This window comes from Chenopodium quinoa, unplaced genomic scaffold, assembly GCF_001683475.1.
Source record: "Chenopodium quinoa cultivar QQ74 unplaced genomic scaffold, ASM168347v1, whole genome shotgun sequence".
Lineage (NCBI taxonomy): Eukaryota > Viridiplantae > Streptophyta > Magnoliopsida > Caryophyllales > Amaranthaceae > Chenopodium > Chenopodium quinoa.
The window spans coordinates 2,224,956-2,297,044 of record NW_018745323.1 but is presented as its reverse complement, the minus strand read 5'-3'; the positions used below and the strand labels follow the sequence as shown (position 1 = coordinate 2,297,044).

General features: G+C 35.9%; 3 protein-coding genes across 3 annotated transcripts in view; 1 reads left to right on the top strand and 2 right to left on the bottom strand.

Annotated features, from left to right (window-relative positions):
• LOC110712586 overlaps positions 1-790 on the bottom strand; it is a 5,475-nt gene extending 4,685 nt beyond the window's left edge. The window contains exon 1 of the mRNA XM_021891057.1: positions 303-790. Within this exon, the coding sequence (XP_021746749.1) occupies positions 303-337 (35 nt within the window). The 5' untranslated portion in view covers positions 338-790. The remainder of the gene's footprint in view (positions 1-302) is intronic.
• Positions 791-28,361: 27,571 nt separating this feature from the next.
• LOC110712366 (chloroplast sensor kinase, chloroplastic-like) lies at positions 28,362-37,515 on the bottom strand. The gene is made up of 9 exons (XM_021890819.1): positions 36,922-37,515; positions 35,725-35,886; positions 35,322-35,618; positions 33,877-33,942; positions 33,703-33,771; positions 33,497-33,589; positions 30,043-30,269; positions 29,545-29,818; positions 28,362-28,868 (listed from the first exon to the last, which is right to left on the bottom strand). Exons 1-9 carry the CDS (start codon positions 37,363-37,365, stop codon positions 28,617-28,619), a joined length of 1,884 nt encoding a protein of 627 aa, XP_021746511.1. The 5' UTR covers positions 37,366-37,515; the 3' UTR covers positions 28,362-28,616.
• Positions 37,516-41,265: 3,750 nt separating this feature from the next.
• Positions 41,266-45,161, top strand: LOC110712354 (probable protein phosphatase 2C 14). Its single transcript, XM_021890804.1, has 5 exons — positions 41,266-42,130; positions 42,235-42,405; positions 43,056-43,226; positions 43,360-43,539; positions 44,087-45,161. The coding sequence occupies exons 1-5, from the start codon at positions 41,735-41,737 to the stop codon at positions 44,864-44,866; spliced, it is 1,698 nt and encodes a 565-aa protein (XP_021746496.1). The 5' UTR covers positions 41,266-41,734; the 3' UTR covers positions 44,867-45,161.
• The last annotated feature ends 26,928 nt before the right edge of the window (positions 45,162-72,089 follow it).

Sequence of the window (72,089 nt, the reverse complement as noted above, 5' to 3'; positions counted from 1 at the left end):
AATTAAACATACCAAAAAATAAAATAAAAATTATCAAAATAGAATTCAGAAAAACGTCTAAAATAAGTTACCCAGCAATCAACCTTCTCTTCATTTGTACTGTACTTAATTTTTCACTAATAAATGCAAATTTGTACCCAGACAACCTAGAAAATAGATTCTGGAAAACAGAAAAATATGGGAAATTGCGTAATCATATAAAATAAAGTTCTAAACTGTAACATCAACTGTATATAAGCAAAGATGAAACCTTTAAATTACAAAAAGCACATAATAACAGACAATAATCATGAAAAACGCACCTTATAAAATTTGAATATGCTAACTGAAATTCCATTTTGATTTTTTCCCAGGAAAATGCGGGTGATTAATTAAATGGGTAGTGATAAAATCACGAGAAAAAACACCCACTTTAAGAAAAAAATTGCATTACCCAGAAAAATAAACACGATTTAGCACCCTTCTCATCAGAAATCACCTGATGAGAAAGGGCTTTTTTAAAGGGAGCTCTCACAATTTCAATGTGTTTTTGGGTGTTTCTTTTGATTTTTAATTGGAATTTTTTGTGTTTTTAATTAGAATCTGATGATATGAAGCAACAATTTCGTGGAAAATCTGTGTGTTTTTTTGGAGGAGAAAGGACAGAGAAAGAAAAGGGTGAATTTGTTTGTTGGGTTTTTGAATTTACGAGTAATTTCTTGTGTTTCGACAATTCTCAATTTCTCATTGTAAACTTGGAATTCATATGTGACACGGCGCGCAATTTTATGATAAAGTATTTATTTAGTTATGCGCATGGGCCCATGGAATGGCATATAGTTATGGATGTCAATTCGGATAATCGGATCGGGTCTGATATGGGTCGGGTTGGGTTGGGTCAATTTTAGAAGTTAAGTCATACTAAATTGTTATGTTTACGCGAGTCCAAATCTAAATCGGATATTTTTCGGATCGGATCGGGTCTGATATACTTTTTACGCCTTTACATATAGTCATGCCATAAGCATTTTAGTTTAGCAAACACTAACTCATGAATCATGTTCGAAAAAACTAAAAGCATGTTTTAGTGAGGATTCAACCTATGTTGAACTCGGTGTTTGTGGATATCAACTAACTTTATTAATGGGTAAAAGTTAGAGACATGTTAATATAGAATTTAAGATTTGAGATTTAATCTAGATTGTATTATTCATATTCTTTTTGTCGTTTCTATACATTAAATTTTTTTTTTACTATAATTAATTACTGCCTCCGTGACTCCGTCCCACAATACATGAGACGTTAGACTTTTTTTTCACTATTTATGCATTAGATTTGACCATAATTTTTTTTACTAATATAATAAAAATATTCCATATATTTTATCACAAATATGTTGTTTTTTTTAAACGCACAAACATGTTGTTAGATAGGTTTTAATATAAAGTTTCATAATATATAATTTTTAAAATAATTTTCATTATTATTTAATTACATAAAAATAAAGTCAGACTAGTGTATTGACATGCGTGTAATGTTTGACTGTGTCTATGTATTATGAGACATAGAGAGTAGTTCTTTGATGTAGTAGGCGGGTAGGCCTAGTAGCTGTAATATCAATACTATATACTAAAAGACACACCAGCGATGACACATGTCATCTCCTGGTGTGTCCTTAACTATTTTTTTAAAAAAAAAAATTAAAAAAATTAATTAATTAAGGAAACAAATCATTTAAAATAAAAAGATTTCACAACTCTTTCTAAAAAAAAATTAGGCAATTATAAACAAAAAATTATACTCTTAAAATAATTTGTGACCTATTTTAAAATAAGAAAAAGATTTTTTTTTTGTCTACTTTTTTTAGTGGTATATTAGATGTTTCAATTAAAAAATGCAAATATCAAATCAACCTATCACATAATTTGTTATTCATCGACTAATTTATAATAATACTTATTAACCAATAATCTATAAGTATAAATATAAATATTGATCATCGTGCATGGCACGGGATCTAACCTAGTTGATTGACTAAACAAGGGCTACCATAGCATCAAATTAAAGGGGTTTAACTAAATATAAGAAATATTTTATTAGTTAAGAATTTTAAATAAGTTGAAAAATGAGAGGTTTAACTTTTTAAGTTTAACAAAAACTTCATGAGAGATGAAATGTTTATAGGAACTCATATACGGAGTAATGATTTGTACATGTAGAATTGTGTACTCCTAGAAGCAATTCATCACTCCATACTTAATTTCATCTCATTAAAGCTTATAATTTGTGGGATTCAAATTCATATAATTAGCTAAGCTGCTTAAAAATTAAATCAACAATGATTACTATTTTATAATTACTTTAGTACATATAATTAAAGGCGGAAAAATGAGTAGACTTGAGTCGATCTTAAATCTTGAAATAGCATCAAATACTAATTAAACGGAAGACACTTTGTCTTCTTTTATTTGATGTAAATGATTTTCCTCAATGATCTTGATCTTTGTAACATGTTAAAACTTGCCTAATTGAAGATTAATTAGTACACAAAATACATAAATACCGTCTAGAAAAAAGTGCATATAAATACACACATCTTAATTAATCTATATGGACACGTATACTACATTTCCTAAAATTTAGGGCAGTACATTTTCTTATACGCAAGTTACATGACTTATGCTTGCATCCATTAGAGTTGCAAGCAAGCAGCTACAAAAATCAACAACATTTTAGGAGTATTACAAGCAAATATTTAAGCATAAATTTTGATTAAGTTGCTAATAAAGAAAGAAAGTTGCGGTATATTTCCATGAATAAAATCAAACTCTCGCAAGATATTATAGATAAATTATTTCCTCCGTCTCACAATATCTAGGATGTTGGACCTTTTTCACTATTAATGTATCAGCTTTGACTATAATTTTTTACTAGCATAATAAAACATATTTTATATATTATAAAATATGTTGTTAGATAAATATTAATATAAAGTTTTATAATGTAATTTTAAAATATTTTTTTATTAATATTTAATTATATAAAATAAAGTTAAACTAATGTATTGACGTGTGTGTTATGTTGACTGTCTCAGATATTTTGGGACAGAAGGAGTAGTTTCTAGTTAATTTGTTCTACAATAGTTGTATCCTTTTGATTGTGTATGTTTTTCAATTTACATCTTTAACCTTCGATATCTTTGATTATAACTAATTAATATATTAAATAACTCGATCGTTTTATTAATATATATTGATATTTTACACTACTTAAAATAATGATATTTACATATCTAGAGTAATGTTTATACAAACAATAGTAAATAAATGTTAAAGGTGTATTATAAAATGGAGGTATTATAACAATTTAAAGTGGATAAACAATAATCATACCAAAGATCAGCAAGAAAGTAATTTATTTACCCACCTCTGATAGAAATTAGTGGTAATAGCACCTAAACATTTGTTCAATGGTCTATTTGTGGTGATAATGTAACAATATCTAATCACCATGAATGGTCCAAAACCTTGGACAAATTTTTTGAAAAGTATTGAATTTGAGACGATTTTTTGTTTAATTTCAACTTTTCTTTCATGATAATGGCAATTGTTAAAAAATTAGAACCCAAAGTTGAAAAGTTGAATTATGACAATACCAAGTAAAACGACATTGTTTGAACTAGTTGGAAATCCTTGGAATTGACCGAATTAAAGCTACGGATCTGCCTAATTTTGCGAAATGTACACTATGTATCATAAATTTCATCGAGTTGTAAGTTGAAGTGTTGAACTTTGACATTGAATATGTCAAGATCTCAAGAAGTGCTATTTTATAAAAGTACATTTGCCAAGTCTGGCTAGCATATCTTTTGAGGTCTAGACACGGGATCAAATAACCCTATAAGAAAAAGATAGGGGAATATCAATAGAAACAAGAAAAGAACGTTGCAACTTGTAAACTTTTATAACTTGTTGGCCGATTTTGAATAGGTTGCGTCATAAAATTTTGTTCAAGAGTCGTATTTTCCTGGTATCATGCATTCATGCATGCTAGTAGCCTGGTACACATTATTGCACCACCTCTTTAAAAATTAAAAAGAAAATTTGTAACTCTAAGCGCTCAAATACGTAACTTTGGAAGCAAACTCTATGTTGCTTCTTTAAGTAAAGATTTCCTGTTTAATTACTCGTACTTGTGTTGGTTGCTTCGATCCCTAAGTTAGTAAGTTATTATCAAGTCTTGTAGAGTTTTCATTATTCTTTTGTTGTGCCTTCTCAGCTTCAATAAGTCGAGCCACAAACATCCTCCATTCTTCTATACATCTCTTCCGAACCTGCAACCACAATAAATTAAAGATTTACTCTTATTGTAGTCTATATAAAAATTACTTGTAAAAGTATTATGATTGTGACATAATAATATTACAAGTAGTACATCATTTAATTTTATTTGCTTGATTTATAGTCCCTTAACACGTAGTTTGATAAGGTGATTAGATATGGAAGATAAACATATGTTGGATAAAAATAATAGAAATACATAATAGTGATACCATGAATCACTATTCGTCCTTCTTATTGGTATTTATATCTTTATTTTTCATTAAACAAATCTTCATAATCCCTATTATAAAATTTATAAATTGACTTTCATGGCTCGAGTTATTATAAACGATTAAAAAAATGGAGAATGTATATAAGTGTATATAGAGTTGAAATGAATTATTCACATACCCCGGTCCTTGGAGAATCTCCTCCCGATGATTCACCCTAACATAAACCATATTCATTACATAAGTATTTTGCACAACAAAATAAACAATATAGAGTAAATGATTCCCCTTTATGGGTTTCTTATTTTTTATATTTTGATTTTTTCTTATAATTTTAAATTATGTGAGATCTTATTAGATTCAGATTAAAACGGTAAGAAATCTCAGGCACAATAATAATATAGAGTATATTGAAATGTTAAAAAAGAGAGACAAAATTTTTTAGAGGGAGCCAAATATAACATGCGTAGACCAATCTTAGAGCAAAGAAACTGATGTTGATCAGTGCCAAGAGGTTTGGTCATAATATCTGCAAGTTGTAAAGCAGATTTAACATGAACAGTCTTGATGAAACCAGACTGTACACATTCTCTAATGAAATGAACATGCAATTTATGATGCTTACTCCTCATGTGCTTTGTTTTCTCATGGAAAACTAGATTATCTGCAAGATGTAGTGCAGACTTATTATTACAAAACATAGGAATAGGAGTAGGAAGTTGTACTCCTAAATCATCAAGCAAACCATCTAACCAAAGAACTTCATTAGCAGCATTATTCATGCTCCTATATTCTGCTTCTGTAGAGCTCTTTGAAACCACTTTTTGTTTCTTTGTCTTCCATGAAATCAAAGATTTGCCTAAGAAAACACAATATCCTGATAAAGATTTACCATAATCAACACAATTACCCCAATCAGCATCACGATAAGCCCTTAACACAAGATCATTCTCAGCAGGATAAAATAAGCCCACGTTTAAAGTTCCTGTCAAATACTTCAGGACATGATTAACAGCTTGCAAATGAGGTTGTCTAGGCAGATGGAGAAATTGACTAAGTTGCTGAACAACATAGCTTATATCAGGTCTGGTAAGATTGAGATACAAAAGTTTCCCAATAATCTTCCTGTAAACTTCAGGTTCTGGTAAAACTTCACCTTCATAATTTCTAAGTTTAAGTCCCTTTGGCAGAGGAAAACCAGCAACAGAACATGATTCCATATGAGCATCCCTTAGCATATCAAGTATATACTTCCTTTGATTCAAAAGAATCCCAGTAGCAGACCTTGTAACCTCAATTCCCAAGAAGTATTTCAAACTACCAAGATCTTTGATAGTAAAAGCCTGATTCAAACCATCCTTGAGAGAAGCAATAACCTCAGCATCATTTCCAGTAAGAAGAAAATCATCTACATAAGCTACTACAATAGTAAAAGAATTGCCTTGCTTCTTTATAAACATGGAATAATCCTGTTTTGACTGTTCAAAGCCAAAATCAATCAGAAATTTGCTCAGTTCTTTATTCCAACACCTTGAAGCTCGTTTTAGCCCATAAATGGACCTCTTCAGTTTGCAAACCTGTCCAGGTAAATCCTTAGTATACCCTTGAGGAGGTGTCATATACACTTCTTCATCAAGATAGCCATGTAAAAAAGCATTATTCACATCAAGTTGCTGTATATCCCACTTGAAAGCTGCAACAAGAGCAATAATAGCCCTCACAGTTGTGAAATTTGCAACTGGGCTGAAGGTATGCTTATAATCCTTCCCTTCAACCTGTTTATCTCCCCTGGAAACTATCCTAGCCTTACATCTTTCAATGCTCCCATCAGGTTTAAATTTTGTTGTATAAACCCATTTTGATCCAATAGCCTTTTTACCATCAGGAAACTCTGTCAATTCTCATGTATCAGTTTTCTCCATGGCCTCTAATTCTTTATCCATAGCTTCTACCCACCCCTCATGTTATTTAGCCTGACTGTAAGTAGTAGGCTCAAAAGCAGTCAACATATTCACCAAACCAACTTGTTCATGAGAATCAACAATAGAAATAGGGGGAGAAGCCACTATAGCAAAAGATGAACTGAGATCAGAAGAGGTTGACAAACTTCTATTTGTAACCCCAGGAATCTTGACCTCGAAACCATCAAACTTCCTAGGAACAGACTTGTTCCTAGTTGAATGTATAACAACATGTACAAAAGAAGAAACAGGAGAAGGAGAAGAAGAAGAAGAATCATGATGAGAAGAAATAGACTCATCATGAAAAGACTGAGAATCAGGAAGAGAACTGTGAGAAGAATTATGATTATCAAAATCTCCATACTGCTGAAAAGAAGAATGAGAAGAATCATCACTGTCAGGAACAGGACAACCAGAATCCAAAGCAGGATTTACTAGATCACCAGGAATAAGAGATTGTGAAGACTCCATATTATCAGATATATCCTTGTAAGGAAAAAAATTCTCCACAAAATACACATCCCTACTAAGTATGATCTTATGAGATGACAAATCATACAATTTGTAACCCTTTTGACCATGTGGATATCCAAGAAATACACACTTCTTTGCCCTTGCCTCAAATTTATCACTAGGCTTAATAGCAGCATAACATAAGCATCCCATGACCCTCAAGAAAGAATAATCAGGTGCCTTATTAAACAATACTTCATAAGGAGATTTCCATCCCAAAACAGAACTTGGAAAAAGATTGATTAGGTATGTAGCTGCCAATAAACATTCACCCCAAAACTTCATAGGCAAATGTCCATGAAACCTCAAAGTCCTGGTTGTTTGTAATAAATGCCTGTGCTTCCTCTCAACTCTACCATTTTGTTGAGGATTACCAGGTATAATCCTTTGATGAACAATCCCATGTTCAGCAAAAAATTCAGCACAAACAAACTGGATAAACTCAGTCCCATTATCACTCCTCACCATCTTTACTTTCATCCCAAACTGAGTATCAACATATTTAACAAAACTAACAATAACAGAATAGACTTGTGTTTTATCATGAATGAGGTATGTCCAAGTAGTTCTGGTATGGTCATCCAGAATAGTGAGAAAATAAGTAGCACCAGATAAAGCAGGTCTTCTATACTTTCCCCACAAATCAATGTGAACCAAATCAAACACATTTGCAGCCATAGAAGTAGAACAAGGAAAAGGAAATTTATGGTGTTTACCCAAAACACATGCTTCACATGAAAAATCACAAGTTTTATTGCCTGATATAGGAACAATTACATGCTTTAAAATGCTAGCAGAAACATGACCTAACCTAGCATGTACAATGTCAATTCTAGGTGGTGTTTGCCTAGTAATGATGTTATTTACAAACAACATAACATCATTATTAACAGAAGAAATAGAAGAATATTTAGGTGCAGAAACAGAACTAAACTTATATAGCCCTAAAAGTCTTGTACCAACTGCCCTCACTTGCTTAGATGCAAGGTCCTAAAACAAGCATAAATTCTTCTCAAAATGTGCAACAAGATTATAATCATCAAGTAATCTTCCAACAAACAACAAATTGTGTTTGAAGACAGGGATATAAAACACATTTTTAATGAGAATATCAGGAGTTAAAGCAACAGTGCCAGCAAATAAAACCATAGTAATTGTTCCATCAGGCAAATCTACTTTAATTGGATTTTTCAGTTTGTCAATAGAAGCAAACAAAGCCAAATTCCCAGCCATGTGATCACTAGCACCAGTATCAATTATCCAAGCATTTCTATCAAACATATTTACCAAAGAATCAACATTAGAGGCAATAGCAATACCTGCAAAATTAACCGCTGCAGAAGACAATGGATTGTCAGAAGCCGATCCATTCTGCATCATTCGAATAAACTCATTGTACATTCCAGTCATCATTGCAGGATCAAAAGAAGCTGAGCTAGAACCAACTGTATTACCAGCACCAGTAGCATACTGTTCTGGTCCTTTACCAAGAACTCCTGGAGCATAACTCACATTACTAGCCATTTTAGCCGGATTCTTAGCCTTCAAAGCTACATACCATTCAGGAGGTCCATACAACTTGAAACATGAATCGATTGTATGACCTAGTTTCTTGCAATGATCATAAACCAAATCAGATTTGATCCTTTTAACCTCCTTACGATTCTGCTGATAATTTGGCTTAGGAAACACATTAGGCATCATAACAGCATTTGCAGAGGCATTCAAAGCACTCATCTCAACAGAATTGGTCACCTGATTCAATTTTTTTAGTTGTTCCACCTGCTGCAATGTATGATAAGCCTTGTTAACTGTAGGTAATGGATCATTTCTCAACAAATTTGTCTTCACCTGATCATATGCCTTGTTCAAACCAGCTAGTAACTACATCAGCTTCTGTTTCTGGTCTTTTTCAATAATTCGTTTAAGAATACCACAACTACACAACTTCAATGCTCCACAAGTACAATCAGGAAAACCTTCAAGAATTTGCAATTGATCCCAAATACTCTTCAATTGACCATAATATTCAGCAATACTATCATTATTTTGATAAGTAGAGTTCAAATTACGATGTAGCTCAAACACTTGAGGTGCATTCGAATGTCCAAACCTCTCAGAAATTTCTTTCCACAAATCAGCAGAAGAATTAACAAACATGAAACTCTCAACTATACTCTTATCAATTGAATTCAGAATCCATAACATTACCATATAATTGTTCCGAATCCACTTCTGGTAGTCAGCAGAATCAATAGGAGGTGAAGGAAGAGAACCATCAACGAATTGCAATTTGTTCCGAGCAATCAAAGCCATACGAACAGTAGACTCCAGTTCAAGAAATTCGAGCCAGTGAGAATGTGTTTCCCAAGCTGCATGCCTGGATGATCTCCATTAGAGAGATAGTAAGGATCAGCGAAATTAACACCAGTAAAATTCTGAGTTTGGTTTTCAGTAGAAGCTGCCATTACAGATGTAAAGAGAAATCAAGAAATCGAAGAATCGAAGAGAAATCGAAGTAATCGATCAATCGAATAATCGAAGAGAAATTGAAGAAATCGATCAAGAAATCAAAGAAAACAATCAAGAAATTGATCAAGAATATCAAAGAAGATAGAAGATCTGCAACAAATTGCAGCAATCGACGGAAAATCAAGCCCTAAAACCTAGTTGCTCTAATACCATGTGATTAGGGGATTTTGCTCCCACCAATCGGAATGTGCCACGTGGGCCAATCAGGTCCTGCCAAGTGTCCCTCAGTTGGAACTGTCAGGGCTTGCCACGTGGCACCCGCTTATTTGTCCACCTTGGACCTATTATGTCATGACACGTGGCATACTCCATGCCTAATGGAGAAACCGGCCACCCAGGCCCAACTTCCGAGGGAAGCCCAATCAGCCCTAGGTTAACCTAAACCTAGGATTAGCACGTTTCCCAAGGTTATAAATACCTCCCTTAATCCTCATTAAGGGAGATTACATGAATAACAGGTTGATCACGCTAAAAAAGCAGATTACCTACATTAAACACTCTCACCTAGAGAGACCCAATCACTTTAATTTCCGCATTAATTACTCCTTAATCAAGTACTAACTTGACCGTTGGAGGCGGAGCTCCCACCACCAGGAGTCTCCGTTTTGCAGGTACAGGCGTCCGGTTCCAGTCTCGGAATTGTAACTCTCCCGCAGGACATCAGAAAACCCCGAAACATTTGGCGCCGTCTGTGGGGAGAGTACTTCTGAGATGGCATCCAAGTCTGTACCGACTCCTGAAGAGAGGCGTCCCCTAGACGACCCTCAAGTTCAGTCGGACCACGATACTGAGAATGAATTTGAAGTTGAAGCTCACACAGCTTCAGACGGGACCCTAAGGGCCCGACGTACCCGTCAGACCGAAAGGAGAGAACGGGAACATCTTCAAACTGGAAGTGAGCCAGCAGGCGCACCGCCTGTTCGGCAGCAGCCGACTGATGGGTCTGCTCCCATCACAAGGAACGAACTCATGACCTTCATGAGGGACTTCAAGGGAGAAATTCAAGAGTTGATCAAACAGAAGCCGCCTGCTCTGGACAAGGAGCAGTCGGCTAAGAAACCCTCCACTTCACAGAAGAGGAAACCAGTTCAAGGGCGAGAGGCGACTCCTCATCCTAAATCTAGGAAGCGGGAGCCGACTGCCCTTGATTTCACAAAATACCGTTTTCCTACTCCAGGAACTAGGAAACCTGTTCGTCATATTCAGGCGGACGGGTCGAGAAAAACATACACAGACGCTCGGCTACTGCTAGAGCAGAAGAAGAGTGACCGATTGTCAGAGTCGGCCTCTACTTCAAACTTCCAAGACAGTCTGCGAAATACCTCGATGAGGCATACTCAGTCGTATCATGAGAGTCAGTCAGGCGGCACCTTCCGTCAGTCCGGCTATCATAGCGACCAGGCGGTACCAAACTTACCGTTTGTACCGCAACAACAATATTTCTTACAGCCACCTCCGTTTGGTGGACATGCAGCAAAAAATGTCCAACCTATGGACTGGCAGCTACGGTTGCTTAGACTTGGTGAACAGCCGTCGGCCTTCTCCAAGGAAATTACTGAAGCCGCTCAGCCGGCCAAAGTGAAAAATGTATTAGTAGGCGCCTATGACGACACTACTAACCCAGAAGACCATCTGATGGCATTCACCAACCTGATGTACCTTCATGATCCAAGTGCCGAGATCAGAAAACAACCAGGCGGATGCACTGTCAAAATTAGCATCATCCGCCTCCTCTGATACTCCTCGAACTGTTTTTTGGGAAGTAATGGAGAAGAGAAGCATCGAGGAAGACCCTATTGGAATCCTAGACAGAAGCTCAACCTGGATGGATCCAATCAGGGCATATCTGGCAAATGGTACCCTGCCGGATGATCATCAACAGGCGGCAGCACTGAAAAAACGAGCAACCAGTTTTGAAATAATAAAGGGAGAACTTCACAAAAGAGGGTACCTTAAACCCTTCTTAAAGTGTGTTACTCCAGAAAAGGGATGAGAGATACTAGACGATCTTCACTCTGGTTACTGTGCTTCCCATATAGGCGGTAGGACGCTTGCTCAATGGGCAAGGCGGCAGGGCTACTTTTGGCCTACTTTAGAAGCAGATGCAATGGAGATGGTGAAAAAATGTGACAAGTGCCAAAGGTTTGGCAAGCTAATTCACCGTCCGGCTACTGACCTCACTACCATTCATAGCCCACTACCGTTTGCTAAGTGGGGCATGGATATTCTGGGTCCATATACGCCTGCTACAGGCGGAAGGAGGTACATACTTGTTGCCGTCGACTACTTCACTAAATGGGTAGAGGCGGAGGCTGTAAAGGGAATCAAGACGAAGGATGTAATTTCATTCATTTGGAAAAATGTCATCACTCGGTTCGGGGTTCCCATGTCTATGGTTTTTGATAATGGTCCCCAATTTGAGACGCCTGTTCTCAAAAGCTGGTTGGGTGACCAAGGAATTGCACACTACTTTGCATCTGTCGGCCGTCCACAAGCAAACGGCCAGGTAGAAGCCTTAAATAAAATCATCTCAGACGGTCTCAAGAAAAAGATTGAACGAGCAGGCGGCCTATGGGCGGATGAATTACCACATGTTCTCTGGGCCATTAGGACGACTGAAAAAGGGGCAACTGGAGAAACTCCATTCCTCCTAACTTATGGTGCGGAAGCTGTTCTTCCAATAGAACACTACGAGCCGACTCTTCGAGTAATGCTATATGACGAAGAGGCAAACTGGGAAGCCATGCGCCTGGCATTAGACTCACTTCCTGAAAGGAGGGGCAAAGCTGTCTTGCGCCATGAAATTTACCGCCTGAGAATGACTAGATCATACAACAAAAAAGTACACAGGCGTCCACTCAAAGTGGGGGACTTTGTACTTAGAAAAATGGAAGCAGTTGGTAGGGCTAATGAGTCTGGCAAACTAACTCCCAACTGGGAAGGACCCTACCGAATCTGTGAAGAGGTCAGGGACGGTACCTACCGTCTGGGAACACCAGACGGACAACCGTTGCCTCGAACTTGGAATGTAGATAATCTTAAGAAATATTTCTTTTGAATGATGTAAATAGTCAAGGGCTACTTAATAAAAGTTTGCGTACTTAATATTCAATTTTGTACTAAGAGGGGCACGCCTACTAACAAACAGTCGGCTACTCTCCATGTTTAATTTTCTCTTCAGAGGGGCATGACGTCTGTACCTTTACAGTCGGCTACTCTCCATAGAGTATTTTACTCTATCTTCAGAGGGGCATGCCGTCTGTACCTTTACAGTCGGCTACTCTCCATAGAGTATTTTACTCTTATCTTCAGAGGGGCATGCCGTCTGTACCTTTACAGTCGGCTACTCTCCATTGAGTTTTTTACTCTCCATAGGGGCATGCCGTCTTGACATATAGTCGGCTACTCTCCATAAAAGAGGGCCGACTGGTTCCAAACACACGGCCACCCCCCTTAACTAAAAATGATCAGGGCCTGGCCGACCCTGTGCCTAACAGGCGGCTACCCTCCTTCTACTTAGCACCTACGTTCACCAAGAACTAACCAAGGCCACAGGACGAATGATCAGACCAGGCGCCAAGCCAACTGATCAAATCTTCAAAACTAATACGACCTGTCCCAACATCATAGCAGGCGTCCGGCGGCATCCCTCCGGATGAAATTCGTCGCAGAGAGCAGCTCCCTTTTGGGTGGAACATTGCTTAATAAACTAATTACACGATACCTATACGACTGTCCCCAAGGGCAACCACGTAGCCGTTTATGAGACAAGGATAACTCTATCACTAACCAAACCAGTGGTAGCAGTTGACATCTGAGTCAGATGACCGCCTGTATTACTTGGGATAAATGCAGGGGGTACCTCTTGAGTTAATAGCCAACAAACATTGGCGAATCAAAAGGTTCAGTCGGCCTCCGCCGCCTGGTACCTTTACTACTCAAGCAGGAGTGACGGCGACTGAGTAACACCAAAGTTAACTCATAGTCACTCTCTCAAACTTAGTATGGAGCCTAAAAGGTATGAGTCGTCCGCTTGTTTTTAGCAAACAGGGGCTCTCAACCACTACTCCTGCTAGGTTAACAACCTACGAGTTAAAAGCCAACAAACATTGGCGAATAAAGGGGAACAACCGGTACCCACCGCTTGATACCTCTACTACTCGGTTACTTGGCGACTAGGTAACAATCATGTTTACTTGGTCAAACCACTTTCCTACTTGGTTAATTTTACAAATGACAGGACCGCCTGCCTAAAGGGGATCCAGTCTTTAAAATGGTTCGAATACCGATTGGATAAATGGCCGACTGATCGTCTAGCCTGGAAACAGACAACCAGTCGTCCAGGGGCATAGGCGGCGTGACTAACTATCCGTACCTGTCTGCAACTATTGGCCATGTAAAACAGTCGGTATAGTGTACAACTGGATATCAGAATACTTGAACAAATTTGAAGCAAAACAAAAAATTCATTAAAAAGAAGCCGGTCATTAAATACCGGCAAAATATTCAGAGCCCCGGCCCCCTTGCCGGGTAAATACAAAACAAACGGCACGCAGGCCGTGGGAAGAAGACATAAAACTTAAGTAGGGGGCAGATCTTCAATATTAGCAGCTGCCGCCTGGTCAGCACTCTTCTTGCTGGACTCGGCTTCAGCTGCATCCTTTTTTGATGCATTACCCCCAAGCGGCACAAGCGCCACTACCGGCTCCTCCTCCTCCAACGCCTCCTCCAACGCCTCTTCCTCAGCAGCCGCCAGGATCTCTTGATTATATATATCAGAACACTGGCGGTACGTTTTTTCCCATGAGGCAAAGTCGGCATTGGGGAAGAGGCGGCCCCAAGTCATGCGCTGGATTTGAGCAGAGTCTTCCATCATCTCCCGGACCAGCTCTTTCTTTTCTTGCTCGGCCTTTTCCGAGAGCTCCTGAGTAAGACTCTTCTCCTGGGTCACCAGGCGTACCTTTACGCTCGCCAAGGATTTCTCCAAGGTTTCGTATGAGGACATCTTTTTGCGAAGAGGTCTCAGCTCGGCCTTGAGATTGTTGATGGTCGCCTCCAGCTCGCTATTCCTCTTCTGGGCCGCCTCTAACTGAGCCCGGATAGCGGCGGTAGCCTGCGCCTGATAATAAAGAATATCAATGGTCAGAACTTCATTTTGGGCAATTTGAAACATTACCTTATCACAGTCAGAGGCGGCCATAGCTTTTGCAGCCTTTACCTCTTTGTTCTTCCGGTCAAGCGGCTTGCGAAGGCCGTTCACTCGGAGCAGGGCCTAAGTGAAAAGGGGAACAGGCGTCAGTTTCCAAACAAAAAAGAAAACAGGCGTCCTGGAATTCAAATACTCAAAAATTTGCTAAGTATACCTCAGCAAGGACCCCTGCAATCCCGTCTAGGTCAAGGGTGCCGACACCCCTGACCGCCTCCCTTTCAGCTGGAGGAACGACCTTGATCATAGACTTGGCCACCTCGACCAAGTCAGGCTCCTGAGGGCCGGCTGCATCAAGCATAAACAAACGGATTAGACCTAGTAAAGAAGGGAGCAAGTCTAAAATTTACAAGGATAATTTCATATTTCTAGGCGGCCCAGCTGGAGTTTTAGAAGAAGTGGCCGGCTGCTTCTCAGCCGCCACATGTTTCCTGGCAGAACCAGGAGAGCTCGCAACAGTCGTCCTCCGGGCCTTGGGGTCCGGCTGTTGGGAAGAAGAAGCTCTTGGAGCGCCCGTCTAAAAAAGAAGAAGTCAGTATATGCATAAACAACTCCAAAAAGAGGGTGAAAGGTTCGAAGCCCACCAAGGGTGCCCCCTTGTCGGGGGAGTCGGTTGAAGCTTGTTGAATGATGGAGGCCCGCAACATGGCCGCCGCAGTCTTGGAGGCGGTAATTTTGCTCATGGCGTCCGCTGCAAAAACAAATATCAAAGTTAATAAAAGTCATAACAAGAAATGCATGGAACAACAGAGTATTCGACAGGCCGGCTACCTCTTGAGCATCGACTACTGAGGCCACAGGCGGCCAAAAAGTACTCGTCGTAGAGCCATTTGAAGCTCGGGACGCAGTGCAGGGGTACTTGCTCTCGTACCCCTGAAGTAGAGTTCACCTTCGACTCTACTTTGAAGAGTCCTTTATCTAGGATCTCTTTCTTAGCCTTGGGGGGAACAGGCGGCATGCTGTGGCCGCCTGCAAGAAGGGGCGGATTCCTGTTCCACCTGTTGAAGCGCTTGTTCAGCTCTGTGTCTGAACTCTCAATGATGAGGAAGGTGCTCCGCCAGTCCTTCCATTTGTTTGCTTTACCTCTCGTCATGAGGTAGCCCCTGTGGCTCGTCAATTGATACCAGCCGGTACCGCCTGCCTTAGGGGTCCGACTGAGGTAGTTCATGTGGGCGAAAGCCTCGAAGCTCGGCTCCACCCCTTGCAGTTCGCACCCGGCCACATAGCCGAGTACATTGACCCAGGAGTTCGGGGCTAACTGCCATAACCCCAACTCATACCCATCCAAGATCCGCTGAACAGCCGGATGTAGTTGGAAGCGCAGCCCAGCCTTGATGGCCGCCTCGTAGCAGCCAAAGCAGGCGCTATCATAACTGGTACCAGCCGGCCAGACGACTGTGTCTTCTGGATCCGGCACAAACACTAAAAAGCCGGGGCCCATTGTGTGGTTTGCGATAAAGCTCTCCACTTTCTCTTGCATGGCCGTGATCCGGCCCCGAGGTACCGTGCAGTAGTAGGGGGTATTTTGCTCTCGGTAAGAGGCGGATGGCTCCGCCCAATCGTCCCCCTTCTCAACTGCGTGAGAAAGCCTCGCCTCTTGCAGGCGACTGTTTTTCTCTTCTGTGTCCAAAGAAGCATGGCCAGAAGAGCTAGACTCGGAATCGTCCTCTGACGAGTCCGAAGAGGACGACTCCTCCCCTCTCCCGGAGGGGCCCGCCTCCTCTCCTTTAAAAGGAGCAGGAGAGAATGAAGAATTGTCAACTGTAAAAAGGGAAGGGGTCACTTTGACTCCTCCCTCAGAGTTGCCGGCTTTCAAGCCGCTTTGTTTCACTTCCGCATCTGGCGCCTGGTCAGATGTTTCACTAATCGACACCCTGTGGGAGGAGCCGTCTGAATTTGAGATCCTGACAGTCTTTTTTGTTCTGGCCATCATGCTCTGCATAGACACAGATACAGTCGGGCTTTGTATAAAGGGCAAAGATGGGTCCAGAAAAGGGCAGGCGGCACTCCTAGTCCTAGATTCAGCCGTCCCCGGTGACCGGCTGATCACTAACCTAGGTCGTGTCGTGTGCTTCCGTGGTGCCATTTCAAAAAAGAATAAAGAGAAAATTAAGAGTAAGAGAACCGACGGTTACCTGAACGAGTGACGGTTGATGAAGTTCTGAAAATCCTTTGCAGTCGGCTTGTCAGAGCAGGCGGTAGGCAGAAAGAGTCCAAAATGTCAGAGCAAGTTCAGGGGTCCGAATGTTCTCTCACAAAGTTCTCAAGTGTGAATGACTGAAGTCAACACTCCCTTATATATAGGCGAAGTGAGAAGGCGAAGGGTCACTTCCAGAATTCATAATTTGGGCGGGAGAATCTCTCGGCCTTTCGCCGAGTGACACCTGTAGCAGGCCGTCGCCTGTTACAGTGCGACACCTGTCACAGGTAACACGTGACCAGTCACGTGCCACCTGTGAGGGGCAAATGATTAGGGGATTTTGCTCCCACCAATCGGAATGCGCCACGTGGGCCAATCAGGTCCTGCCAAGTGTCCCTCAGTTGGAACTGTCAGGGCTTGCCACGTGGCACCCGCTTATTTGTCCACCTTGGACCTATTATGTCATGACACGTGGCATACTCCATGCCTAATGGAGAAACCGGCCACCCAGGCCCAACTTCCGAGGGAAGCCCAATCAGCCCTAGGTTAACCTAAACCTAGGATTAGCACGTTTCCCAAGGTTATAAATACCTCCCTTAATCCTCATTAAGGGAGATTACATGAATAACAGGCTGATCACGCTAAAAAAGCAGATTACCTACATTAAACACTCTCACCTAGAGAGACCCAATCACTTTAATTTCCGCATTAATTACTCCTTAATCAAGTACTAACTTGACCGTTGGAGGCGGAGCTCCCACCACCAGGAGTCTCCGTTGATTTGCAGGTACAGGCGTCCGGTTCCAGTCTCGGAATTGTAACTCTCCCGCAGGACATCAGAAAACCCCGAAACACCATGTAAAACCTAGATTTAGAGAGAGAAATTTAGAGAGAAGAAGATGAATAAGAATCTGAAATTTGGGAAAAATGAAGTCAGAGCTTTCATTAATTTAGTAAAGAGTATTTATACAAGCTACTATTACAAATAACTTCCGTAAAAAACTTCCCTAGGAATCGAGAAAGTTCCACTAAGTTGTAATAAACAATATAGCTTAACAAATTGAATTGAATTGCTATTAGATAGTATTGTATCATTGTGTTCAATTAAATTGCTGATTTTTTCGTCATTTCTTAATTGGTATCTAGAATGAAGCAAAAACGTACTCCAAACAAAATGCATTATATTGCTAGTTTCTTCACTAAAAAAAATCCTCCTAGTCATTAGTCAACAACATTCTTCTCCAAATGAACAAATTTTCACTCCACATCATACTAGTCTACAACATTCCTCTCCCACACACAATTCACCTCAAATTCTCTACTCATAATTAGACTCGAAATCAATTAGAACTAGACACGAAACAAAATACTTTCATAGGTGATCAATAATTGATGGTTATCCACCATTTTGAAAATCCTAGAACCGCCACAGATTGTAAACCATAAGACTAATTAAAATGCAAAAAATGTATAAGAACAAAGAGAGTACCTGTTTATATAGAGAGGGAACACTTTTATGAAATATCCATTGAGCATCAACAACCCCTATTTTTTCATGTGCAGGCTGTTTCGATCCCCATTATTTCCAAAAAAAAAAGGAACAAAAATCACTGTCAATGCTAAACAAATTACTCCATTCATCTTATTATTCACCTCATTTTGTGCGAGATTTAACACACATTACACAATTTTGACCAAACAAATTGAATCATTGCTCTACTCACTTTTATTTTGTATGGTCTATAACTTTGATCATTAATATTTCATTTCATTAAATAATAAAAATAAATTTGAATATAAATTGAAATGAATCTAACAAATCTACACATAATACTTTTTTCGTTGTATACAAATCACAAATTGTGGGTTTGTGCCCATGGACTAAACAGGGTAAAAAGGAATGACAATCACAAACCTGTACACATTTTTGAAGGGCAAAGTCAAGACCCCATCCATGGACCAAGTCATTCTGCATGCGACGCCATTTACCAATGCAAGCAAAGTTTAATAAAGATTTCAATCATAACTCAACATTTTTTTTTTGGTTGATTGGTAAGGAGAAGTGCCCTATCGGGTCAGAATCTCTCACATATTCTCCCGGCCCGGGTTAGTGGGCTAGACACTTTACAAGTGAGAACAAAAGATAAGGGAATCTCCATCCCAAATTGCCTTTAGTAGGATTTGATCGCACAAAAGTGCACATACCTGGATCATATGCCACACGCAACGCCATGCATTTCGAGAGAACACAGGAGCCATAATTTCAACAAAGCTGTGCATATTTAGTCACGATTAGATTTGTAAAAATAATTACCAATACGATTAAAAAATAATAATAATAATAATAATAATAATAATAATAATAATAATAATAATAATAATATGTATGGATTGGATATCAGACTGTGAAATAACAAATTCTTAACATTTTGTGAAATGATCAATTCTTCAAAATATCTACGCTAAGGTGACATATATACAACTATAATATTATGTGTCAATTTTAAATGCCTTAAGGTGACATATATACAAGTATAGTATTACGTGTCAATTTTAAATTCCAATGCAATAACCACTACTCGTACAACATTATTCTTGATTTGTGCGACATACCTAGCACAGGGTGGTAAACTTGGGTCTACACACGAACCTTCTCTCTCAAAATTATCCCTAAACAATACTGATAATTTCGAAAAGTAGATACATTGAGCTGCATTAGGGTCTTTGCACCAGTCGACCTTCTCTGTTGAGTCCCTGGAGAAAGCACCCAAGAAAGAGTAGAAAATAAAACAACAGAACAATTTAAAAAAAAAAAAAAAAGAAAAAGAAAACAATCGACAATATTATAGGTTAATCAATTTTATTAAATCAATTATTTTTATTATTATTACTTGTGAACTTCACTGTCATTTCTTTTCATTGTCAACGGCCAAGACCTTCGACTACTGGGATCCAGACCAGGCTGTGAAATCTCCAATCCATATTTCTTCACCAAATTGATATATCTGGTATAGTAATAAAAAGGGAAAATTTATTAGAAGAGTAATTACGTAGTATATCTTTAATTTTTTGCGAAGAACGACTTAATATGTTCAAAGTGGTGAAAAAAGTTCTCACAAATCACTTTTATTGTATAGAGAGACCTTGATGTCGGAATATGACCATATTATTGACTTTACTTTTTCGGTGTTGATCATCACACACGTGACACGCGATGTTTTTATCTGGCCCTTTCGTTCATTTCCCCCCACCCCCTCCCTCCCTCACTCATTTTCACATTCTCACTCTTTCTATTACCAAATTTTCTCTCAAAATTCTTTCTATTTCCTTAAAATTATGGGGAAAATGAAGGAAAATACATTTTTTAAATATCACGTGCATGTCACACGGTCAATGCCGGAAAAGTGAAGTCAGCAGCAATGTCAAGGTCCCTCCTCATAACAACACTAATTTATAACACTAATTTATAAGGTTTTTTTCATCATTTTAAACATATAAGGTCCTTCTTCACTATAAAGTAAATATATAAGTACCTTTTAGACAAATTTTTCAATAAATAATGGTGTTGATACAAAGGTGCATCAATGTATCCATACGATATAGAGTAACACACTTACTTTACAGGGTCAAAATGCTCAACTCCCAAGTCCTCATCCCAGATAAAAATGTAATCATAAGTTGCAACAATGTCCGGATGTAGAAAACGTTTTGCGTACCACCTTTAAAGATAAAAATCAAAGACGGAAGAAATTAATATGATGAATAGAATAATCTAAGGCAATGGCCAATTTTAAAAAGACAATGATCCAAGAAATTTATTCACCATTTTGTTTGTTTTAGAACATTAACATGGATAGCTCGCTTTGACCACTCAAATTGGTCCCATTCACTTGTCTTCCCATCATAGTGAAAAAGCATAATAGAAAAGTCATCTGAAAACTATACATAACAATTGAAATTAAAGTTAAGATCATAGAAAAATACGTACCCTTTCAAATAATATAACAACAATTCAATGGCTTATGATAAAAACTGATCATGTGATCCGCGAGGACCTAACTACATATAAGTAAGGAGTAAAAGATTAGAAAAAGTGAAAAGGAGGAAACCTTTTTAACAGCTTCGTCAATGTTATCCTTCATATCTATACCAACTGTGAAGGTTACAAGATACTTGGGTTTCCTCATCACATCCTGTAGAAGTCATAGGCAAGAGATTGAAATTTTAATATTTGTATGTATACTCTTTGTTTCACATTATTAAAAGATTGTAAAGCTTCGCATGAAGTTTTTTATTAAGGCGACCATTAATCGAATTTGCGATCTAACTAATTCTAACGTTTTAAGGTATTTTGCATTGAAATTTTAGATTTCCCATATATTGTTTGTAAGTGTTGTTAAACTATTTTTTATCAGTATAATTTTTTTTTCTTTTTGTCAAAAAAAAAAAAAAAATTGATTATATGTTATCAAAAAAAGTAATATATACCTTACGTAAGTGATAAGTAGATACTAGATATCGATTTGAAACAAAAGAAGAACAGTATTGTGTCGCACTAGAATTGAGCAAGTTGTTTCAAGAGAGTTAATATATTGTACGTTGAAATACCTCATCAGGATGACCCCATAATCTGCGAAGATAGAAGTCCGATTGAGATGCGATTATGCCTGATGGTAGACTCTCAGCACCTCTAGGATTTGTTTGGACCCAAAATGGCATCTGACATACATTAATGAGAGTCTAATAATTACGAGAGATTGTTATATACACCTGATGCACGGTACACCTATGAGCATTTTATTCTCATTTTGACGATTGTTTTTCATTTAATCATCAAATAATAAAGAGCAAAAACAAACTTTAGATTAGTTAGGTGCACGATACACCCGAATGTGTATAAAATAATTCAGATGATTACATATAAGTTTATTTCTATCCCGAAACACTACAAGAAATAAAACATACGACTAAACAGGTGACTAAAAGTAACAAAATGACAATAAAGTGCACTCTGTTGAAATCTTACCTTTGAGTCATGCTGATTTTGGTCATTAGGTTCACTAGACAAGAAGGCCACTGGAATATACTTCGACGTATTAAACTGTAAATTTCACAGGGGATAATAGTGAATATATATGAGTAGTACTTGCTCCATTTTTTTTTCCCTTAATACGAAGTATATTATATTAATGTATTGTAAATAAAAATACAAATATACATGTAATTCATGTACTCGTAGTTGATAAGGCAAAGTTTTTGAAATGCATACCGTAGAAGACGAAATCAAGAATGTAACATAAGTTCCAATCACATATCCAATAACCATTGCAGTAAAAGTTATCAAAATTGGCCGTGAAAACTCATTTTGTAATCTCCTTGTTATCATTCTGCATATTCGAATATGTGAGATTTAAACATGAAAAAACAAAATTCTAATAATATACTGTATAAATTTCTGCTAGTTTTTATTCACAATAATACATTAATACAATGTCTAAATAACCGTAACTTTTAATCCAAGGAAAAGAAAACAGACCTTTAATCACAGCTTAATTTGCTTGATGAAGATTCTTCAATAATTAATCACGATAGTTTACAAGTTTTTGAAGACGAAAGATTGCACTTATACACAATAGAGTTAATTGAATATAAAAATTGAGGAAACAAGAACAAATTAAAGCATTGTTTAAGATCTCAATTGTTGCTAAAATGCTTAAATAAAGTGTGTAAAAACCAGAATGCAGTGCACTGAAACAAATTCTAGTGTTTACACATTGAATATTATTAAATCAAATCATGATTTATATGTAATTGTTTGATTACAAGTGATAATTCTTCTGTAATTTCCATATAAAGAAGATATAGTTTCTATATTGGGAAGATGTCTCAATATTATATACTGTATATTAATTAAATTATAATCCTATGATTCACAAACTCTTCAAAAAGGCTGATGTACAGATTATAAGTAAAGTTCCTCTAATCACAATCTTATCTAAACATTGAATACAATTAAAAAGTCAAACAAAAGGTCTTCAAAAAAAAAAAAAGAGAAATTCTCAATGGTACTCTTAAGCTTTTATTTTTTCTTAATGGTAAACACTAAAAAAACAAATTATCAATGGTAATCTATAATTTGTAAAACTAATTCAGTGGTAACAATAATGACATTAATCAATAATTATTAGCCTAACCCTAGTTAACTAATGGCATAATGACCGATATAACCCTATTAATTAAATAAAAAAATTATTAAAAAACCCCAACCACCCAATCCCAACCCACTGTCCTACTACCAGCCCCCCTCCACTGCCAGCGGCGGTCAGCGACCCTCTCTTCCCTTGGTGACGGCCGCCTTCTGCCTCCCTTCCCCTATCACCGGCGACACTCTCCTTCCCCGAGTTACTCTACTTTCCCCAATTCTTTTCTCTCTCTCTCTTCGAATTTCCGTCGCATTTTATGGAGGACGAAACTCTGAAATCTCACCCAAACCAAACTACACCACCAACACAAATATCGAAGAGAGAGAAAACCCCTCAAATTACCTTCAATGGCGGTTTCCGATGATGTAACACCGATTTCTGGTTGTCGAGATACACCTACCGAATTGACCCAATTCGTTGAACCGAAAATCCATAGCTCGGTTGGATCTTCGTTAAAACCTAGGGCTGTTGTTAATGGTGAAAATGATGATGATGATTGTGGGTTTTCGTTAATGGTAAAAATGATGGTGATGACGATGGTGGAGGTGGTGGTAATGGGAGTCGCGAAAGAGAGAGGGAAAGGGTGGTGGTGGTGGGCTCCGGCGACGAGGTCGTGGGAAGGCTGGGGCTGGGGGAAGGGGGAGAAGAAGTGGGTGGGTGGGAATTTTTTAATTCGGGGGTATTTTAGACATTTCTCTTTTCCCTCCCTTTAAAACATTAACCATAGTTAATATTTTCTTAAAATGATTAACTAAAGTTCCCATTGAATTAGTTTTACAAATTATGGATTACTATTGATAATATATATTTTTAGTGTTTACCATTGAGAAAAAATAAAACCTTAAGAGTACCATTTAGAATTCCAAAAAAAAAAAAAAAAAAAAAAAAAGTCAAACAAAAGAATACAAATTTTCAAATTTGGCCAATACAACATGCTGGCTTGAATTGCAAGTTCTGTTCTTGATGGAAACAAAATGTAATCTGAGTGGCTTGAATTGGTTGTTGAATGGTTATGGTTTTAATAATCTTGTAGGCGTTGATGCCAAGGGTCTGAGTGGTGGATTAGCTATTCTTAGCACCTCTTTAGTTTCAATTTCAGTCATTTCTTCTTCCTGCAATTTTATCTCTTGTAATATCGTAGATGTTTGGAATAAAGAGTGGTCTCTTGTGTGTTTGTATGGTGCTCCGGCGGTGTCGGATAGGCTAGATGTTTGGAATAACCTCACAATCGAGCTCACTAAAATGCATTCAAATTTTTTGATTATTGGGGATTTTAACCAAGTTGATAAATACGAAGATAAAAAAGGAGGAAGCGATCTGATTAGTGGATGGTCGGACTTCATAGTTTGGAAGATTGCTAATAATTTGGTTGATGTGCCGTATATGGGGGTGCCTTTCACGTGGTGTAACAATCGAAAGGGGAAGGACATCATCTATGAACGCATTGATAAAGCTTTGTGTTCAGGGGAATGGATGGATTCTTACCCCAATGCAATCCTTCTCAATTTGCCGATCCTTGTCTCAGACCACTCTCCTGTAATTTTGGAAGTGAATCCCGATGCTGTGAGTAAAAAGAGGCCTTATAAATTTGAGACTTGGTGCCTTCCTTATGAAGACCTGTGTGAGGAAGTACGGAAGGAATGGGCGAAACAAGCGCAAGGGTCTCAAATGTATGCAGTTGCAAGGAAACTAGGAAGGGTTAAGTCGGTAGCCTTTCATTGGTGCAGAGCATTCAAGAGGGATCATAAAATCAACTGGGAAGAGATATGTCAAGTTGTGGAGGAAAATCAAAAAGCGGTCAATAAGCATATACCAGAAGATGAAGCTTTGGATGGCAGTATGGCAGCTAAGTCCGGTGATAGGGAGGTTGAGCTCAGATTGGAGGCACAGGAAGTCATTAAATCGAAGATGTTGTTCTGGAGGAAGAGATCTCGGCTTTCGTGGCACTCTTGGGGGGACTCCAATACCTCGCTGTTCTTTAGGGCAACGAAACAGAGAACGAGGCACAATGAGATCTTTATGATCAGAGATAATGAAGGGAATTGGCTCTCGAACAAAGCGGACATTGAGAAGGAGTTTATGAGATATTTTGAAGATTTGTTCAGATCTCAGGAAGTGGAATCTCAGCAACACATTTTCAATCGGTTGAATGACCTCAATAGTATCAACTTCGGGTGGGAAGGGATGCGCTTAAGTGAAAGTCATGTTGATATTTTACAACAACCTTTCTCTTCAGATGAAATCACTCAAGCGGTGCGCTCTATCTCGGCAGCCAAATCCCCGGGACCTGATGGAATTCCCAGTGAGATCTTCCACAAGTTCTGGAGGGAGATGGGTAAAGATGTCATAGCAAGCATCCATAGCTTCCTTGCTCAAGGAAAAATCTTAAGAGAATGGAACCACACCTTCATAACTCTGATTCCGAAGGTGACAAGACCATCATCAGTTGGGGACTTCCGTCCTATCAGTCTTTGCAATGTGGTCTACAAAATCATCTCAAAGTGTCTAACTCTAAGGCTACGGTTGGTGTTAAAAGATGTGATTGGTCCTTTCCAGAATGCCTTTGTCCCGGGCCGGCTGATGGGAGATGCCAGCCTAGTTGCACATGAGATCTTGACCCACATCAAACGCAAAAGACATGGCAAGCAGCCCTTGGCTACGGTGAAGATAGATATGAATAAAGCATATGACAGGGTGCGGTGGGATTTCCTGAAGCGAGCTCTGGAGGGGATGGGATTCCCGACCATCTAGATCCAATGGATAATGGAATGTGTGTCATCGGTGTCCTACAAAATCCTGCTGAATGGTGAAGCATCCCAGAAGATAACTCCCAGGTGTGGCCTGAGGCAGGGAGACCCCCTATCTCCATACCTTTTCATCATATGCATGGAAGTCTTGTCTCATATGATCCAAGACTTGGAGCGACAGAAGAAAATTCGAGGAGTCAAAATTGCTAGAAGAGCAGTGCCTATCTCCCATTTGTTCTTTGTAGATGATGCTCTATTTTTCCTTCAGGCAGATATCACAAGTTGTCTGCAATTCAAGCAGGTTATGGAGCTATTCTGTAGGGCGTCGGGAGAAATGATTAATTTGAAAAAGTCCTCGATTATCTTTAGCCCGAACTTGTCGGAGGACGAAAAACTCAACATCAAGAATGCTCTCCTAATTCCTGAGAAAAATGATGCAGGACTGTATCTGGGAAACCCTGTGACTTTCACCTCGGCGAAATCTAAGGACTTCCAGTTCATGATCGATAAAGCGACCGCAAAGCTCTCCTCTTGGGCCTCAAAGTCCTTATCTCAGGCAGGATGATTGGTGCTCATAAATGGTATATTATCTGCTCTATTCACTCATGTTTTTTCCATCTTCCTGGTTCCGAAGAAGATCACCGACACCCTGGACTCCCTTTTCAAAAAGTTCTTCTGGGCATCTAAGGGGAAAAACAGGCCCATGCATTGGAGGAGCAAGCACCTACTGGAGCTCCCGAAAGGGAAAGGTGGACTGGGAATTAGGAGTATGAGTTTCTTCAACAGGGCTCTCTTATATAAGTATGCATGGCGCTGCCAAAGAGACCCTTCTAGTCTCCTCAGCACGTTGTACAGGGACAAGTACAAGCATCTTCCTATGGAGGCGGCAGAGAGAGAGGAGGAAAAAAGGCACTGGTCGTGGGGCTATAAGGGGATAGTCCGTGTGGCGAGACAAATGAGAAAGCATACTTGCCGAGAATCAGATGTTTTGAGGGCGCATGGGTACATGGAAAAAAGGCGACAGTCAGGCACGACATTGGCCCTGCAGATAAGGAGAACATCCAGACAGTTCAGCATCTGATGTGTCCGACAGGGAGAAGCTGGAATGTGAGTTTAATGGGGAAGCTTTTTGAGGTCAAGGATGCTAGGGCAATTGTTAGCATGCACATTCCGGAGAGTGCAGTAAAGGACCAGCGGGTTTGGCAGCACACTTCAACAGGAGGATACACAGTGAAGTCAGGCTACAGCTCATTACTATCGGAGAGTCTAAAGCGCTCCTGCTTGGAAAATACTTCATCCTTCTGGAGGATTTTTTGGGCTATTCCTTCCTTACCAAAGGTCAAGCTGCTCGTTTGGAAATTATATAACAATGCTCTTCCAGATAAACCTAATTTGGAGAAAAGAAGGGTACATCTTGACCCTGTCTGTGTCTTATGTAAAAAGGAGAACGAATCCCGGGAGCACCTTTTTAGGGATTGTGATTGGGCCTCCAGAATGTGGGCGGCTTCAACTTTGAGGCTCAATTCGAGGGCGAGCTTCGGGATACCCATAGAGCAATGGATTCAATCATGGGTGAAGGTTCTCTTAAAGGATGACAGACCGAGATGCGACAGAGTTAATTCCTTTTTTGCAGGATTATGGGCTTTATGGACTTACAGGAATAAAGTTGTCTTTCGAGAGGAGGAGGCAGATCCTAGTAACCTTGTAGATAGCATGCGGCGGTGGGAAACCACATGTATGGCAGCTGTCTCTAATAAGCTGGAAAACTCACAGGCAAAAAATAAACCTAGGGAAAACACCAGAGCGAGTGCAGTTGAGTTAGGCCAGCAGCAATCAGGAGCTGTTCAAAGGATCATTGACGTGGATGGGGCATGGAAAAAGGATAAGAGTGGGATGGACCTCCCTAGAAGTGGCATTAGTTGGGCGTGTAGGCGGTAGGCCGATGGTGACATTCTAGAACATGGTGACGAGGTGGTCCTCGGTGATTCTCCACTTCATACGGAGCCGATAGGCATACTTCATGTTTTAACTTGGTGTCAATCCCAGCACTTCTCAGGAATCTTGATCAGAACGGACTGTCAAAGGGCAATTCAACTCTTACGCTCCCCGACGTCGGGGCCGGTTCATCTACATCACCTCCTTGAGGACATTAAGAGAAAGGGTAGTTCTTTTCTTTTCTGTAATATTATTAAGGCTTCTAGACAGGTCATTTGGAAAGCCCATGACCTAGCTTTTAAGGCTAGGAATAGGGATACTGAATGACCCTAGGTTTTTTCTTACTTAGTGCCTTTCAAAAAAATAAAAAAAATTAAAAATAAAAATAAAAAACTAAGAAGATTAACATAGTGCACATAAACCTTGTGAGTAATCATCAATGATCCAATCCAAATTTTTGACCAATTGGTGATTCTGTCAAACTTTCTTTCAGTTTACCTGAGTATTTATCTTTCTAGTTAATTTGAAATTTTTTGAATCTTAAAATAGTTCTCATGCGACTGTTAATTTTGGACGGAGGAAATAACATTGTACAAAAGACAAAGAGTAATAATGTCCTAAATTAATTTATCGGTGTCTCATAGTCTGTAATTACAATATTTTCTAGTAGATTCATAGCAAACAAAAAATACATTTCCTGATGCAGTCAAAGTAAAGATGGGGTTTGTATTTACAGGTTGCAGAAGCTGGTTTCTAATTGAGAAAATATAACACAATGTGAGGACAGAGGACTATACAACAAATAGTGGGTTTCATAAATAAGGGAGCAACCAAACCCTATTATGTGGTTATGCCCCATCAGCTGCAGGACTGTGATTGTATGGAGTCGAAGAAGGAAGCCAAATTTCAACTCGGGTTCCACCTGTTCCAAGAGCAGCATCTGTGTTCCGGGGAGAGATGACACGGACGACACAGCCATAGCTCTCAAGTATCTCTCGTGCTACTGTGAGGCCGGCAACAAAGTTCCATGTCATGTTGTCCTCCATCATTTGATCAGAAAAAAGTTCTGCTCCAAATGGTGTAAGCGAATGCATCTGTGTCTGTAAATTAACAAAATAAATAAATAAATAAAATAAAATAAAAATAAAATAGAGTATTAAGGCAGGCAAAGCTGATGCTAGTATAAATGCTCCAAGCTAAGCAAACTGATCAATCATTATAAGCATCCAAATGCTGACTTATTGTAATGACAGAAGGTGCTACATTTGGCAGATATCAATCACGACAGATAAGATAATTAGAGAGCTCAAAGTCTAATACATCCATGTCAGAACTTATTGTATTTAGAGAACTGACCCACTCATATCCTGATCAAATTTGGATTGAGCCTCGACATAAGAATAGCATACATTGTGTGAGAACTCAGAACTAAATTTGGATTGAGCCTCTACATAAGAATAGCATACATCGTGAGTGTTAAAAATTTTATTGAAGCAGGGATATGAACAAATTATTTGGATTTTGAGTCATCTTTGAAATCAAAGTGGAACTCTGAAGATGAACTTCAATTAGGATATACTAGTAATATTTACACACAGAGTATTATATTTTTGAATGTCTGGAAAAAGTTGTAGCCTTGTTGGTTTTATAAAATATCCTAAGATTAACTGAGAGTGGGATTCTTTAAGTAACGTTGTGACATATGCTTAATTATGAGAGATGGGACAATGTGACTTTTTCCAGCGAAGTGTGTTAAAATTAAAGAGATGATCTTACCATGTAGTGCATATCTGGACCATCATCATCAATCACAACAAGAGCACCACCTGCAGGTGCTCCTATAGAGACGATTTCAACTTTTCCCCCAACATGTGTGCGCAATAGTGCACCCTCTATTAGATTACTGAGGGCCTGACGCAGTGCAGGTTCTTCTATAGCCACTGGCAAGTATTGGGAGAATTCACATAATTCCAATCTACGCTTCTGGTTTAGAGCAAGAGGCTGTGCAGCTCCAACCAAATCCACCACTATATCAGAAACATTGCACGGTCTTCCTAACAAGAGCAAAGAGCATAAGAAAACAGAAAACTTGTGACAAACACGAGAACAATAGCAAGCACTAGAAAATGTCCGCATTATCTCCCATATAGAGTACTTAACAGAAAGGCTGCATTGATTGAATGCAACAGCTCAGCAAAACACTTCACAGTGGCCAAGCTTGAAAACCTTGGCCAAGTGGGTTGGAAAAAAAAAAAAAATTGCCCCTACGTGTACCTGATGCTATGCTGTTGTACAGGTGCTAGTGCCAATGGTGGCATTGGCATCTCTAAATCTTTGATTGCCAAACTTAAAGAACGTTGCTGATCAGAGTCTCTTATCTTATCAGTAGGTGGGTGAGTTGGCACATCCTTTGGTAGTTTAAACGTTCTCATTTCAGGTTGAGCATAACTTGAGCCATCCATTTTTTTCAATGATTCTTCATTGAATCTCATTATGTTAGCCTTTACAGATATAAACGATGCAGTGAGATGATTCAGAAAAACAGAATGGTCCAAAAGGATAACAGGAAATTGCTTTTGTCGACGTGTACATAAGCTGAATAATGACTATATATGCAACGAGAAAAGAAACCACAGCAACATAAGAAGCCTTAACGCCAATGATGAGGTCGGCTACACAAGAATTGAAATTTATAAAAAAAAAAAAAAAAATGCATAGAAATATAAAGCTGGTTCCAACAATACAGCTTCTGTTTCAAGAACTTCACACTTTTAAATATCATAACTGTTTCAGTTTTAAGAAACACGAGGATAGGTATAACTTGCCCACAAGGAATCAAATTATCCTCCAACAGCAGACAGAAATCTAAGCAAAGCGCTTCCAACACATTAGTAATCAACCAGTCAAAAAACAAATCTCAAAGAACCAAGGAAATGATCACATGCAGGTTTATACAACTTATTTTACTTGGTAAATTATAAGTCAAGTTAGACAGTTTTCAAAGGACATAAGTTCTACACAAGACAAGGCTGGGAAAGAAAAAAGTTCCATTAAAAAGCCCTTTAAAAATCCACAATATAATTAAGAGGCCTGTATATTAGATAAATAGAGAAGCCTGAGTGCTCGACCCATCAGACGTGACTTGTAAAAAAAGAAATTCCAAACCCATGCCGTTAAGGTTTCTTCTTCTTCTCTCCATAACATCATGTTGACTTCATTTCTTATTTAGAATCCAATCAAACCAGCCCTTCCCAAAAGCAACCCAGCCAACAAGCACCCAGGCAAATGATCTAATCCTAGAAACCGGCGTATAGAATGTTGAAGGAACCCAATTGATAATAGAGCAATATGATGACAATCTAGAAATACTTCAAAAAATTGCACATGTAGAATCTATATACCAGCAGAATGCGTCTTCCTTTGGACATGAATGTTAAGAAAGAACCCTTGGCAATGGAGAGTATCAAACCTGAACCCCAGATGAAAACAACGGTGCCCGGGGGGTGGGGGGGTGGGGGGGTAGGGGGGGGGGGTGTTTGATAATGGTTAATGGATGCTTCAGTTTCTATTCCCTAATTGCTTTAGGTAAGAAATGCAAAAAAACTGATATTTGAATCCCCAAATGTGTACACATGTGGGTCAAACGTAGGAAATGGGGAGAGAAAATTCTCACCGAAGCCTATTGTGATGGATTAGCTACCATTAAGACTGTATACAGGAAGGGGAGGGCAACGGCAAGTCGGCAACAGCAGAAGGGGCAAGAAACAGATAGCAGAAGAGGACAATGATATCTAATGTTCCACTAGAGAGTGTGGCAACCTGAACTCTGATGTTTTGATACTTAAGCCAGAGCAGGACAAATTTCATTAATTGGAAGCTAGGTTATGTTTGTAGTAGTATGCTGTAATGGATCACCATATGAGGGTCAGCAGTCAAGAAGCGGCAACCGATGAGAAAGGGACAGCAGAAGCAAAAGAAAAGGAAAAACAAGCAACAAGCCTTAACAATGTCTAATTATGGGTTTGCCATTTTAGCTAAGGGTCACATGTATCCATCTTTAGTCTTAGATGTCTTGAGTATATATAGGGTAGTAAACTTAGTAGTGGGGATATCCAGAAAATTTGAGTGAACATCTTGAGAGACTTGTAGCCTCAAGCTACTAGAGAGATTTGTAGCCTAAAGCTACTAAGAGATTCATAACCTCAAGTTATGGCTATCCTTATGTAATCCAATTTTAATCAATCAAATGTTCAAGCTTTCAGCCTTAAATTAATATTAATTGTGCTTAATCAAATCAATAGAATTCAGTCTATAACATATGCCTTAGTATATAAGAAGTTAGCTTATGCAGTAGTTGTCAAGTGTAAATTGTATGAAATATTTTTGTAAGAGACACAACCTAAAGTTGCCTACTCATAAAGGCATTAAGCCACCATCTGTGTGTTTTTTTTTGCTTTCAATCAATCAAACTACCAGCTTCCATCTTTATTTCCTTATTTCCATAGCATAAATATTCATCAGTAATGCTAGTCCATTACACCTATAAAGTTACTCATTCAATTAGTAATAAGTTTTGAGTTGGGGCCTCATTGGGTATTTGAACGTTTAAATCTCCTTCAACATGGACACGGGCTTGCACATCCCAACGATATTTACAATCTGGAGATATAAATGTAAATGGTAAAGATAGTTTTAGAGCCAAGTTAGAAACTAGCACGTATAAAATTTTGAGCTTCTCATCATGGAGACCCATTTAGTTCAAAATAAAGGGAATATTAGTATATTATGTGAGGATAATGGTTAAAAAAACCCATATATGTGCACATATGTGAGTCCCATTCACTCACACATTAAAATAGACTTTTTTAAAAAAAAAAAAACAAAAACAAAAATACTACCCAATACGCTTAAGATATTACTCCTCCCATTTCCAACTGGTTTTAAATAGAGATTGCTTGAACATGTACATTACCTAAAAGGATACAACACTGCCGTTAAGGTAACACTAACAGCCTAGGTAAAATGTTAGATTAACAAAATTTGTAATCTCACAAGTTTTTAATAATGTTTACCAAGCAATTCCATAGTCTAGCAAAGAGGGATAAATATATCACTCCAAAAAACATGCTAGCTCCATCATCAAGTACTCACAACTTCAAAAGATTTCAGTCTCATAATCACCAAAGATCACCTTCATATAATGTTGGTTCTCAGCCTATAGATTTCCACATCCATTAACTTCATAAGTGACAGGATATAGTAGTTCTACACAACTTGCTGCTGCTGCTGCATATTTCTGCAGTATTTCTTACATTTAGGAGGCCCAAAAGCTTCAAACATCCCCTTCTACAAACGTTCACATCTATTATCAGCATAATTCACTACTGGAAAAGAGACCTATATGGCTATATCACAATTTTCTAGGCAAATAATATGTCTGGCAACCTTTTATGTAAGCCTAATTCCAGTCATCAATTTTATTCTGTGCTTAATAACAATGTTTCTAAACTAGAAATGCTTTCTTAAAAAGGAAACTGGAAAGAAACTAGCAAAGCCAATCCTTAACACTATAAATTAGCAGGTTCATCAATTTTAAGAGTCCAGTTTTTGTTCTTCCTCATCCAAGGAAGAGTGGAAGACCTCAATAAGGTACAAATCCAAAGGTAGGCAAAGAGCTATATCAAAAGTTGAATTAATATATTTGAAGGTCTTCAGAAAGAGAACAAACCTTTGTCAAGAGGACAGCATCCTGCAGCTGTTCCAAGGTGTCTCGTATATGATCTCCTTGGACCATTATGTCTTCAACAATGTCATGAGCAATCTAACATAACAAAGTCATCAGTTTAGCTAACATGGACAACTAAAAAGTGAACAATACGAGGTTATATCTCCTAAAATTCATAAGATCAGGCCACAGGAGAAGATAAGGATCACCTCACTTCTCTTGATTTGAACTGCTAACAATTTAGATAGACTCCGTATGCTAGACAATGGTCCACGAATCTGATGATAATTGGATAAAACAGCACACATAATGAGTTCCAGAAGCCCTGTGGAGTCATACACAAGGAAGGCACTGAGCCACACAAAAAAAAAATGATACATTACTTGTTCAACAAGATTACTCATCCGGATGTTATTTTGCCAAGATGTCTGTTGAAGTAGCATTGCTTTCTAGAACAAAGAAAAAACAAGTTAAAGAAAGATCCTGCAAATAAATTAAAAGCTGGACTTATCAAAAAAGAAATCATAACCAATAATAGAAGCATCCATCATTCAAATTTAAAAACACGGTAGTGATTATAGTAATGGTCACAATATTTTCTCTGTTCACAAATGGATTGCCATTGAAGTGGCACATTAACCACGGTATCAAAGTATTATACAATAAATATAAACACTGCAAAAAAGAGTCATACATTTTGGTTATGGAAATTAATCCACCCCTCTTTGATATTGCTAGAGGAGCTTTGAAGAGTTTGAACCAACCCATGAGAGGAAAGGCATTTAAACACTTTTTATCTTTACATTATGTAAAACCAAGTCCCTACAAGAGTAAAGACCTTGCGCATACAATGTTATACCCAAACATAATACGTGCTTGTTTGGTTAGTGTAGGAATGTAATTCCCATAGAAAGTTTTATATCATGGGAATTAATTTCCCTTTTGTAATTCATGGGAAAATGCCCAAACTAAGCTTGGTAGACATAAGGGAATTTCTAATTCCCATGAATTAACATAGGAATTTTAACTAACCAAGGGGGAGCTAGATAAATTATTTCCCATGATTAATGGGAATTACAAAGTCTCAAGAATTTTAACTTCCCCCATTTTCCTTACTTTTGGTCAACCAAACACCGTGCCAAAACTCTAATTCATGTGAACTTGTGAAGCTAAAATTCCTATAATACATATGAAGTTAAAACTCCCTACATATTTTCCGACATACTTCGTACCAATCAGGCAATCAGTACCTAATTAGGTACCAAACTTTCCCAAGTGCTTATTCTCATATCATATCCTTATCCTAAGACATTTGTCAAAGCTCAAGGAGAAAAGCAATCAGCACATATCATACCAAGTTACCAACTGTCTTTACCCTAATAGAGAAGCATCCAATTGGCTTATAAGATAAATTATCTGCAAAAGATAAAATCTAATTATCTACATGCAATCGCGAAAATTCAAGCTAATAAAAGATATCTGCAGGAGCAACAGAAGCTTAAAACTTCTCCCAACAATACAATGTAAACAGGATAGTATATTGATTGCAAGCAGCCCTGCAAACACTGTAAGCCCCACCACCACCCTTTTAATACTTATCATATCAGTTTCAAGCTACATGTCATATCATCAGCTTTATTGGAATCCGATGACAATTAAACCCAAGTGGACTTAAAATTAATTTTAAAACAACTTGACAAAGAAGCGTATATCAAACGTGTAACTGATCTATAGAATTATATTGCATTGCTCAATGTTAATATAAACCACACAGACTAACATATGAGGTAGAAGTCAAAAAGGATGAAATCAAACAAAGATGAGCTACCTGATCCATAACATAAGCCGTAGCAAGGGAATGAGAAATATTAATAGCATTTAATCTCTGGTCAGCTGATAGATTGAAGCATGTCAGTGGATTTCCACCACATGATGGGATATCTGGCGCCTTCGAATCAAATTTAGGGGGCAATGCATAGCACTCTTCTGGAGATGGCAAATGAGAAGCATCATGAGGTCCCTTTTCAAGCTCAACACCAGGAAGTTCAGCAACCAAAAACCCGACAACAAATGGATGTCTGACCATTGGAAATACAACAGATCTACACTCAGGTATTGCCTCAGCCTACAACTCATAAGAAAGTTGAGTCCAAGATAAGTCAATGAAAGATCCCATGCTGAATGATTCAGAAAAAGCCCATTCAATTTGCACAATAAATTTAAAAGCCTACTTGCATGTTTGAAAGAGCAGCTTCAGCACCACGCAGCCCAGCTGGAACACTAAAATTACCAACTAAAATGACAATATCAGACCCATCCACTGTTGGATAAAATGTAACACGTCGAAGTTCTAAACGATCCATCACATAGCTACCAGCAGGCCTGACATAAACCTGCACAAACAAAAGGTATCAACTATCAGTACTCAACCATCGAAAAAAAAAAAAAAAGAAAAAAAAAGAGAACTATCAGTATCCAAATACTCTGTAACTGCATTTTAAAAACCAAAAGGCAATATTCTAAGTTGAGTAAGAACCTTACATAATAACCAAGAAAAAAAAAATGTCTGTCCATATACTACTGATTACTAAACAAACTCTGTCATGCTCTCTTAGATTAGAAGATGTTGTAATAGACTAACTTTAGGAGGGCAATTTGGGAAGTCTAGTATTATTATTAGGTCCTGGTCCTTAGCTTTAGTATAAATAGATAGAGGGTAGAAAGAAGAAGGAGGCATGAATTGGGTTATTGGAAATAAAGGGTTGCAACCTCAAGTTGCTAATAGGAGAGTTGTAGGCTAAACCTACTACCTTTGTAAGCTTTCAGCCATCAATCGAATTATCAAGCCTTTATCTTTATGTAATTGTTCTGTTAAATCAGAAATACTAAGCTAGAATATCAGTCCATTACAGATGTTTTCTTCAGTGTTTTATTTTTTCAGATTTGGACCTTTAGCCCATTGTTGATACCCTATCATGATCAATAGTAAGCAGTAAGCTCAAAGGCAACATTAGGCAAGTTCCTTGGATCAACAAAACAATTAAAATGCCGCATAAGAAACATGGGATGTTAAATATTGCAGGGTTGTTTGGTTGATAAAAACACTGAAAATAGACAAAATGGAGGACGTTGCTTAACTCGTATCCTCTGATTACAAGGAACTTCCTGTCCAAAAACAACATTTTACACTTATTCGGAAAAGAAACTACGGAATACACCTTAAAAGCAACTTATTTCCCACAAGATAAGTCGTTTAACTTCGTATGTTCAACCAAACGACCCTTTAAAACCCCAAATAAACCCGAGCAACATCATTAACATACGGACAGGTAATCATATCGATCAAAAACTAAAGCAATCAATCAACTACTGCATTCTATTCTAAAATGGGCATCCTGCAAATTCTTAAAAAAAATTGAAAAACTTACAGAGAGAAGGGCACTGGGGTCAACAATCCTTCGGAAAAGGGTCAATTGATCAAGACAAAGCTTCTGAAAATCAGGGCTAGGTAGAATAATACCTTGAGATTTAGGGTCCCTCTCAATTTCCTGGGTAAATTCAATGGGAGAAGACGAAGCTTTGCGTATTACAGAAGCCAATGCCGAAGCAGAAGGGACCCACTCACCTCCTTCTTCCTCCTCTAAAATGGGGTTATTTACATACCTTAAAGTAGCAGTAGAAGTAGAAGAAGATGAAGAATTGGCCAAAAATGGCGGTTTTTGGTGAATTGGGAAAAAAGAGTAGCATTTGAAGCAACAAATTTGGGGTTTTTGGGAATGATTATGGTGAAAAGGGTTGGAATTAGAGCAAAAGAAAGATGGATTGGAGAGAGAAGAATGTTGTGGAGGGATTGCAGAGAGAAGATGCATCATATTTCTGGGTTACTGATTGATTGTGTTGGTGTTGATGATGAGAAATGGAGTTTTAAATTAGTGGAAGAGAGAGTGATGATAAGAAATGGTGGTTGGTAACGAGTAACTACTTTCTTTTGCCTCAATTATCTAAGGCCTTTTGAAGTTATGAGATTGGTCTTTTTCGGGTTTAAGTTTAATATTGTTGGGCAGTGCGTTTCTGGTGTGGCTGGCCGCACCATGCGGCAGGGTACCAAATCAGCAAATGACACAGTAATCCTCAGACAAAGTAACTCCAAGACAAAAGTAACCCCTAACTGACTTAGTAATCTTTGACCAAGTAACCCCTGACTAACCTAGTAACCCCTGATCTAGTAACCCCTAACTGACCTAGTAACCCCTGACCGCCGACCTAGTAACCCCAAGTAACCCCTAACCGACCTAGTAACCCCTAACTGACCTAGTAACCCCTGACCGCCGACCTAGTAACCCCTAACCGACCTAGTAACCCCCAACCTAGTAACCCCTGACCGCCGACCTAGTAACCCCTGACTGGACCTAGTAACCCCTTACCCACCACCAACAAAAAAACTACCGCCAACAACCACCACCAACGAACCACTACCAACCTAAACCACCAACGAAACCAGATCTAGAACCCAAAACCACGAAACCACCACCACCCATCCACGAAACCACCACTACCCACCCACGAAACCACCACTATACACGAAAACAATTTGTTTTTCGTTCTTCAATTAAACAAAAAATTAAGTAATTAAATTTAACAACTTACAAGTTATATAATCAAAATCTTCAGCAAATAAGCTTGAATTCAACATAAAAGTTGTAGAACATAAATTTCCAAAAGTAAACCATTAATGAAGTTTGAAGAAATTTGGGCTAAGAAAATGACACCATTAATGAAGTTTAAAGAAAAAAGAGGATAGAGGAATAAAATTGGGGGAAAAAGGAAAATGTTATAGAAGATGAAAGAAGAACAGAGGAGAGAGAAATAAAATTGGGGGAAAAAGAAAAATGTTGTAGAAGATGGAAGAAGAAAAGAGGAGAGAGAAAGAGGGGAGAGAAGAAAAAATAAAAAATATATATATGGCCGGCGTACGGCCAGCCGTATATGAAACTTTACTATTGTTGGGTTAATATAAAGGATAAAGATGATTATATCATCATTATCATTATTAGTTATTGTTTAGAATATTTAAATTCCTTGATTTACTCCTTAATTTTGATAGTCAAAGTATATCCCTTATAATTAGCTAATGTAGTCGTAGTTTGGTATGTTCAATGTTCTAATCTTGTACTACATATACTCGTGTATATTCATCAATATAATCCAGCTTTCCACTACTCATTCTTAATATCTTATCATGGTATCATGAGCTTTTGATCCATCTTTTCTTGCTTCCGCTACTACCATGGTTACACTATCAAAACCCTTTGTTGATGGCGACAAATGATGGTAACCATATCAAAATTTCTTCTCGGAAAGCTTCAAACCAAAATCACACTTTTCGCTCAACTCTTTTGGCGCCCCGTATTTCATATACCAAGAGATGTCATTGACATTTTTTTTTCTCCAAACCCCTTACACGGAGAAACAAACCTTTTTCGATATCCCGTAGTTTACCTACCATTTGTTACCATATACGAAATTCTCTCCAAAACCATTATGGAGAAACACAGCATTCTGTTCTAACCAGCATCTCCACCATTATAGTTTTTCTATCTCGCCTTCAACGGTGGTGAAGGAACCTCTATATTTTTTTCCTCCCATTTGTTGCAAGCATACACTAGCAAATTTCTTTTGTTATTTTTTTTGAATATTTTCAATCAATGGTTCATGTGTTTAAAAACCGTGAAAAGCACTCATTAAACAACTTCTTATTCTCTCTCTATATATATACACTATCTTTTTACTTCTCCACGTAGCTCCTCCATCCAAAAAAAAGAAGCTCCTTTAATACACTTACTTTTTTTAAAAAAAAAACCCTTCTAATGCTTCACTCCCTCCAAACCTTATTGGAGAATCACAATGCAATGCAATGCAATCTTTCTCACCACCACTTCAATTCCTACATTGAACAAGATTTGAGATGTTATATCCAAGATCGGTCTCTCGTTTCGAGCGTCCATCTTACGGGAGCGTATAAAGGATAAAGGCTCTGTTTGGTTTGATGTAATATGTTTTCATGGAAAATGAATTTTCCATTTTTTCCCATTTTCCTTTGTTTGGTTTGTTAAGGAGTGGAAAACAATTTTTCAAGGGTGGAAAACAATTTTTCAAGGGTGGAAAATTCCATCCTTAATGATGGAAAACATTTTTCTTCCAAAAACAAGGGAAGCCACATTTTCCTCTCTCCTCCTTACCTGTTTTTTTACTTTCCACTCATTCATCCTTACATTTCCACTCTTATTTTTTTATTTTTCTTGGACTTTTCTTGTATGCAACCAAACAAAGGAAAACTAATTTGCAATTGTGTTTTTCTTGAAAATATGTTTTCCATGAAAACTAATTTTCCATTGAAAATGTTTTACATTAAACCAAACAGGGCCAAAGATTATTATATCATTATTAGTTATTGTTTAGAATATGTAAATCCCTTGATTTACTCCTTAATTTTGATTGTCAAAGTATATCCCTTATAATTAGCTAACGTACCTAGTCACATATTGTTTCTAGTCATAGTTTGGTATGTTCAATATTCTAATCTTGTACTATATATACTCGTGTTTGCCAAGAAATTTTAAATTATCTACTTAGTTAACCGAGGCTAGCACTGGAACAAGTGTTGCTAAGTAAAAGTAATGGTGGCCAAGGGACCAAGCATCGGTCTATGCTTTGGGGTGTTGAATAGTTAATGTTGTTGTTATCTGAACACGACCATGCCTAGGCCCTTGGGGTGTTGATGCTGCTACTATAAGTCTACAACTTATCCAAGGCATGAGAAGATATGTTGAGCCTACAACCTCATCCTTAAAAAATAAAAATAAAAAAAATAAAAAAAAAATACTTGGTAATAAAGGGTAGTGTATTGGCTTACCTTAAGGCCAAGGCAAGAGAAAGCAATGCAAAGAGGCCTAAGGCAACACAAGGCCAAGCTAAGCAATGCATTTGGAGACATGATCTTGAGGAGGAAGAGAGATTAAAGCATAAATGAGATGATTTTGGACACCAAGTAGGTCTTGTAGGGCTTAATGGAAACCCCGATAAACATCTGGGTTTAGGCAACCCGAATCAAGGAGCGAGGAGGAGTATTTGGTCCACAAACACAAAAAGACTTGAGTAGACCTGGTCTACAATAACATTATTGTGGATCCGAAATTTATACACACGTAACTGACATTATATTGAACATAATGACCCTTATTTTTTTAAAGTGAATTTTTTTTTATTAAATTAATAAAACAACCATAGTTTCCATATAAGTGATCCACAATAAATTATTGTAAACCAGGTTTATTTAAGAATTTACCCCCACAAACAAGGTTTAGGAGCTTCTATACTAAAACTAATTGGCAACAATAGAAGTAACTCCTCTACCTTATAAAGTGAAACTAACTCTCCTCTTTCTCTAATGTGGGACATTTATAAGTGGGTTACAATAGGTTTCAACAACTCTCATTCATCCCAAATCTAGAATATTTGAAAATTGTCAAAAGTTGAAAGCGAATACTATGCTTTAAATTCATGATTTTTTTTAAAGAATTTAAATGAATGTAGTAGGGGTCTCTCCCGATATCAAATTTTTTAGTCTTTACTACCACACTATGTTTGAATTGTCATTTAGAGCGATAACTGGATTGAGTTAGTTTTTTTAAGTATAACATTATCAATAAATTTCATGTATTAAATACTCGTAGTATAAATTTTCTTGTTTTACATAGGGGGCAAACACCATTAAGACTGTTAAATGTACAGTCTCATGAGTTATTGAATGGGAGAGATGTTTCGAAGGCCAAGCATTAAATTACCAAAAATACAGAGTTAAAAAAAATGTTTGGAAAAAAAAAAATCAAAATAATTCCAAAAGATAGATTATAATGCAAACATAATTCAATCTAATATTTTTTTGACATATCAATAGACATTGGATTTGGCATTAAGCCATGGTTGTCTAAATTTGATAATTTCCCACCATATCAATTTCAAAACATTGACCATTTTTAATTTCTTTCTAACACCATCTTTAGACCCTAAACTCCTAAAGTTTCCCTCTTAACGGCTCGAAGCGCAATAGTAACCCTACGATCTTCCACTAATCACAGTTTGACTTTCTCTCTCCTCCCACTTTGACCAACACCATTAATTTAACCTCTTCTTCTTCTAGCCGTTAGAATTTTAGAACTTTTTCAGTCTTCCTTTCTCAAAATGCCCTGCATTCCAGCGAAACCCAGAATCATAGTGACCTGCAATACACAATTTCTCTCTCTTAATTCATCCTATTCTGATCTTCCAATTGAAATGGGTAAAGATTTGGAACCCTGTAATTTAGTTTCTGAATCTGAATCTTTAATCCCTGTTGTAGAAAACCCAAAATTTGTTTGTTCTTTGAAGCGTAAAAGACCCCCGAAAATTCAAATCCCTAATGTATTGCAGGAAATTTTGGTTGATACCCAGATTAAATTTGGGTGTTCTCCTGTTAAAAATGATGAAATTTATTGTTTTGAGGATTTGGGTGTTGGGGTTTGTTCAATTAAGGGTAAGAAAAAGTTTATGGAAGATACCCACAAGATTGTTTCTTCCATTGGCGGCAATGCGAAGAAGGTATGTTAATGCACACCAATTGTTTGTCAAAATGCGGCTTTGTATTTTGTAGTGTTATTTTATTGTATTGAGACTAAAATAGTGAAATTTGTTTGATTTTTCAGGGTTTTTTTGGGGTTTATGATGGGCATGGAGGGAGAAAAGCGGCTGAGTTTGTAGCAGAGAGTTTACATAAGAATGTCATTGAGTTGCTTCATAATTGTGATGGAAATATGGCTAAGGAAGAAGCAGTAAAAGCAGCTTATCTTAAAACAGATAGAGAATTCTTGGAGCAGGTAACTTTTGAGGCACAGCTTTCTTTAATTGTTTATCGTTTATATGCTAAGTTACTATAAATATATAATTGTATGTAATCTAATGAATGTAAAACTTTTCTTGGAGCTTTCTTCCAAAAAGATGTTGTAAAGATTCTTGTTCTGTATGTAGTTGTCTTCATCAATAAGTTGATGTTTGGTCAAATGCCTGTTGTTTTTGTATGGACTATTCCTTTGAGTGGCCTATGGACAGTATTTTTGTTTGTTAGACATGCAAATTGCTATTCAATTCAAATCATGTTAAAATTTGGCAGTTCATTTTGAGGTTGTTTGGTGGATTAAGTTAATGTTGCTAATATATCTCTAATCCAGTGAGAATGCAATGATTTTTTATTTTTTATTTAATTCCGTAAGAAGCTGCAATTTTGAGTTTCATAACAAATCTTTGTAGTGTATGCTATAGTACTAAGTAAGAAGCTAAAACACTATAGTGTAGATAATATATCAAGCAATAATTTCACATTTTAATTTTTTCAAAAAGTTAATATTATGATCACAGTGGGACATTTGAAGTGTATGATTCATTGATTCGTGCAAGCTAAATGTTTGCTTTGCTGCATGTTTATCATAGTTATTGAGTATTTTTCCTCACACCCTTTTCTTCTATTCAGGAAGTAAGCAGTGGTTCCTGTTGTGTCACAGCTCTGATAGAAGGGTCAGAGATGGTTGTCTCAAATTTGGGAGACTGCAGGGCTGTTCTTTGTAGAGGTGGAGTGGCAGAGGCTCTCACAAAGGACCATAGAGCCGGGATGGAGGAAGAGCGGAAAAGAATCGAGGATAAGGTACCTTATAGCGCTTCTATATGGTTATGGACCTTATGGTCATAATTAAACATACATAGCTTCAAATAAAAGATCTAAAATAATGGTGCTTTTTCAATGGTTATTTTTTTTTTTTTTTTTTTTTTTTTTATAGGGAGGGTATGTAGAATTCCATAAGGGAGCTTGGAGAGTTCACGGAGTATTGTCAGTTTCGAGAAGTATTGGAGATGCTCATCTAAAACATTGGGTGGTGTCACAGCCACATTCAACAATTTTGGATTTGACTCCTGATATGGATTTTCTTGTCTTAGCTTCTGATGGACTTTGGGAAGAGGTAACAATTTATTGCTGTTCTCCATACACTTGCCTGTTGATATTGTATTTTGCTGGTATAATTTGTGGTCATTCTGTGTATTTCTGTTCATGTTCTTGTTCTTTGTGCTACATACTTTGCTTGATCTTTTTTTTTTTTAAATGGTTTGTTTCCAATATTATATAATTGTCTTAAAATCTATTTTTTCTAAGTGTCCTATTTTATTTTCTGGCTTTTGTATTACACGGTTTCTTCGGGATGAGAATTGGCTCTATTCTTCTATACTGTAATAGATAGTTGCGGGTGTTCTGTGTGTACTCCCTAGCTTAGTTATATTATTAAGAAATTACAGTCGAAGTTGAGCCTGTCGGCAAAAAACTTAACATATTCAGCTGAAAGAGCATAATTGTTGTGAACGGAATTAGTGCACTTACCCTTAAGCTTTTGAAGCATCAATCACATTATTCATTTATGTGGCTTATCCTAGCAATCATGCCACTGGTACTTACAGTGGGAGACATTATTGAATTTAATAACAATCATTTTTTTTGTTTTTCCTATTCAATAGGTTGGAAACCAAGAGGCGATTGACATTGTGCAGCAGTCTTGTATATTTGACAAGAAACCTGAACTTCCAATTGATGGTTCAAATAATAAAATCCAGAGGAGCTTAAAGGTGAATGATGATGATTATGCTTGTGTCAGCACAAGCTCCTCTCCGAAGGTGAAACGGGTTTCCCTCAACAGGCAGAAAAAGAAGACAACACTTTCTCCATCTCTAAGCTTCAGGAAGACGGACAATTCAATCATGGCAAAGGAAGATGTTTCTTACTTCGATAATAATAATCTCAGTCCTGTAAAATTAGGAATAACTTCAGTGTTTTCGAACAAGAACATGAAAACTCCCTCTCCATCTCCAAGCTACAACTCCTACAAGAAGATAGAAAAGGATGGCCTTTCTGACTTTGACAGTGAAAATCACAGTCCTCCTACCAAGTTAAGAAGAACTTCACTGTTTTCACACAAGAATATGAAAAATCTCTCTTTGTCTCCAAGCTGCCAAAAGACAGAAAACACCAGCACAGTAAAGGAAGGTCTTTCTGAATTCTACAACAAAAATGAGAGCCCTGCAAAGTTGAGACGCACTCCATTGTTTTCGCCCAAGAGCATAAAAACTCAGTCCCCGAATAGAGAGAATAAGAGACCCACTTCTGATGGCCTAGTAGCTGCTTGCAAAAAGCTTGTAAATCTCGCTGTAAGTAGGGGTAGTATGGATGACATTACTGTGATGGTAGTTGATCTGAAGCATTATAAGTTAGACAGGAATGCTTTGCTTTCTACCTTGTAAGATTCGATTGGTTATTTTATAAATACTCGCACTTATTTTTCAGTAAACCAGTATGTAATTCTAACATAGTTCTCTACGAATTTCTCTGACTTAGTCTAATTTGATATGACAATCCTAGAACCAACTTCGTTTTGTCAAAATTGACAACCCATCTGAAGGATTATTTCAGTTAAGTGAACCATATAAGATTATGGGGAGTAGAGGTGAGAGAAATAAACATATTCTTCTCTTTATTGTATTGAATTAAATTTGATCATTTTTGTATATGTATTTTTCAGAGTTTGCATACAAGGGGCTTACATTATGATCTCGAACAATTTCCTAGTAGTAGTGTTGAAAGACTCTGAAGTGTATGATTTTCAAAGACTGCATTTTGCTTTGCGCACTGCTTTGAACAACTAGCCTGTAATTATAGGGTTTTGCCCAAGTAATATATGTGGGGGGGGGGGGGGGGCGGGCGGGCTTACATTATTTAATATACTGCATAAAATGAGCTCTTCATCTCGCATACAACGAGCTTATTATTTTTTATATTAGTAAGAAGCTGCCTATGCCCTATGGTATATTGCTATGAATAATCCTTGATTCGTACCGACAGTGACGGAGCCAGGAATTCCAAACTGGTGGGACAAATAGACATCGCATAGTTTGAAAAACGAGTTAGAAAAAATCTATATCTATATTTATTTAGTATTTAAAAACACAAACCACACATTACTCACATGCCACATGCCACCACAAACCACTCATATGCCACATGTCACCTTCTTTATCAAAAAATAAAGTTCATGTCTTTGTGCATTCTATAACTTGCAAATTTAAGTAAGCAAATTAAGTGTTTCAACTACACCAAAATAAAGTCTTAGTCTTTTCATCTCCTAAACTTAAAATAAAGTAATAGTAAAAAAAAAATTAAAAAAAAAGTTAAGCTAATTAGTTCACATTATATAAACATTTTTTTTTTGAAGGAACACATTATATAAACATATATATAAAGTACAATAAAACAATGCTAACTCATATAACACAAATAAACAACACGTCACAAGGAAAATATTCTAAGTAATAACCCGTGCATGGAACGGGCCAGAAGGCTAGTTAATATTAAAACACATAGATGACACAAATTAATTAGTTATTAAAATACTACTTTCGTTAACTATTCAGTGCAATTTTGAAATTTTCATATCTCATAAATAAAGTCTAGGTTGCACATAATAATTAACGGATATAGTAGTTAAAGTTTTATAACCAAAAATATCCAAAACTAGTTTAGTTCCCGTGCCATGCACGGTATTTTTCAATAACTATTACAAGTATTAAACTACCATTATACTACAATTTTTATCAACATTTTAAAAATATAGTTGATAAATTTTGATTAAAATTAAGGATTACAAAATATATGTTAGATATACAATGATGTAGAAAATTATCAAAATTATTTGTTAAGAATTTTTTTTATAGCTATATAAATATTTTTGTTAAAGATATGACAATTTTTTTTTATATTTTTATTTAAAGTAATTATATTATATAAGATTAGGGAATTATTTTGGTATAATATTTGTTTCTTTAATTGACTTTTATTTAAATTTTTTTAAAAAAAAAATCAAAAAAAAATCATTAAGGACACACCAGAAGATGACACGTGTCATTGCTGATGAGCAATCAATATGATTAAATATATACTGCCAAGGGGATTGAACTTGCACTCATTGTTGTGGGGAAGATCTATGTAATCTAGACAACCACTGCACCAACTAAATAATTATGAATTGTTATTGCGCAAAATTATATATATAATGTATTTTTTTTAAAAGTGAGGGGACAGCTGTCCCCCCTTCTACCCCGCCTAGCTCCACCATTGTGTACAAAAATTGTATTGATGAACATATAGCTATATTGATTGAACATACTGTTAAAATAATGTTCCTTATCAGAGAACATGATGTAGGGCCTATTCACTTCAGCTTAATTTCATTTCATCAGTTCAGTTCAGTTGATTTCAGCTCCAATCAGTTCAATTCAGTTCAACTCCTAATTTCCTTATCTCATAAAATATTCATTTCAGATCAGTTCAGTTCAGCTCCAATCAGTTCAATTCATTTTAGTTCAGTTCAGCTCAGCTCATTAAATGTGAACAAGCTCGTACACTTTTTTTTTTTTCATGTCTATTGTTATATGAGATAATGGTCTTTACTCGTCCTTTTATTGTAAGTGTAACATAATTTTTTTCTGACATAATTAGTTCATTGCCTACTGTGTAAATAATGTTCATTATATAATACTCCCTCCAATTTTAAATACTTGCTCCATTTCTCTTTGACACGCTTGCCGATGCTAATCTTTGATTACTAATATCTTTAATTATCAATAAGTGTAAATTCTAACAATTGAAAATTAATAATATATTCATTGAGATGATTCCGACAAGTACCCACAAGACTATATTTTTTTCTTATGTATAATTCACAAACATTAGTCAAAGTAGGACAAATGAATAGTGCAAAAAATAGAAATGGAACAAGTATTTAAAAACGGAGGGAGTATTACCATATTCTTTATTAATATTACGGATATTCTTTAGGTTTGGAAATCAATTTGAATAGAGAACGTCCCAATGAATATTGTCATCAACCTTCATGATTCTCATTTTGAAACAAATATACCAAGTACGTGCACAGTTAGAAAGTGATAATTAATATTTTACAAAAACATAGAATTAAAATTAATATTATAATAATAATTAAAAGTGGTGTTAAAAACTAATTTAAGAATAACATATGTTAAAACATAAATTATATTTCCCTCAATAGCTCAAAGAAAATAATAGTTAAATTCAAAGAACATAAGAGCTTAATTCAAAGAACATCGGCGCTAAAACACATACAAGATTAACAAAAAGAACAAAAACTTAAAAGAATTACATATGGGATAAAATAAACAAAATAACAAAAGGGATATAATTAATGGAAAATTTTCCCGGAATAATCTCACCTTTATGCCATCCGCTAAAAATAATCTCACATTTGGATTAATTCTAAAAAACCCCACCTTTACCCCCAATCTGCTCCAAATGGTCTCAGGTGACCAGTTACCTGTTAAAAAAGTAATTTTTTGTAAGTTATCAAGTACACGTGTCACCGTACAATTTGTCTAAAATTTTAAATTAAAAAGGAGGGGAGGGGGGGGGTCAGCTAGCCACCACCTCCACCAACCACAGCCACCGCTTTTGATCATCGTCAAATTGCTGCAAATCGAATCGGAGCTCGAGGCTAGGGAGAATGACGGCCCAAAATCGTGGCAGGGAGGCCGAACTCAAGCCAGAAAAAGGGGCCGGGAGGGAGGCTAGAATCGGGAAGGAGATGGTGTTTTCGAGGGTGGCGAGATGAATTTATGGGTTGGAAAAGGGACAAGGGAAGAGGAGAGGGCCGGTAATGTGGCGGGGGAAGGGGGAGGGAGGTCGGGATCGGGACGGGGAATGGTTTCGTAGGTGTTTTTTTTCGTTTGGGCTTCCTCTGTTGGGCGCGAATTGGGCTTGGTGCACCTATATTTAGGTACACCATGGTGCACATAATACTAATTGCTAAAAAACATTAAATTAAGGCTTGAGTAAAGGAGTAAATGAGTGTCCTTCTTTAGTGAACAAGCTCGGTTAAAGCTTCTGTATTAAACAATTGAAATCCAAACAAATATTTAAGCTAAGGCTCGATTATTAAATGAGTTTCACTCAAAAACATAGGATTCGATTAATTAGTGTTCATAAACATCTCATTTACAACTTGGTAAAATCTTGTAATTGCAATCTATACTCTCTCCCTTTTTTTTTTTTCCTCTTTTCTCTTTTTATGCATCATTTTGTGAGTTTTAGGAGAGTAATATAATATTGTGAGCAGATGAATAAATTATTATAGTAAGATGGGGGGGCCATAAAAGACAAAGTGTGTTAGAGAAAGTGAATATGTTTATTATTGAAGCGGAGAGCATAGAAGAGACAGAAATGATAAAATAATTTAAATGAGGTTTAAAGTAAGGTTAGAAATAATAAAATTTACTATAAAGTGATGCATTTAAGGACAAAGTTATACCAAATTATTACGCAGTATAGTAATTAGTAATGTAGAAAAGTAATTATGTTGCATAATTTGGAATTTTTAATAAAGCCAATCTACACTGGCCATAAGATTATCTTCTCCAATCAATATTCAATACCAAATGTATTAGTGAGGAATAGCTTGATCCTAGTGTCCTGAGATCGATTCTAGCCCACCGCTGCTCTTATGGATCTCTAAACACTAAAAAAATAAATTTACTTTTTTTTTAAATTAAAAAACAAATACCATTATTTAGATTTAGTTCCTGTTCACTTCACCTTAAAAAATATTTAGTAAATACAATTTTAGTTCAATAAAAATAATTTCAGTTTAGCAAATATAATTTCAGTTCAGTAAAAATAAGTTTTTTAAGTAAAAATAATTCCTATTTAGTAAAAATTAGTAATTCTAAAGAAGAAATGTAAAAATCAGTAACAATAACTTCTATTCAGCAAAAATAAGGTAAAGTGAACGGAGTTATATTCCATTAAACCAGCTACATTTACCCCCCCCCCCCCCCAAAAAAAATAATCTAAATTCAAATATAGTTATAATTACTTCTTCTGTCGTTAATGATTAATTGCAATAGAGGGGTATTATTTGTATGGGATAAAATATATTCCTTTGTTACTATTAATATTTAGAAAAACTTTTGTATACACCCGTTTTACACTAAAATTAGTGTACATCGAGTAGGGGTAACTTTTAGCTAAATTTAGGGTAACTTTTTGCCTTTTTTTGGATAATTTTAAACATAATACAATTTTTATATAAATAGACAACAATAAAAGTTTTAAAAAGGTAATTTAATTATATTCAATCACTAATAATATTGATTTTTAGTCATTTAAAATGAGATTCTTTACTAATAAAGCATAGATAATTTTTTTATTTGTATTGGGTTACTTTTATGCATATTGGGCAACTTATATTCATTTTAGGGGTAATTTTTTTTATCACTTTAGCTATTTTTAAAATTGATAAACAATAAATATTATAAAGGGGTAATTTTTGATCATTTTAGGCTATCTTCAAAATGGATAGACAATAAATATTATACACTCGATTTTTTTTTAAAGTTTGTGTAATATTTAAAGAAAAAAGTATAATTAGAAAACCTTTATACGACTTTCTAGAGTTTGTTTAGAAAAGTTTCCTAATATGCGTCAACATCACAAACAGATAAATTTAAAAGGGTAAATTAAATATGTTCAAATTGAATTACAAAAAATTACAAGTCAACATCACAAATAGTAAACGACAACGATGATGATTTATATTCTTAAACATTAGATTTTTTTTATCAATAACTAATGCAAGGTTTTAGACATGTAGGAGTAGATTTAATTTTTTTATTTGTTGATAATGACATTGAGCTTTATTACTGTAATTTGATTGTATTTTTATTATTTGTTTTATCTAATCTTTAGCTTTGATTGATCGATTCATATACTGTGACTCTGTGAGTCCCAATTTCGCAATGCAATATGTCACCAGTCACTACTACTCAATTATTGTTGGAAGGCCCATAATATCATTACTTGTACCATTTTTTACCTTTTGAGGAAAATTCATACTAGAACCTTAGATTGAAAGTTAGGTTTTTTTATTTAATAAAATTATTAAAAGTAGTTATAAATTAAAACCATAGTATTATCAACGAAAAAAAAAAAACCCTGCTATTGGCACACTTATGAGAATGGACGATTTCATGCTAACGGTTTCCTCTGAAAAAGGTCGAGAGTAAATTTGTACAATTATAGTGTTAGGTTTGTTGACATTGTAAACCATAAAAAGTCATTCACAAGAAATTTCTTTCTTCTGCATAATGAAATCAGTTCTCCTAATTAGCAAAACAAGTTAGTACATTTCCAAGAAAATAAATATTCATGCACAAAACAATACTGAAGTGATAATTTCTATGTTAAACCAGCTATTTAAAAGATAGTTTTATTAGTCCGAATAAGTTTCAATCTCTGTATAATTCACTGCTCATCCGCTTCAAGCTCAAGTAGCTAGCTGAATGACAATATGGAGAAAGAGCTCTTGTGCAATCAAAGACGTACCTTATAGGGGGGTTTGATGTGAATTGGCTTTTGATGTTTCAATACTTTTTTTTTTTTTGAAGCAATGTTTCAATACCTTTTACAATGCAATGGGCTACTTTCAATGTAGATAATTTGTTATAATAATGCTGGTTTGACAAATTAGGGAGGAAATAGAATGAATGGCTTTTGTATTGCTTGATTATTATTCATCAATAGGTTGAGTATTTATACAAAATCTATGCTCATAAGATAGGAAAAAATCTTCCCAAAAGCTATAGCATATATCCTAATGATATATTCACTAAATAATATCTTAACATAAAATAAACCTAAATATATTATTCTCTTAAATGATATTTACGGAAAATATATCACACATATATTTTCCGATATCTCATATGTCTAACACCCTCCCGCAATCGTAACGGCAGTAACGCGAACGTTGCGATTGGAAATTCTTCACTTTGTTGAAGCCGAGATGCACACTCTTGTGATGTCGCCTTCAATTTTACAGGAACGCCATTCTTTTCGAACCTGTAAATATAACAATTTTTGGTTTTTCTAGAGCAAAACCGAGCTCCAATCAAATATTGGTTTTTCAGAGTAAACCACACTCTAATCTTTTAGAGGTCTTTCAAAGTAAACCACACTCAAATCTTTTACTGGTCTTTCAGAGTAAACCACACTCAAATGTCTTGGTGTTTTAAGAGTAAACCAAACTCATATCAAAAGGAGCAAAATCATGCTCGAATCAACTTACAAACCTTGTCTCACGGCACAAGGAGAACCAAATATATCTTGTCTCACGACACAAGAGAGCCGATTTGTTTTCATAGGTCTAAGCTTAGACCCTCAATCACCTCGTCAACTCCACAAACTCACAAAAAATCTCATGATTAATTTGAGCAAGCAGCACAAACCACAAGCTAGTCTCAATAGAACAAAAGTCACACATGATCAATTTATCAAGATTCATGCATTAAACAAGATCCTTTAATATTTGGGGGGGGGGGGGAAATAATTATTGTTGGATAATAGTTCATCCCACCGGTGGGTTTAATATTCTAACCCACCGGCAGGGGGGGAAAATTTTGTGAACACTCCCAAGATCTAACCCGCTCTTGATACCATGACAAATTAGGGAGGAAATAGAATGAATAGCTTTTGTATTGCTTGATTATTATTCATCAATAGGTTGAGTATTTATACAAAACCTATGCTCATAAGATAGGAAACAATCTTCCCATATATCTCATATGTCTAACATGGTTCCACTTTGGATAGTAACAGGGCCCATAAAACATTATACCATGTGTACTTTACGTTTAAATCTATGCTAGCTACTTCTAAAGTCCTTAATGCTAACACAAATGCACATTAGTACATTACTACTCGTACTATGTTCTGAGAATCTAAATAAATTGATTTTTGGAGTTTTTTTTTTTTTTTTTTTTTTTTTCCTTTATATAATCCCTCTTCCTAAAGATAGAAAATGGCAAACATGTATTTTTTTATTTTTATTTTTTAAAGGAAAGATACAAGAACTTAAGCTAGTTTTCTCTCAAGATTATAACCCAACCCATGTGAAGTTATATAAAAAAAAAAAGAAAATTTACTATCTAAAAAAGAAATGACAAACATGTATGTATGCGGTATGCCTTGTATCTGTCCATTCTTGTCCAACCTGTCGTGTGCTTTTGCATGCTAGTGACATTGGCGTTTATGGATATGAATAGTTAATGTAATGTTGTAATAGCAAAATTTGCTTTTAATTGATTTAATTTTTTTTTAAACAATGATATGGCGTTTAGCTTTGTTTGCCAATTGGTTCTTGAAGTTTCAAGATTTTAAATGATCAATCCATGTATTTAATATGAATTTTAATGGATACAACCTTCAATCTCGGTTGAAATGTTTGGAATTTTGGACCCTCAAAGCTCTTGACCATGGAGTGGACGAACCTTGAAACTCCAAGATTTACCGCAAAACCCCCACACCACATACATCCTTCATTCCTTCTAAAATTTATATAAACTTCTCGAAAAAATATATATTCTTTATAGCCAAGCATATTAACCTTAACAGTTGCTATTCTTCACAACCACATAGATGAATCACAAGCGCTTCTCAATATCACTTAGTCAATGGGGTTAATACACGTTCGTAAGAAATCAACAATACTACATTGTAGCTACTAACCCCCAGAATACCATGGATTTATTTAGAGCTTAATGCTCAGCCTCACATCACAACAATAATAAACAATGATGATTCAAAAGTTTTAGTGTGTCTACTTAAATATTTGAACCCAAAGAAGGGGCTTTATTGGTGATTGTCGATAATGCCGTTGCCGGAGACGAGCAACAACCAGGAAATAATGATGCGGAGGACAAAGTCGTCGGAAATGAGGTTGTCAAGAAAGTTTATCAGCTGATAATCTTAAGTATTGCTGCTTGTTCATATCATGGGTATCATACACAACATGCTATTAGATGGCCAACAATATTTCTCTCATCTTGTCAAACAACATTGGTATTTTCAATTACTTGCAATAATACTCAGTTTTGTATTTGCTGTCATTTTGTCCTTTTTCCGATTTTTACTTGGTTTTTCAACAAACTATTTGCGGACGAGAATGAGGGAAATAATCCATGAAAAAATTGCAGAAATGCTTACTACAGGACGAACTAATGATGTTTTTCTGTTTTTTTTTTCTTTAGTGTTACTAGAGATAAAGTCATGTTTCTAGTCAATGTGTTAGAGTAAGTCTAGATTGAAGGTATGTATTAGACAGTACTTTTGTGGATAATTCTTTGTATTTTAGTAATTGTAAATTTTAGTTTTGATTTTATGTACTTTCTATGATTGTAATAATGATAGATGTTATAACAGTAAACGACGAGTCTGTCGATTCTAGTTAAACTGATTTGTAAGATTTGCTGCAAAAAATATGTTGAAATTAGATATAAAGAAAAAATTCACTTCAAATAACTGCAAATATCTATAAATAAATCAATCAATTCTTCCATTAATGTCATAGCAAATTTTAAAGTGCTACCAAGAGATACCGAAATTGCTGATATGCAAGTAACTAGGGTATGTGAGTGATGACTATTGGTTGGAAATGAATTTTGCTCAAATCAATTGGAGGAGTATTTTCTGGTCTTTGTAATGGGATATTTGGTGGGTCTTTTATCGAATCCGGGTTGTTGATTCGATTCAGAAAGCTATGATATAGTTGGGGGGGTATGACTGTATGAGAAGGCAAAGGAGATAGTTCCCACTGCTCTTACAGCCCCTGCACCTATAAGCCGGAGTGTGGGTACTACAAGATAAACACTGATGCAGCGTGTTTCGAGTATGGTACGACTGGTTTGGGTGGTATAATGCATGACTACCTAGGAGATGACATGGCAGCAACTTGTGTGCTTAGGAAGGGATAAGTTTAGTGTCTATGTCGCCGAAGCTCTGACAGCAAGGCACTCCTTAAGCATAGCGATTGAAGCTGGTCTGAGAAGTGTGGTGCTCGAAACGAACATAAAACTGTTTAATCACCTACATAAAAAGAAAGGAGAAAGCAGCAGCTTTGGTAGTATTGTTAATGATATTTTAAAACTCCCTAATCTTTGTGATTTTATTTCTTTTGCTCATGTAGGGAGGAGGGAAAATAGGGTAGCTCACAAGCTAGCAAATCTTGGCAAAATTTACGTTGAGCTTTGTTAGTGGATTGAAAACTTCCCTCATGAAGTTTATAAATGACTAGTTTATAACTTCATACTAGAAACAACAGGCATTTGAGAAAAGGCATCAACTTAAGACATTTTTACAACATCTTTTTGAAACAAAGCTCCACATCTGGGATCTTCATGCTACCCCTACAATCAAATTCTTCCTATGGCAGGCTTTCTGGGATAGGCTACCCACTGCCATGTCTATACCTAAAACATATCATACTATCACCCTATTGCACCCTTTGCCCTGGGACACAGGAGGATGCCCTTCATGTCTTTTATTTCTGCCCTAGAGCCAGTAAGGTGTGGAAGGAGTTACAACAATCTCCTTTACCCCTGAATACTTCTTGCATCCAAAATTGGATTGCTGAAAACCTGCAAATTACCTCAATTTCCCCACCCTTTAATGCTCCTTGGAACCTAACTTTTGCAGTCCTACTGTGGAAAATATGGACTAGGAGGAACTGGTGGGTGTTTAACCAGAAATCCTCACCTTATGACTAGTGGTTTAAAGGGGTGAAGTCCACTATTCAGGAGATTACACTCCTTTGTGAGCATGGTACCAGGTCCAAAAAAACCTTTAGTCAGCAAACTTATTCCATCCCTCCAATTGTCCTTGGTTGTGGATGCTTCTTTCTGTCCAACTTCTTCTGCTCGTATAGCCTGCTTATGTAGGAATGCCAATGGAGATTGGGTCCAGGGAGTGGGGGCTCATATACCAGCTGTTAATGCTTTCTAAGTTGAATTGCTTGCAACTTTAGCTGCTATGACCTTGTGTTCTAATATGGGATGGACCTCTATCTGCATTTATTCTGACTGTCAAAGAGGGGTTTTGGGAATAAATTCCAAATAAACTCCAACTGATGAAGCTTATTTCTTGTATGACATTTGCAAGGACCTAGCTCAAGCAAATCCATCTATATTGCTAATGAATGTGCCGAGGAAGAAGGTGAATGAAGCAGATTTTCTAGCCAAAGAAGCAAGGAGGTAACTCTGTCTGATGTGTTTTGCAACAATCTTTTGTGTATGGATCGATTTCATGTAATATATGCTCCTCCAGATCCATCTACTTTTGTAGGGGTGAACAATAGATCCCATTTTGGTCCTATAATGGGCACTAACTCTAGCTAGTTCTCTACTGCTATTTACTATGATCTATAATTATTTAACGTTTAGTTTTAAGCCTATGAGGGCGTAATATATTGTTCCTTTTCACCACCAAAAAAAAAAGCTCCAACAGAAGATTGACATTCATAAAGTTGCTTGAAAATAAAAAATGCAGTTATTGTTTTAGCATTTGACAGGTCAATTATCAAAGAAATTAATGCCACAAATAATACCTACTCCAAGAATTCTCTATCTGTTTTAAGATAAAACAGAGTTTACTCAACTCTTGTGTAAACTCTACTACAAATTTAACAGGAGAACACCCAAATTTGATCTGGGAACTCAGGGTCAAAAGATGGGCTCATATTGACATCATTTTCTTTCCACAATAACACTCAAACTAACACGCACAAACAAATACACACACTGACACCCTCACATCAATACGGGCACAAATAAACACTCACACACAGACTAACATGCACTAACGAGCACACTCACTTACAAGCACAAATAAAAACACACACAAACATACTTGCACGCACGCGCAAAGCCACAAAGACCCACACACAACGTACAAGCACACACACAAGCATATGCTAGCTAATAGCAGGGCTTAGCATACTGCAAACCTTAACAGAAAACAAAATATAGTGAAGAAAAATAGACTTTTTTTCGGATCAAAGTAAAAAAAAAAAAAATTATCAAGTAAACAAAATACACCAAAGATACTTTGACATGAATGTGCAATATATAGAAGATTCTCTCAACAAAGGATTCTCTTGTATTAAACCTTTATAAGGGTCAAGTACCTTTGATAAAAATACAGCTACAAGAACAAAGTCCAAGTCATAAGAAGAGAGGTTTAAAATAGAAACAAGTCAAACAACACATGACCAATTTCAAGACCAAAACCCCATATACAAAACTTACCAAAGAGTAACTTGATTGACGGCCTCTTAGCGGGCGGGCTTACATTATTTAATATACTGCATAAAATGAGCTCTTCATCTCGCATACAACGAGCTTATTATTTTTTATATTAGTAAGAAGCTGCCTATGCCCTATGGTATATTGCTATGAATAATCCTTGATTCGTACCGACAGTGACGGAGCCAGGAATTCCAAACTGGTGGGACAAATAGACATCGCATAGTTTGAAAAACGAGTTAGAAAAAATCTATATCTATATTTATTTAGTATTTAAAAACACAAACCACACATTACTCACATGCCACATGCCACCACAAACCACTCATATGCCACATGTCACCTTCTTTATCAAAAAATAAAGTTCATGTCTTTGTGCATTCTATAACTTGCAAATTTAAGTAAGCAAATTAAGTGTTTCAACTACACCAAAATAAAGTCTTAGTCTTTTCATCTCCTAAACTTAAAATAAAGTAATAGTAAAAAAAAAATTAAAAAAAAAGTTAAGCTAATTAGTTCACATTATATAAACATTTTTTTTTTGAAGGAACACATTATATAAACATATATATAAAGTACAATAAAACAATGCTAACTCATATAACACAAATAAACAACACGTCACAAGGAAAATATTCTAAGTAATAACCCGTGCATGGAACGGGCCAGAAGGCTAGTTAATATTAAAACACATAGATGACACAAATTAATTAGTTATTAAAATACTACTTTCGTTAACTATTCAGTGCAATTTTGAAATTTTCATATCTCATAAATAAAGTCTAGGTTGCACATAATAATTAACGGATATAGTAGTTAAAGTTTTATAACCAAAAATATCCAAAACTAGTTTAGTTCCCGTGCCATGCACGGTATTTTTCAATAACTATTACAAGTATTAAACTACCATTATACTACAATTTTTATCAACATTTTAAAAATATAGTTGATAAATTTTGATTAAAATTAAGGATTACAAAATATATGTTAGATATACAATGATGTAGAAAATTATCAAAATTATTTGTTAAGAATTTTTTTTATAGCTATATAAATATTTTTGTTAAAGATATGACAATTTTTTTTTATATTTTTATTTAAAGTAATTATATTATATAAGATTAGGGAATTATTTTGGTATAATATTTGTTTCTTTAATTGACTTTTATTTAAATTTTTTTAAAAAAAAAATCAAAAAAAAATCATTAAGGACACACCAGAAGATGACACGTGTCATTGCTGATGAGCAATCAATATGATTAAATATATACTGCCAAGGGGATTGAACTTGCACTCATTGTTGTGGGGAAGATCTATGTAATCTAGACAACCACTGCACCAACTAAATAATTATGAATTGTTATTGCGCAAAATTATATATATAATGTATTTTTTTTAAAAGTGAGGGGACAGCTGTCCCCCCTTCTACCCCGCCTAGCTCCACCATTGTGTACAAAAATTGTATTGATGAACATATAGCTATATTGATTGAACATACTGTTAAAATAATGTTCCTTATCAGAGAACATGATGTAGGGCCTATTCACTTCAGCTTAATTTCATTTCATCAGTTCAGTTCAGTTGATTTCAGCTCCAATCAGTTCAATTCAGTTCAACTCCTAATTTCCTTATCTCATAAAATATTCATTTCAGATCAGTTCAGTTCAGCTCCAATCAGTTCAATTCATTTTAGTTCAGTTCAGCTCAGCTCATTAAATGTGAACAAGCTCGTACACTTTTTTTTTTTTCATGTCTATTGTTATATGAGATAATGGTCTTTACTCGTCCTTTTATTGTAAGTGTAACATAATTTTTTTCTGACATAATTAGTTCATTGCCTACTGTGTAAATAATGTTCATTATATAATACTCCCTCCAATTTTAAATACTTGCTCCATTTCTCTTTGACACGCTTGCCGATGCTAATCTTTGATTACTAATATCTTTAATTATCAATAAGTGTAAATTCTAACAATTGAAAATTAATAATATATTCATTGAGATGATTCCGACAAGTACCCACAAGACTATATTTTTTTCTTATGTATAATTCACAAACATTAGTCAAAGTAGGACAAATGAATAGTGCAAAAAATAGAAATGGAACAAGTATTTAAAAACGGAGGGAGTATTACCATATTCTTTATTAATATTACGGATATTCTTTAGGTTTGGAAATCAATTTGAATAGAGAACGTCCCAATGAATATTGTCATCAACCTTCATGATTCTCATTTTGAAACAAATATACCAAGTACGTGCACAGTTAGAAAGTGATAATTAATATTTTACAAAAACATAGAATTAAAATTAATATTATAATAATAATTAAAAGTGGTGTTAAAAACTAATTTAAGAATAACATATGTTAAAACATAAATTATATTTCCCTCAATAGCTCAAAGAAAATAATAGTTAAATTCAAAGAACATAAGAGCTTAATTCAAAGAACATCGGCGCTAAAACACATACAAGATTAACAAAAAGAACAAAAACTTAAAAGAATTACATATGGGATAAAATAAACAAAATAACAAAAGGGATATAATTAATGGAAAATTTTCCCGGAATAATCTCACCTTTATGCCATCCGCTAAAAATAATCTCACATTTGGATTAATTCTAAAAAACCCCACCTTTACCCCCAATCTGCTCCAAATGGTCTCAGGTGACCAGTTACCTGTTAAAAAAGTAATTTTTTGTAAGTTATCAAGTACACGTGTCACCGTACAATTTGTCTAAAATTTTAAATTAAAAAGGAGGGGAGGGGGGGGGGGTCAGCTAGCCACCACCTCCACCAACCACAGCCACCGCTTTTGATCATCGTCAAATTGCTGCAAATCGAATCGGAGCTCGAGGCTAGGGAGAATGACGGCCCAAAATCGTGGCAGGGAGGCCGAACTCAAGCCAGAAAAAGGGGCCGGGAGGGAGGCTAGAATCGGGAAGGAGATGGTGTTTTCGAGGGTGGCGAGATGAATTTATGGGTTGGAAAAGGGACAAGGGAAGAGGAGAGGGCCGGTAATGTGGCGGGGGAAGGGGGAGGGAGGTCGGGATCGGGACGGGGAATGGTTTCGTAGGTGTTTTTTTTCGTTTGGGCTTCCTCTGTTGGGCGCGAATTGGGCTTGGTGCACCTATATTTAGGTACACCATGGTGCACATAATACTAATTGCTAAAAAACATTAAATTAAGGCTTGAGTAAAGGAGTAAATGAGTGTCCTTCTTTAGTGAACAAGCTCGGTTAAAGCTTCTGTATTAAACAATTGAAATCCAAACAAATATTTAAGCTAAGGCTCGATTATTAAATGAGTTTCACTCAAAAACATAGGATTCGATTAATTAGTGTTCATAAACATCTCATTTACAACTTGGTAAAATCTTGTAATTGCAATCTATACTCTCTCCCTTTTTTTTTTTTCCTCTTTTCTCTTTTTATGCATCATTTTGTGAGTTTTAGGAGAGTAATATAATATTGTGAGCAGATGAATAAATTATTATAGTAAGATGGGGGGGCCATAAAAGACAAAGTGTGTTAGAGAAAGTGAATATGTTTATTATTGAAGCGGAGAGCATAGAAGAGACAGAAATGATAAAATAATTTAAATGAGGTTTAAAGTAAGGTTAGAAATAATAAAATTTACTATAAAGTGATGCATTTAAGGACAAAGTTATACCAAATTATTACGCAGTATAGTAATTAGTAATGTAGAAAAGTAATTATGTTGCATAATTTGGAATTTTTAATAAAGCCAATCTACACTGGCCATAAGATTATCTTCTCCAATCAATATTCAATACCAAATGTATTAGTGAGGAATAGCTTGATCCTAGTGTCCTGAGATCGATTCTAGCCCACCGCTGCTCTTATGGATCTCTAAACACTAAAAAAATAAATTTACTTTTTTTTTAAATTAAAAAACAAATACCATTATTTAGATTTAGTTCCTGTTCACTTCACCTTAAAAAATATTTAGTAAATACAATTTTAGTTCAATAAAAATAATTTCAGTTTAGCAAATATAATTTCAGTTCAGTAAAAATAAGTTTTTTAAGTAAAAATAATTCCTATTTAGTAAAAATTAGTAATTCTAAAGAAGAAATGTAAAAATCAGTAACAATAACTTCTATTCAGCAAAAATAAGGTAAAGTGAACGGAGTTATATTCCATTAAACCAGCTACATTTACCCCCCCCCCCCAAAAAAAATAATCTAAATTCAAATATAGTTATAATTACTTCTTCTGTCGTTAATGATTAATTGCAATAGAGGGGTATTATTTGTATGGGATAAAATATATTCCTTTGTTACTATTAATATTTAGAAAAACTTTTGTATACACCCGTTTTACACTAAAATTAGTGTACATCGAGTAGGGGTAACTTTTAGCTAAATTTAGGGTAACTTTTTGCCTTTTTTTTGGATAATTTTAAACATAATACAATTTTTATATAAATAGACAACAATAAAAGTTTTAAAAAGGTAATTTAATTATATTCAATCACTAATAATATTGATTTTTAGTCATTTAAAATGAGATTCTTTACTAATAAAGCATAGATAATTTTTTTATTTGTATTGGGTTACTTTTATGCATATTGGGCAACTTATATTCATTTTAGGGGTAATTTTTTTTATCACTTTAGCTATTTTTAAAATTGATAAACAATAAATATTATACAGGGGTAATTTTTGATCATTTTAGGCTATCTTCAAAATGGATAGACAATAAATATTATACACTCGATTTTTTTTTAAAGTTTGTGTAATATTTAAAGAAAAAAGTATAATTAGAAAACCTTTATACGACTTTCTAGAGTTTGTTTAGAAAAGTTTCCTAATATGCGTCAACATCACAAACAGATAAATTTAAAAGGGTAAATTAAATATGTTCAAATTGAATTACAAAAAATTACAAGTCAACATCACAAATAGTAAACGACAACGATGATGATTTATATTCTTAAACATTAGATTTTTTTTATCAATAACTAATGCAAGGTTTTAGACATGTAGGAGTAGATTTAATTTTTTTATTTGTTGATAATGACATTGAGCTTTATTACTGTAATTTGATTGTATTTTTATTATTTGTTTTATCTAATCTTTAGCTTTGATTGATCGATTCATATACTGTGACTCTGTGAGTCCCAATTTCGCAATGCAATATGTCACCAGTCACTACTACTCAATTATTGTTGGAAGGCCCATAATATCATTACTTGTACCATTTTTTACCTTTTGAGGAAAATTCATACTAGAACCTTAGATTGAAAGTTAGGTTTTTTTATTTAATAAAATTATTAAAAGTAGTTATAAATTAAAACCATAGTATTATCAACGAAAAAAAAAAAAACCCTGCTATTGGCACACTTATGAGAATGGACGATTTCATGCTAACGGTTTCCTCTGAAAAAGATCGAGAGTAAATTTGTACAATTATAGTGTTAGGTTTGTTGACATTGTAAACCATAAAAAGTCATTCACAAGAAATTTCTTTCTTCTGCATAATGAAATCAGTTCTCCTAATTAGCAAAACAAGTTAGTACATTTCCAAGAAAATAAATATTCATGCACAAAACAATACTGAAGTGATAATTTCTATGTTAAACCAGCTATTTAAAAGATAGTTTTATTAGTCCGAATAAGTTTCAATCTCTGTATAATTCACTGCTCATCCGCTTCAAGCTCAAGTAGCTAGCTGAATGACAATATGGAGAAAGAGCTCTTGTGCAATCAAAGACGTACCTTATAGGGGGGTTTGATGTGAATTGGCTTTTGATGTTTCAATACTTTTTTTTTTTTTTGAAGCAATGTTTCAATACCTTTTACAATGCAATGGGCTACTTTCAATGTAGATAATTTGTTATAATAATGCTGGTTTGACAAATTAGGGAGGAAATAGAATGAATGGCTTTTGTATTGCTTGATTATTATTCATCAATAGGTTGAGTATTTATACAAAATCTATGCTCATAAGATAGGAAAAAATCTTCCCAAAAGCTATAGCATATATCCTAATGATATATTCACTAAATAATATCTTAACATAAAATAAACCTAAATATATTATTCTCTTAAATGATATTTACGGAAAATATATCACACATATATTTTCCGATATCTCATATGTCTAACACCCTCCCGCAATCGTAACGACAGTAACGCGAACGTTGCGATTGGAAATTCTTCACTTTGTTGAAGCCGAGATGCACACTCTTGTGATGTCGCCTTCAATTTTACAGGAACGCCATTCTTTTCGAACCTGTAAATATAACAATTTTTGGTTTTTCTAGAGCAAAACCGAGCTCCAATCAAATATTGGTTTTTCAGAGTAAACCACACTCTAATCTTTTAGAGGTCTTTCAAAGTAAACCACACTCAAATCTTTTACTGGTCTTTCAGAGTAAACCACACTCAAATGTCTTGGTGTTTTAAGAGTAAACCAAACTCATATCAAAAGGAGCAAAATCATGCTCGAATCAACTTACAAACCTTGTCTCACGGCACAAGGAGAACCAAATATATCTTGTCTCACGACACAAGAGAGCCGATTTGTTTTCATAGGTCTAAGCTTAGACCCTCAATCACCTCGTCAACTCCACAAACTCACAAAAAATCTCATGATTAATTTGAGCAAGCAGCACAAACCACAAGCTAGTCTCAATAGAACAAAAGTCACACATGATCAATTTATCAAGATTCATGCATTAAACAAGATCCTTTAATATTTGGGGGGGGGGGGGGAAATAATTATTGTTGGATAATAGTTCATCCCACCGGTGGGTTTAATATTCTAACCCACCGGCAGGGGGGGAAAATTTTGTGAACACTCCCAAGATCTAACCCGCTCTTGATACCATGACAAATTAGGGAGGAAATAGAATGAATAGCTTTTGTATTGCTTGATTATTATTCATCAATAGGTTGAGTATTTATACAAAACCTATGCTCATAAGATAGGAAACAATCTTCCCATATATCTCATATGTCTAACATGGTTCCACTTTGGATAGTAACAGGGCCCATAAAACATTATACCATGTGTACTTTACGTTTAAATCTATGCTAGCTACTTCTAAAGTCCTTAATGCTAACACAAATGCACATTAGTACATTACTACTCGTACTATGTTCTGAGAATCTAAATAAATTGATTTTTGGAGTTTTTTTTTTTTTTTTTTTTTTTTTCCTTTATATAATCCCTCTTCCTAAAGATAGAAAATGGCAAACATGTATTTTTTTATTTTTATTTTTTAAAGGAAAGATACAAGAACTTAAGCTAGTTTTCTCTCAAGATTATAACCCAACCCATGTGAAGTTATATAAAAAAAAAAAGAAAATTTACTATCTAAAAAAGAAATGACAAACATGTATGTATGCGGTATGCCTTGTATCTGTCCATTCTTGTCCAACCTGTCGTGTGCTTTTGCATGCTAGTGACATTGGCGTTTATGGATATGAATAGTTAATGTAATGTTGTAATAGCAAAATTTGCTTTTAATTGATTTAATTTTTTTTTAAACAATGATATGGCGTTTAGCTTTGTTTGCCAATTGGTTCTTGAAGTTTCAAGATTTTAAATGATCAATCCATGTATTTAATATGAATTTTAATGGATACAACCTTCAATCTCGGTTGAAATGTTTGGAATTTTGGACCCTCAAAGCTCTTGACCATGGAGTGGACGAACCTTGAAACTCCAAGATTTACCGCAAAACCCCCACACCACATACATCCTTCATTCCTTCTAAAATTTATATAAACTTCTCGAAAAAATATATATTCTTTATAGCCAAGCATATTAACCTTAACAGTTGCTATTCTTCACAACCACATAGATGAATCACAAGCGCTTCTCAATATCACTTAGTCAATGGGGTTAATACACGTTCGTAAGAAATCAACAATACTACATTGTAGCTACTAACCCCCAGAATACCATGGATTTATTTAGAGCTTAATGCTCAGCCTCACATCACAACAATAATAAACAATGATGATTCAAAAGTTTTAGTGTGTCTACTTAAATATTTGAACCCAAAGAAGGGGCTTTATTGGTGATTGTCGATAATGCCGTTGCCGGAGACGAGCAACAACCAGGAAATAATGATGCGGAGGACAAAGTCGTCGGAAATGAGGTTGTCAAGAAAGTTTATCAGCTGATAATCTTAAGTATTGCTGCTTGTTCATATCATGGGTATCATACACAACATGCTATTAGATGGCCAACAATATTTCTCTCATCTTGTCAAACAACATTGGTATTTTCAATTACTTGCAATAATACTCAGTTTTGTATTTGCTGTCATTTTGTCCTTTTTCCGATTTTTACTTGGTTTTTCAACAAACTATTTGCGGACGAGAATGAGGGAAATAATCCATGAAAAAATTGCAGAAATGCTTACTACAGGACGAACTAATGATGTTTTTCTGTTTTTTTTTTCTTTAGTGTTACTAGAGATAAAGTCATGTTTCTAGTCAATGTGTTAGAGTAAGTCTAGATTGAAGGTATGTATTAGACAGTACTTTTGTGGATAATTCTTTGTATTTTAGTAATTGTAAATTTTAGTTTTGATTTTATGTACTTTCTATGATTGTAATAATGATAGATGTTATAACAGTAAACGACGAGTCTGTCGATTCTAGTTAAACTGATTTGTAAGATTTGCTGCAAAAAATATGTTGAAATTAGATATAAAGAAAAAATTCACTTCAAATAACTGCAAATATCTATAAATAAATCAATCAATTCTTCCATTAATGTCATAGCAAATTTTAAAGTGCTACCAAGAGATACCGAAATTGCTGATATGCAAGTAACTAGGGTATGTGAGTGATGACTATTGGTTGGAAATGAATTTTGCTCAAATCAATTGGAGGAGTATTTTCTGGTCTTTGTAATGGGATATTTGGTGGGTCTTTTATCGAATCCGGGTTGTTGATTCGATTCAGAAAGCTATGATATAGTTGGGGGGGTATGACTGTATGAGAAGGCAAAGGAGATAGTTCCCACTGCTCTTACAGCCCCTGCACCTATAAGCCGGAGTGTGGGTACTACAAGATAAACACTGATGCAGCGTGTTTCGAGTATGGTACGACTGGTTTGGGTGGTATAATGCATGACTACCTAGGAGATGACATGGCAGCAACTTGTGTGCTTAGGAAGGGATAAGTTTAGTGTCTATGTCGCCGAAGCTCTGACAGCAAGGCACTCCTTAAGCATAGCGATTGAAGCTGGTCTGAGAAGTGTGGTGCTCGAAACGAACATAAAACTGTTTAATCACCTACATAAAAAGAAAGGAGAAAGCAGCAGCTTTGGTAGTATTGTTAATGATATTTTAAAACTCCCTAATCTTTGTGATTTTATTTCTTTTGCTCATGTAGGGAGGAGGGAAAATAGGGTAGCTCACAAGCTAGCAAATCTTGGCAAAATTTACGTTGAGCTTTGTTAGTGGATTGAAAACTTCCCTCATGAAGTTTATAAATGACTAGTTTATAACTTCATACTAGAAACAACAGGCATTTGAGAAAAGGCATCAACTTAAGACATTTTTACAACATCTTTTTGAAACAAAGCTCCACATCTGGGATCTTCATGCTACCCCTACAATCAAATTCTTCCTATGGCAGGCTTTCTGGGATAGGCTACCCACTGCCATGTCTATACCTAAAACATATCATACTATCACCCTATTGCACCCTTTGCCCTGGGACACAGGAGGATGCCCTTCATGTCTTTTATTTCTGCCCTAGAGCCAGTAAGGTGTGGAAGGAGTTACAACAATCTCCTTTACCCCTGAATACTTCTTGCATCCAAAATTGGATTGCTGAAAACCTGCAAATTACCTCAATTTCCCCACCCTTTAATGCTCCTTGGAACCTAACTTTTGCAGTCCTACTGTGGAAAATATGGACTAGGAGGAACTGGTGGGTGTTTAACCAGAAATCCTCACCTTATGACTAGTGGTTTAAAGGGGTGAAGTCCACTATTCAGGAGATTACACTCCTTTGTGAGCATGGTACCAGGTCCAAAAAAACCTTTAGTCAGCAAACTTATTCCATCCCTCCAATTGTCCTTGGTTGTGGATGCTTCTTTCTGTCCAACTTCTTCTGCTCGTATAGCCTGCTTATGTAGGAATGCCAATGGAGATTGGGTCCAGGGAGTGGGGGCTCATATACCAGCTGTTAATGCTTTCTAAGTTGAATTGCTTGCAACTTTAGCTGCTATGACCTTGTGTTCTAATATGGGATGGACCTCTATCTGCATTTATTCTGACTGTCAAAGAGGGGTTTTGGGAATAAATTCCAAATAAACTCCAACTGATGAAGCTTATTTCTTGTATGACATTTGCAAGGACCTAGCTCAAGCAAATCCATCTATATTGCTAATGAATGTGCCGAGGAAGAAGGTGAATGAAGCAGATTTTCTAGCCAAAGAAGCAAGGAGGTAACTCTGTCTGATGTGTTTTGCAACAATCTTTTGTGTATGGATCGATTTCATGTAATATATGCTCCTCCAGATCCATCTACTTTTGTAGGGGTGAACAATAGATCCCATTTTGGTCCTATAATGGGCACTAACTCTAGCTAGTTCTCTACTGCTATTTACTATGATCTATAATTATTTAACGTTTAGTTTTAAGCCTATGAGGGCGTAATATATTGTTCCTTTTCACCACCAAAAAAAAAAAGCTCCAACAGAAGATTGACATTCATAAAGTTGCTTGAAAATAAAAAATGCAGTTATTGTTTTAGCATTTGACAGGTCAATTATCAAAGAAATTAATGCCACAAATAATACCTACTCCAAGAATTCTCTATCTGTTTTAAGATAAAACAGAGTTTACTCAACTCTTGTGTAAACTCTACTACAAATTTAACAGGAGAACACCCAAATTTGATCTGGGAACTCAGGGTCAAAAGATGGGCTCATATTGACATCATTTTCTTTCCACAATAACACTCAAACTAACACGCACAAACAAATACACACACTGACACCCTCACATCAATACGGGCACAAATAAACACTCACACACAGACTAACATGCACTAACGAGCACACTCACTTACAAGCACAAATAAAAACACACACAAACATACTTGCACGCACGCGCAAAGCCACAAAGACCCACACACAACGTACAAGCACACACACAAACATATGCTAGCTAATAGCAGGGCTTAGCATACTGCAAACCTTAACAGAAAACAAAATATAGTGAAGAAAAATAGACTTTTTTTCGGATCAAAGTAAAAAAAAAAAAAATTATCAAGTAAACAAAATACACCAAAGATACTTTGACATGAATGTGCAATATATAGAAGATTCTCTCAACAAAGGATTCTCTTGTATTAAACCTTTATAAGGGTCAAGTACCTTTGATAAAAATACAGCTACAAGAACAAAGTCCAAGTCATAAGAAGAGAGGTTTAAAATAGAAACAAGTCAAACAACACATGACCAATTTCAAGACCAAAACCCCATATACAAAACTTACCAAAGAGTAACTTGATTGACGGCCTCTTAGCCTTCTTGTCTTTCTCATCAATTTAACCACAAATATTCACAAGAGTTCCAACATCAAGGGTCATTCTTAAACGAAAAATATTAGCCAATGCAGTAAAATACATTTAGGAAGAAAGTAAGCCACGATACAAACATTAAACAAACCTTTACAAGTCTGGCTAAGGTAGTAAGGTTACTTAATTTCATAAATTCCAGACTTGAAAATAATGCAGCATCACTTCAGCACCCACCATAATATTATTGAAACAGAGAATGTTATCCTGCTCTAGTTTATTGTTGGCCAACAGGATGTCAAACATGAAATCCTAAATCTTTCATTTTCCAAAACATGAATAAGAAAGTGACACTAATTTAATCTAAATATCCAAGAACCTACCAGGCTACCACATACACAACTTTTTATATTTCAAAGCTCAAAACTAAAATAAAAACACTCCCTGTGACAAAACATAGTTCCTCACTTTAAACACGCATACACCCTATGTTACTTTGACTCTTCATTTCACCTCACGTACCCGTGTCAAACCCTCGAGACTCGGACATGGGTATGACACTTTGACACTTCACTTTTAGTTCAAAATCATGGACTTTTTTTCGCAAAATAGCCAAGTCAGACGCTTAGACACGTACCCGTGTTGGATATGTGTACCCGAGTCCAAGTAACATAGCATTCACCAATACGAATCCATGGGGCTTTATACCAGTTAATTGCTTGCAAATTTGCCATTATTTGAAATATAGATAACATTAGAAGCATTTACTCCAAACTACCAACTTTAAAGGGAATGGATGTATGGATGTAATAAAACGTCTTATAATAGATATTGAAGAAAAGGGTTAGCATTTAATCCAAACTACCAACTTTTGAATTACAATCGCTATTAGGTGCACACACAGAGTCACAAAGTAGCACTTGCAAAAGTAACTACGCAAATTATGGCTCCACCAAAAAAAAATTGATGAATTATAGAAGTTGAAGATGCCTTCAAAAGTCATTGGGCTGATTGGCACAACCCAAACTCATCTCTTATCAGATTCATGTACCATTAATAGAACTGAAGTTGAGAAAGCCTTCAAAAGTCTACAAATTTATACATGTAACAACTGAACAGAATTTTGAAAATTAAGTACACATACTTTTAGCAACTAATGACTAAAGACAAATATAAATTCATTATAATGCTATTATACCTTGATTAATTTTTACACTTACTGAAGCTAATATTATACGTACTTTTTTACACAGAAACTGGTCCATAAACATAGAGAAAGTGACAAATACAAATAAACTACTTGTAAGTTATTCCTAAAACCACAAATTCGTCAATATTTCAACCAATTAATTTTTCAGGGGCAAAGGAGACTCACATGAATACATGATAGCAGTATCCAATTCGATTATAACTTGTTTATTTGATCATAGCTCCAACATTCAATATACATCCCCTTTCAATCAAAATTGTCAAGGAATTGAACCATCAAAAGCATAAAATCAGCAAAATAATTAAGAGATAAGAATCAGACGGCAAATGGTAAATTAAATGAAATCAAAATTCAAAACCCTAAGTTGAAGCAATTGTTGGCATCAGTGAAGCGTTTGACGGCGATTCAGTGCGGAATAAGGATGGAACGAATAAGTAGAACATGCGAAGGGAAGAAGGGAAGGGGAGTGTCAAGAGTGTTTGGAATTTGGATGCCGACTATCGACTCGCAATTACTATACCGGTAGTATCTGTTCTTTTTTTTTTTCAATTTCTTATGCTGTAAATTTAAGGCTAATTTGATTTTTGCTATCATTAAAATATACGCCCCTAGTCCCTTAATTAGAATTCTACATCTATTTATTATGTGAGGAATAAATGGTAGAAATAGGAATCTAATAAAGAAACGGAGGGGGAACTGTTTTAACTTTAGCCATTTAATTAAATTTTTATTTTAATTTACTACCACCTAAAAGCAAAAAAAAAACATAGTTTTTGCTACCCTTTATAGAATTGTTAACTATCTACGTTAGTGGGGCCTAACCACCGTCCAACCACCACTCCCTCCTCAGCCACCCTCACCACCAGCCCTCATCCTCCCTAGGGTTGAGTAAAATTCTCCGAAAATCCGAAACTCGAAAATTCAAACCGTAACCGACCCGAAAGTTAAAGTACCCGTTCCAATAACCATAACGGTTCGGATACCCGATCAGATTATTTGTTATCGGGTACAATTATTGTGTATCATTTTAAAATTAACGGTTACCCTTCCGATAAGTAAATTTTTCTTTTTTTTTCCTACTTAAATCTATTTATCCAAAATCTAAACTAGTACTTTACTTCATAATTAAAATGATTAGTAATATTATTAGTAATTTGGTCATGATCATGTGATATTATTATTAATTCGTGTTGAATGATATCATAATAACTAAATTTTAAAGTCTAAATTTTCGTTATTGGATATCATATTGGATCCATCCGAAATTCCGGATACCCGAAGTTCGATCGGGTACCCAAACTTATTGGTTCGGTTAATGAATATCATTTTTAATGTTATTGATTATCGGGGATTATCGGGTACCCAAACCGTTAGTGATGTTCACGATACAGGTACCCGACCCATGCTCACCCCTACTCCTCCCTATGGTTGTTGTCAGCGCCCAAATGATCCTGTGGCACCGGTGAACCCACCCCCTCCCTTTCCCTTACCCACGCCGCGCTGTCTATCCCCCTCTCATTTCCCACTCTCGACTGCCCCTAACGTGACTGTCACGTGACCTTAAAAATGACACTTCCCTTACTTTTTTTTCCATGTTTTCCTTCCATTACCCCCTTTTCCCCAAATCTTTCTCTCTCTCCTCAAGATGTTGTTCCAAAGTAAGGGTATGGTCATTTTTTAAGGTTATGTGTGAGGTCAATGTCAAAGGAAAAAAGTCAATGGTCGGATTCCGATCTAAATGTCTCCCAAAACAAGAAAATAGACTTATACGGTCCTTTTTCACCACTTTAAATTTTTAAGATCCTTCTAAACAAACAAGTGAACATATATGTCCCTTTCTACTTACTAATCAATACTACTTACTAGTTACTAACTATGAATTTTGTAGAGAAGATTTTTCTAATTTTTGTATTTCTTTCTTCAAATATAGATCAGATATATTTCACCAGGTTAGATCATGTGTCATGCACGATAATTTTCACTATTTATCATTAGTTTAACATTTTAATTATTAATTGCAAAATAAGGTGAAAATTTTGTAATTACAAAACAAAAAGGAAAGTATATCAAATTAAAAAAAAATAATTTAAAACTTAGGAATTATTGCATGCACCACAATTATAAATAATTATGGATTGCATCACAAAGTTATAGATTGAAAAAATTTATTGATTGTATAGTATGTATTGTATACTACCTCCGTTACATATTATTTGCAACGATTAGACATTTTTCCTCTCTATTTTATGTCAAATCGTTGCAAATAATATGTAACGGAGGTAGTAGAAGAATAACACACAATTGTGAAATATGTTTAAATGAAATATACTTAACAAATATTATTGGATATAAGGTAGGAAGCTTTGGAAAATATATTATCTTTTATTACTTAATACAAAGTACTTACCAATAAATAATTATAAAATGAATACTTTTTTACAGAGTATATACCAGGAATAATGTCTTGAGTAATATTTTTTTCAATAGTCAATTGTAACCATTAACAGGGCGTTTGGCATGGGGGAATAAAGAGTGAGAATGGGATTGGGAATTGATAAAATATGTCAATTACCTTGTTT

What these genes read in the sequence shown, in the direction of transcription:
- LOC110712354 (XM_021890804.1), top strand. Translation starts at nt 41,735, where the DNA reads ATGCCCTGCATTCCAGCGAAACCCAGAATCATAGTGACCTGCAATACA. An exon ending in ATAGAGAATTCTTGGAGCAG is followed by an intron (nt 42,406 to 43,055) that starts GTAACTTTTGAG and finishes TCTTCTATTCAG; the next exon opens with GAAGTAAGCAGTGGTTCCTG. An exon ending in CTGATGGACTTTGGGAAGAG is followed by an intron (nt 43,540 to 44,086) that starts GTAACAATTTAT and finishes CCTATTCAATAG; the next exon opens with GTTGGAAACCAAGAGGCGAT.
- LOC110712366 (XM_021890819.1), bottom strand. Translation starts at nt 37,365, where the DNA reads ATGATGCATCTTCTCTCTGCAATCCCTCCACAACATTCTTCTCTCTCC. An exon ending in TTCAAATCAAGAGAAGTGAG is followed by an intron (nt 33,590 to 33,702) that starts GTGATCCTTATC and finishes TTGTTATGTTAG; the next exon opens with ATTGCTCATGACATTGTTGA. An exon ending in GTCCAGATATGCACTACATG is followed by an intron (nt 28,869 to 29,544) that starts GTAAGATCATCT and finishes GTTAATTTACAG; the next exon opens with ACACAGATGCATTCGCTTAC.